The sequence below is a fragment of the Diospyros lotus genome, chromosome 10 (genome assembly GCF_014633365.1).
Source record: "Diospyros lotus cultivar Yz01 chromosome 10, ASM1463336v1, whole genome shotgun sequence".
Lineage (NCBI taxonomy): Eukaryota > Viridiplantae > Streptophyta > Magnoliopsida > Ericales > Ebenaceae > Diospyros > Diospyros lotus.
The window spans coordinates 18,085,208-18,157,296 of NC_068347.1; the positions used below are offsets into that span (position 1 = coordinate 18,085,208).

At 39.4% G+C, this 72,089-nt stretch overlaps 3 protein-coding genes across 3 annotated transcripts; 1 reads left to right on the plus strand and 2 right to left on the minus strand.

Annotated features, from left to right (window-relative positions):
• Nucleotides 1-12,275: 12,275 nt before the first annotated feature.
• Nucleotides 12,276-13,599, plus strand: LOC127812078 (putative glycine-rich cell wall structural protein 1). The gene is made up of 2 exons (XM_052352391.1): nt 12,276-12,676; nt 12,909-13,599. Exons 1-2 carry the CDS (start codon nt 12,505-12,507, stop codon nt 13,409-13,411), a joined length of 675 nt encoding a protein of 224 aa, XP_052208351.1. The 5' UTR covers nt 12,276-12,504; the 3' UTR covers nt 13,412-13,599.
• Nucleotides 13,600-13,924: 325 nt separating this feature from the next.
• On the minus strand, nt 13,925-38,655 carry LOC127811400 (MLO-like protein 11). Its single transcript, XM_052351222.1, has 15 exons — nt 37,970-38,655; nt 37,422-37,479; nt 37,006-37,241; nt 36,590-36,706; nt 35,704-35,764; nt 33,754-33,848; nt 27,325-27,399; nt 23,981-24,066; nt 22,753-22,802; nt 22,233-22,273; nt 16,257-16,427; nt 16,081-16,116; nt 15,764-15,831; nt 15,608-15,668; nt 13,925-14,643 (listed from the first exon to the last, which is right to left on the minus strand). The coding sequence occupies exons 1-15, from the start codon at nt 38,090-38,092 to the stop codon at nt 14,245-14,247; spliced, it is 1,677 nt and encodes a 558-aa protein (XP_052207182.1). The 5' UTR covers nt 38,093-38,655; the 3' UTR covers nt 13,925-14,244.
• A 23,732-nt stretch (nt 38,656-62,387) lies between these two features.
• LOC127811157 (uncharacterized) lies at nt 62,388-63,752 on the minus strand. The gene is made up of 2 exons (XM_052350865.1): nt 63,467-63,752; nt 62,388-63,355 (listed from the first exon to the last, which is right to left on the minus strand). The coding sequence occupies exons 1-2, from the start codon at nt 63,750-63,752 to the stop codon at nt 62,388-62,390; spliced, it is 1,254 nt and encodes a 417-aa protein (XP_052206825.1).
• Nucleotides 63,753-72,089: the final 8,337 nt, after the last annotated feature.

A 72,089-nucleotide genomic window follows, 5' to 3' on the forward strand; every position in this document is an offset into this window, starting at 1 on the left:
CGTTATCACCAAATGCTATAGAGGAATTCTCTTTAGCCTAAACGAGGGTCCGCTCATAGAGTCGAATCACCTCTTCCTACCTCTAAAGCGGGAAACGAGCTCTTCCCTTCAAAGGCTTTATATTGGACCACCCATGGAGGTCTAGCAATCGTCGCATACCTTAAGTCGACTCCTTATTCCTTCCTAGAGTCGTATCTTTGGCATGTCCTTCTTTAAATGATGATTTTTCATGCCCTCTTAATCTTCTTGAGTATCTTGTCCTTAGCTGCATGCTCGTAGGGGAACACTCAAATGACACTGGCTCGAGTTTCTTAAAGACCCTCCACGTGCCGGTATAGGTAATGACGGCTCGAAAGAAACAATCACAATTCCCTTGCTTGCAATGCTGATGAGTTCCCTCTAACAATCTTGTTATGCTCTAAACACATCGTTGTCTTTCCTTGATTCTCAGCGCTTACTGAACAAAACAATTGCTGACGCCCGATCAAAGACTAAGGGGATGACTGCGATCACTGGCGGACCTTGTCCTGGGACCGCTGAAGGTTTTTGGAAGCCCACGCTCGATCTTTGACAGCTTCATACTAAGGAACTCAATTGATGAGCAAGCCCCCCACCCTCCCAGGTGAGGTGTGCTGTCTCTTCTTGTAATACCCAACTAATATCTGACGCTGGTAGACTTGGTTGTCTTCCTCGTAGATTTTAGCTTCTTGTCCGTTCCCATAAACGGCGCCAATTGTAGTGGCACAAAAAAACCACGACAATAGAATTTGTAGAGAGGGAAAGCTGGAGCCAAGGCAGAGCGGGGTTGACACCTGGCAGGGAGTCTACCGGTAGAGATAGGCGTCGGGTGGCTCGATCCTCGATGTACTGACCGGGGTCTTAGTCAGACCTCTGAGGGTACCTTTGGCATTGCTCGGGATTGGTCTTCTGTGTGCTCGGGGCATATCTGCGCTCACAGGAACAAGTTAGAAGGTACATAGGGATTCCTCACCCATGTATGCCCTCTGATACTTAAGTCAGTACAGATAGGAGAATAGTGCAAGTAAAGCATGCTATAATTGAATATGGAGCAGTTATACCTTTCTTAAGGAGAGAAGGTCGATCATGATACTGTTACGGAACACCAAGGATGGACCTACACGTTAGTGGCAACTGGACGGGCTTAAGAAAAATCCCTCCCGGAGAGTCGGACCGCTTAGGGAGTCCTCTAGGAGAAGGACGACTTCACAGTGGGTTGCTGAAGCAAGGTCTCGGCCCCTAGGGGGCCTGCTCGGGCGTGGCTCCGACCTTAGTGAGAGATGTCTACTCCCTTAAGGGATATATCGCGTTACACGGATACCGACATATTACATTATATTCTATAGGTGTATCGCACGCGGAGTCATATAAACATTATATACATTATCTTAACATTATATACATTGTTTAGTGACCATGCCTCTTGCCAAAGTCGCATACGCACTTTACACATTACACGCTAGCCTTGGCACCTTATATACATATATACACACACACATATATATATATATAATACATGAGAATGAAATAGAGAGAGACGAGGAGAGAGATAGTCTCTCGGGAAGAATCCTTCCTGAGAGGAGCTTGCTGTCGCCGAGAGGTCTTTCAAAAGAGACCATGGCCGCCGCCATGAGGGCTTTTGGGAAGAAACATCCCTGAGAGAAACCACTGTTGCGCACTTCATTACTGAGAGCGAAGCCATAGTCGAGAGGGTTGCTGCGGTGAGGGGGACGTCTTCTCTGAGAGAGCTTCCACTAAGAGAGATCTGCTGCCTGCCGAGAGGAGCTGCGGAGAGGCCTGCTGCTGCTGTTAACTGAAGGCAACTCTCACCAAGAGAGCTGCCATGGCCATCGATGGCGGCCATGCCTTGCCAAGAACGAGCCGCGGAGGTAGGGGCTCTCCGTAAGGAGACGGCCAAGAGCGGGAGACCTTTCGGAGAGGCTTTTTCCTCTCCGAGAGAATGAGAGATCCTCTCGAGAGAGGGAGATCTCTCTCAGAGAGAAAAAAGGCAGAAAGTGAGAGAAAGAAAAATAGAGAGAGAACGCATACGAGAGAGAGAGCCCATGAACAGTGGTCCTCCCCTTGTTTTTTTCTTCTACCCTTTTTATAATCCTTGGACTTTTCCTTTATTGCACATTCACCCCTCCCCTAAGTTTGGCCTTATGCTACTTTGGCCCTTTAACTTTAATATTGTTCATTTGAACTTCGATTTAGATAATTTCTTCGCCGTTCGACCACTGTTTCTTCTAAGGATTGAGACCCGGGATTGGGACCACTTTCAAGGATTCGCTCGCCTAGGCTAAATGATCAAAATGCCCTTAGGTGGACGCTCAGGATTTGTATGGCACGACAAGAATTCTAAATCTTCTAAGATCTTTTGCAATCATTCTAAATCTTCTAAGATCTTCTCTAATCATTCCAAATCTTCTAAGATCTTCTGCAATCATTTCAAATCTTCTAAGATTTTCTGTAATCATTTCAAATCTTCTCAAATCTTATTCAAACCAAATCTTATCCTTAAAATCGTCATGAGGCTTCATCCTTATCTCTAAAGTCATCATGAAGTTTTATCCTTATCTCTAAAGTCGTCATGGTTTATCTGAATCTCCCAAATGCCCCTAAGAAAAAGGTTTTAGGAATTACACATTGGTCTAAACTTTTCAAGTAATTGCACTTAGACCCCTTTTAACTTGATCCCCGTGCTATTTTTTAATTGCACTTATGCCCCTGGAGAAATGATTTATTATGCTAATACTCCAAAGTTTTAGATAAATTACACTTTTATCCAAATTTTAATATTTACAATTTTGCCCCTAGCTTAGAAACTCCCCTTTTATCTCAAGACTTTCATAATCCTTTGAAATGTCCTATTTCCTCAAATATTTGAATCTAGAAATTTCGAGTATTACATCCTTTATGATCATTTAATTTTTCAGGCTGAAATTAGCTGTACCGAAAACTGTCTCTATTCTAATTGCTTTCAGTGTCATAAATTTCGTCTCAAGACACTCATCAATGACATACTTTTTTCCTTAGATATTTATATTTCAGGGTACTTTCTTCCATCTATTCAGCAATTACTTAACTAAATTCTCAAACCGATTTTCAGTTCCTTGAACTTACTTAACACTACGCAATATGGGGCATTACATTATCATTCATTAATGTTTGGATGATTTTATGTTTGAGAAGGTTGCCAATGCAATGACCTCAAATGAAGCATGGGAACTTCTTCAAAAGTCTTACAAATGAGTGGATAAAATGAAGAAAGTTCGCCTCCAAACACTTAGAGGTGAATTTGTAGCACTTCAGATGAAAGATTCAGAATCCGTTTCCAATTATTTTTCAAAAGTACAAGCCATAGTCAACTAGATGGAGAGAAATGGTGAAGATGTGACAGCGCACTCCCGAAAATCCCACTAGCAGAAGAATTCGAGAAGAGGTCGCCCAAAAGCATTGACACAGATAAAACTCAATTAAGGATATTCCCAACTCTCTCATTAATAACATAAGCCAAAATAAATATTTACATCATCATTGATTTAACATACTCTTTGGGTTTAACCACCCCATACATCTCAAAATAAAAAAGCAACAAAATTTAAATACAAAATTAAACTCTTTTCTGACTACCCTCAAAACACACCCCGTGGATCTTTTGGTTGGGTCTACTTTGTACACATAGCCACCCACAAGACTCAAACACTACTAGACTTGCCCCTTCCTTAACCTTACCCTTGTCTAGAATGACGCAAAAGCAAAGGGTGAGCTACAAGACTTAGCAAGTATAATAAAACAATAAGGAACATTATGAATCAAAGGCATAGATAATAAGCAATTAAGTAGAATAAAACTTCTCACAACCACCACATAATTTATCATCATGCCTTACCACATCATAAACCAATGGTTAATAATTCCACCTCACCCATTGTGGACCAATGTCCACCCACGCACTAGTTTTTCACCAGGCGAGCATTATAAGCCAAAGCTCCTTCGTGTTAGGCAAGTGCCTATTGAACTTGGTTTTGGATATCATTTTCCCCTCGCAAACTTAGTCTATCACACAAAATATTAGTCACATTAAATCAATATAAAGGACACGTAATCAAGTTTTATAAACACATTTAAGATCATGCACTTATCAGTTCCTCTAAACCAACGTACACGGTTCTATATAATTCCATCATCATACGCACATAAGCCAATTCAACACATTTCCAAAGTCATGCAACATTAATTTTTAAGCTTCACTTATTCTCATGTTAGCATTCTCATTCCCCCTTTCCCAAAGACAACAATCAAAGTTATAAGCAATGAAAGAACTTAACAATAATTAATATAAAGATTAGAGAGTAGAATACAAGCATTAAAAGAAGCAACGGGCGAACTTTAGGTAGGATCAGTCGATAGATTGGGCGTATCTGTCGACCTCCAGAACCCACTCCAAGGACGGTCAATAGCCTCACCTTTAATAGTCTATAGATGGGGCTACTTTTGCCTCAAATGATCGACAAATGAGGAGCAACGATCAACCAGCAAAATCAAATTTACTCAGTCCTCTCAAATTAGAACCCAACGGTCGACAGGCCCAACCCTAATTGTTGACCGATAAAGACTTGAAATGTAAAGAACGAGAACAAAGCGAAAGGAATGCATACAAGAAAACACCAACTCTTGCATGCTCTAACCCTAATCAAATGAAAATGTCATTCCTTTGAAAACATAGGGTGAACCGAAACCCTATTTGGATTTTCAATGAAGTTCATCAAGAATCCAAGAAGACCCAAGACTTCAAAATGAAGGAAAGAAACCCACTGAATCTGAAAATGGGGTTTCAAGAACAAAACCTAAAAGAAATGAAAAAACCAATACACAGTCTGGAAAAAAAAAAAAAAAAGAATTAGGGCTTGCTTTTGAAAGAGAAGAGAGTAAATATAACTTACATCTTGGAAAGAAAATGATAGGAATTTGCCTCTTAAACGGAAAATAGGAAGAAGACTTGCCTTGGAAATTTGTTTGATGTTGGAACCGGAGAAGCACCCGCTGGAACTTGGAATCCTACCTTTCTTGAAGCTCTAATAATCCAGAAGAAAAAGAAGAAGAAGGGAGAGAACAAGAAAAGAGAAAGAATGGGAGAAAAAGAAAGGAAAATGAAGAAATGAAAAAGAATGAGAGGAAATAGCTTGCATGGCAAGCTCCCTACCTTTTTATCCAACAACCCATTTCTCTTTTCCCAATATGCCCTCACCTTTATACATACACATATATATTAACCCATTTAATAAATAAGTAATACACATATAACATATCTCAATACACATTATATATTGATATTAGTTTTAGGGTTTTGATGATGAAAAATGAAATTCGCTCTAAATAAGTTTTTCCCTAATCTATAGGTTAGTGTATATCTTTATATCTTTCAAGTTCAAATCAATTTCAAATGAGATTCAAATTTTAAATAAGATTAAATCATTAAATGAAATTAGAAGGCATATGTATGTTTTCAAATGATTGTTTAAACATGTTTGAGGGTTAAGGCAAAATGAGTTTTAAAAATTTAAAAAGTGTTAGTCATCTAAGTGTTCAGATCGGTTACCTGATGGGCTAATATGGTTTTTGTCTGTCAACAGACCCTATCATCTATAGACTAACAGTATGGTATGCTTCTATTTCTAAAGCTCTTCAGCTTAAATCGGTCGACTATCCATTTCTAATCTATTGCCTGACAGTGAGTGTATGTTTTAAATTTATAAATCTAATGTCTAAGTTAGTCATCTATTGTTTGTCATTTGTTGCCTAACAGATTGTATGTATCTTGTGAATCCTTGCTGAATAGCTTGTATTGGGCGACTAATCGTTTTCATCTATTGCCTGGTAGTATGTATGCATAGTGTTATTTTTGTGATCTATCGACTAACCATTTTCATCTATCGTATTTTTTTGAATTAATGTTTTAATTTGTCGACAGATGCTTTACATTGGTCGACTAATTTTTCGTAAATTTCAAATAATGGCTAGTTTTTGTCGCATTTAATGCTCACTAACTCCCTCAAATGGTCAGATTTTTGGAAGCTAACACCATCAAGTATAAATAGGTAGTTGGGACTTCATTTAAAGCTCTTAGATCAATTCTCTTACTAAGCCCGCAAGAGTTTAAAGCTGATTTATGTGCTTTCATCTTTTTTCTCTCTATTCTTATTGTAAAGGCTTGTTGTATGTTCATTGCTTATTCTTTTCAAGCCTTATTCTATTTTTGAGAGAACTTGTAACATAGGGTTTCAACCCTTAGATTGTATTATTTTCAATACATTTTTGTATTTCCTAGCATTAACTAAAGGGCCTACCTTGAGTAGGAGGATTGTAACCTAATCTTGAGACTAGAGGACCTACTTGGTTCAAATAGCGGGTTTTTTTTTTATTAGTGGATTGGTTTTAAAATTCTTAGTAGGTAGCTAAGGTAGTGGACTAGACTTGGTTAAACCGAACCACTCTAAATCTCTTATGCTTCTCATTTTTGTTGTACATCTTGTTTCACTTTTCATTTCATTTCTTTTGTTGTTTATATATATATATATCATTTTATTTAAATCACAATTGTTGTTTATCTTTACATCAAAATGATGAAGTTTTTTTTAAAATAATTTTTTTTACCCAATTCACCCCCCTTCTTGAGTGTGTGTTATTGCACTCTATTTTTATCAACACATACCCGGCATCCCACTTCTCCCAATTACCCCACATTTCTATTTTGACTTTTCAACTCTTTGCTTTATGAATTTTCCACCATTTTCCTTATAATTAACTTAAACTTTTCAACACACATAGATTTTCATTTCATTTTGACTGATCACACATATCTTGTTAATCATATTGACCAAAATATAACACACATAAAATTAATGAAAAACGTCTTAGACCTGCTAACGGTTCGTTACAGAAGAGGTGTCAAATATATGAATTGTGGAGAAAATTCTTTGCACTCTAGATCCTAATTAGTTTGAGCATATTGTTGTGGCGATTGAAGAGTATAAATATTTGGACATCATGACTATTGAACAAGTGAGTGAGTCTTTACAAGCCCACAAACAAAGATTGAATAAGGGGAAACAAGAGTTCGTTAAGCATGTCTTGAAAGTAAAATTCTCTCAAAGAGGCAAGGGAGAAGGATAAGAAAATCAAGAAGTTCACAGAGGTCAAGGACAAGGTTGTGGAAAAGCACGAGGATCACATACAAGCTGTGGTCCATTAAAAAATGAAGAAAATGGACAATTTTTTAGAGGCTATGGACGTGGAAGAGGAAGAAACTACTTTGTAAAAAGAGATAAGTCGTAGGTGGAATGTTATAATTGCCACAAGTATGGCCATTTTGCCTAGGAGTGTCGCAATCCAAATAATAATGTAGAAGATAATGCTAATTTTATAGAGAAAAAAGAGGAGATGGAGGAGTCCACTTGTTATTAGTACTCAATAAAGAAGAACAAGAGAATAAAAGTACTTGGTACCTCGATAATGGAGCTAGCAATCACATGTGCAAAGAAAAGAAATGTTTATGATGCTTGATGAATATGTAGGAGGAGATATTCTTTTTGGAGATTCTTCCAAAATACAAATTAAAGGTAAAGGTATTGTACTAATTCACTTAAAAAAATTGTGGTCATAAACTTATTCTTGATATTCATTATGTGCCAAAATTAAAGAGTAATATCCTTATTTTGGGACAATTTTTAAAAAAAGGCTACAAAATTCATATGAAAAATCGTAACATTTGGCTAAGAGATTAGGATGCTTATTTGCTTGCTAAGGTGCCTATGAAAAGAAACAAAATGTTCCTATTGACACTTCAAATGTTCACCGAGATGTCTCAATATTTTTGCGAAAAATTAATCTTGGCTTTAGCACATGAGATTTAACCATTTTAATTTTAGAAGACTTAAAGAATTGGGAGACAAGAAGATGGTAATAAGTCTACTCTTCAATGATCATCCAGAGCAATTATACGAAGCATGTCTTGTTGGAAAACAAGTTAGAAAGAGTTTTCCTAAGGAATCATTTTTAAGATCAATCAAACCATTCCAACTTGTGCATGCTGATATATGTGGGCCCATCAATCTGCCTTCACTTGGTAAAAACAATTATTTATTGCTTTTTATTGATGACTTTAGTAGGAAGTCTTGAGTGTATTTTCTAAAAAGAAAATCTAAAGCTTTAGGGTGTTTAAGAATTTTAAAGTTCTTGTGGAGAAAGAGTCTTGGTATGAGATTAAAGCTTTGAGAACTAGTAAAGGCATAGAATTTACTTCAAATGAATTTAGTATATTTTTGTGAAAAGTATGGCATTCAATGACCTTTGATATTGCCTAGGTCACCATAACAAAATGACGTAGCTAAAAGAAAAAACAAGATAATTATTAACATGGCCCAGAGCATGTTGAGAAACAAAGGAATGCCTAAGGAGTTTCCAATTAATCAATTTATTATTAATATGACACCCCAAGAAGCTTGGAATGGTAAGAAGCTAATCGTTTTTCACTTTCATGTTTTTAGAAGTCTTGCACTTATGCTTATGTACCCAAACAAGAGAGATCAAAGGTTGATGATAGGAGCCAATAGTATGTTTTTATTGTTTATGATGCAAACTCCAAAGGCTATAAGTTGTACAACCCAAATAATGGAAAAGTGAAAAGGAAGAATCTTATGACGTCTTTCTTTACTTCCATGATGAAAGGGATAATAATGAGATTTCACCTAAATGCACCAATCCATTAATGATGCCTTCTATTCAAGGACATAAAGATCAAGAGAAGTTTGTAACTCCAAAATTGAGAAGATCAACTAGAAAAGGAAGAATGCTAGAAAAATATGAGGATTATTACTTAGAGAATACTTCTATTTCATTGCAGACATTGAACTATTGAGCTTTGAAGAGGTCGCAAAAGATGAAAAATGGAGACAAACTATAAATGAAGAAATTAGTTCCATAGAAAATAATAAGACATGGGAACTGGCGACTTTACCCAAAGATCAAAAATCAATTGGAGTGAAATGGATTTATAGGATAAAGAAGAATGTTGATGGCAAAAATGAATGATAGAAGGCAAGGTTTGTCACAAAAGGCTACACTTAAAAACATGAGATTGATTATGACAAAGTGTTTGCTCTGGTTCCTTGTATGGAAACAATCAGATTATTGATTTTCTATTGCCGCTCAAAGAGGATGGAAAATTCATTAGTTGGATGTTAACTCTATCTTCCACAATGGGTTTCTTGAAAAGGAGTTTTGTGTCCGTAAGGATATGAAATCAAAGGCAAAGTAAGAAGGTTTACTCATGAGTACGCGCTCTCTAGGTTAAGATCTCTAGGAATGATATTTTGTTTATTTGTTTGTATGTGAATCAGGCAACAAGCCAAGGATGTTTAATGAGTTCAAACATGTTATGGAAAGAGAATTTGAAATGATTGATCATGTGAGGCTTATGTCTTATTATTTGGGCCTTCATGTGAATTAGTTGTGTTGTCGCTCGAACACAACAATAAATTGATTAATTGGAAATGTTGTCGTCAAGTCGTTTGGACTATGCAATAAAAAGAATGATTAGAGAATGCAGGATAGTCCCCACACAAACAATCCGATACTTAAGTTCGACACTGAAAATTTGAATGTCGTATTGAAATTAGTATCAGAGATGTACCTCTTTTGAAATGAGAGCTCATCTATTTATAATAAAAAGTATTGGACTTTTCAAGATCTACTAGGGTCTGGATTCTTACGAATAATGTTTATCTTAACATTCCAAGATCCACTAGAATTAGGACCCTTATGGATAATGTCTATTATTTTTTTCAGAAATTTTAGAGGAATTTTTGGATGTTAGAGTTATCATATTTGCGCTTTATTCAGGACCCTCCAATCAAAGGAAAAAATTACATTACTGGTTCCAAGTTTTTACAGTCTCTTGGAGCTTGTTACAGTCCCTGAGAGTCTATGGAAGTCTCCCAAAATAGTCTTTGAGGGATCTAATAGTCTCCTGAAAACGTGTTCAATTGCTGGAGATGTGTCTTTTCAGTTTTCGAGGGATCGTGTTCTCTTTGAGACTAATAATTTTCAATTTTTATATTTTAGCCCAAGATCTATTTTGGCTTTTTTTGGTCTTTTGATGGAAATATGCCTATGACACATAAAGTTGGAAGAGGGGATTTTTGTTTCCCAAAAAGGCTATACAAGTGTGATGTGAAGAAATATAGTATGTTTGGATGTAAACCTGTCAATACACCCATGGATCTCAAAATTAAACTGTTGAAATTTGAAGAAGGTGAAAGAGTTGATCCAACACTTTTTAGAAGTCTCATGGAAAGCCTAAAGTATTTAACTTGTACAAGGTCAGATAAACTCTTTATTGTTGGACTCGTGAGCCATTACATGGAAAACCCCCCTCTTACTCACATGAAGGCAATTAAAAGAATTTTGTGTTATCTTAGAAGTACACTTATTTTGGGTTGTTTTATCCTTCATATCTGAAAGATTTAATCAATTTGGTATTGTGATAGCGATTTTGCTAGAGATATTGATGATCAAAAGAGTACCAATGGCTTTGTTTTCTTTGTGGCTAATACTATTATATCATAGACTTATAAGAAGTAGCCGATTGTTACACTCTCGAGTTGTGAGTCAAAGTATGTTGTTGCAACATCTTGTGCATGTCATGCTGTTTGGCTTCAAAGATTGTTGAAAGAAATTCATTCAACATAAGAAAAGCTACAGAGATTTTTCTTAACAACAAGTTTGCTCAAGCTTTCGCAAAAAATCCACTTTTTTAAGATCGTAGCAACCAGAGACATAAGATATCATGTTCATGAATGCATTATGAAGAAAGAGACTACAGAGATTTTTTTTTTTTTTTTGTCTAGAAAGATCCATATATATAAGATCTCTTCCGTTGACGAATGAAAAGGGAAAGCTTACTTAGTATTGTAAAAATTGTTCCCAATTATTCCATCCAGATCTTTTCCTCTCTTTCTTTTTGTCTTCTCTTATTCTTAGTCATACCATATCCAACAAAACATTCATAGAAAATATGTAATATCATATACATATACCCCCCTCTTTATCATGACAAATCCGGTGTTTCAAATGTTGGGAAAAATTGTTAGTTTAATTCATTTTTAATGGGATAAGAGGTTTCTGTAATTTTTTTAAAATCGAGGTAAAGTCCATTAAGTCTTATTTAATCTAAGAGAAGGTTAATGTATTTTACTCCAAAAAGAAAAAAAGAAATTTAGTAGCTAAGGGATACACTACGCTGCATTTCTAGGTGGAGGTAAGATTTTAGTACGATTAGTAGTTATCTCACCCTTAAACTATCGTTGGCTCACACATTAATTTAAAACAAACTCATTAATATATGATAAACAACACGAAACAATTTTAAAATTTCAACTCATAATGATAAGGGGAAGGGGTTGGAGACTAGAAGGAAACACAAATGTGACAAGAGATGCTCACCATTTAACGGAATATGTAACAAATATGGATTTGAATCTAGATCGTAGATCTGGATTAGACTCAACCCACCCATAAGGGGCTCATGGGTCAAAAATAACTGCTAGGCAATTACTACCCACTTCAAAAGTGGGGAAGTTGAAGAAAGGACATTTAAGTTGTGGATTCAAATTGCCCAAAATCCAATTGCTTTTGCTGGAGAAACCCATGAATGAATATTATTTTTCTCCTTGTAATTATTTATAACAGAATGCAGCAAAGAGATGCAGAGTTTGAGTGATACTCTAATCCAAAAGATAAAATCTGAATTAGTTTTATTCTTCAAACACCTCCTTCCCACAAGAAATCTTAGAGACATTTGGGATGTTGCATTAGAGATATTTGGAATATGTTAATGGTAGACATAAATTATGTAACTTTTTTATCAGTATCCCAAATATAATTTTGCAAGTGTTTATTCTGTGCTTCTCTTCTATATATTTTCTTCAAAACTGTTATAACTTCTATTAACTTGGGATACATTAAGTATCGATAGAGTGGTAGTTAATTTAACTTTTTAATTAGCTTTGCACATGCATATGCATATGCATGTGTACCTACCCAGCCACTGAAAATCACACTAAAAAGGTTTTTAAAAAAATATTTTCTATCCATCCTCAAAGTTTAAACATTAATTAATTAAATTAAAAAATTTGATTACTTTTACACTATATAACTCAACCAACTGAGATGAAGAAGAAGCCGTGGATCCTTAATCCAATTTACAGCCACGCAGGGCTCATGAGCCCGGAATCCATGAACGAAGCGCCGTAATATCTTCTCTTTCTTTAGCCATTGCTTTCATTGTGACCCCTTTTATTAATTTAATTCTTCTCTTCCAGCTCTCCTCGCAACTGTATAAATAGCCATGGCCGTCTCTGCAGCTGCTTCATACCATCCATCGCAAACAACGACAAGTTGTAGTCGGCAGTGGCTCCATTAATAATGGCGTCGGCTAAGCACGTCTCTACCGCTTTCTTGGTTCTCACATGCTTCTGTTTAACTCTTAGCTCTGCTCGTAGAGTTCTCCTGGACGACGATCAAACTCCAACACCATCTGTGTCTACCATGAGTGGCGGAGGCGGTGGCGGTGGCGGCGGAGGCCATGTCTCCCCAGGTTTGTTTGAATTTGTAACTAACCACCGTCCCATCTAGCTAATAGATATATAAAGAGAATGAATTAACTTTTGTCTTTTTGTACGAGTGTTTTTACACTCAACATGTCACTTCCATCTACTTTGATAATTCTTTACTAGTGTCTCGTCCAAAAATTTAAGCTAGTAGCGATCGAGATGTATGTATGCAAGATTAATTCTGTGTTTTATATTATTATTTTTACTGTGGATAAGATTCCGGGAGTGGCTATGGAAGCGAAAGTGGGTCTGGTGGTGGCTATGGAAGCGGAAGTGGGTCTGGCGGTGGCTTTGGAAGTGGAGGCGGGTCCGGTGGAGGCTTTGGGGGTGGCAGTGGCGGTGGTAGCGGGTTTGGTTTTGGTGGCGGCAGCGGTGGCGGTGGACATGTCACGGGTCCGAATTGTGGGACTAACTGTGGGTGGCCTAGCGTCCCCAACTGTCCTCCTCAAGAATTATTTCCTCCTGCTTGCGGTAATAATGGATTCTTTGATCCGTGCTGCATTTTCGGGGTGCTTATGGACCAGATGAAGAAATCTGAAGCAGTCAAAGCCAGGGGTGAGACCGAGCGGCGGAGGCGGCCTGAAATTGATGTGGAGGGTAGGCCGGCGCCAAGCCCGTGGCCGGCGGTAGATGACGTGCTAGATACTGCTGAGTCTGTGCCACGACCAGGTTTAGGTGAAGGAGATGAAGATGATAACGTGGACAATGTCAATTTCTGATTGGATGACTTAACAGAAATCCATATTATGGCTGCTGGTGGCTGGCTGTAGTCATTTGTAGAACTGGCCCATTAAGAGGCCCATCTTCAATAATAACTACCATACATCAAAAAATAAGCCCGCCCCCTTCAGTCTTAGATGCTTTTGTTTAAGGGGAATAATTACAATATCATCATCTCTCTCTCTCTTGCATATTTCTAGCATTGGAGTAAAGGATATAAATAAAGTTAGCACATTTCTAGTATTGGAGTAAAGGATATAAATAAAGTTATCTATATCTAATTAAGTGTAACATTTCTCCCACAATTAATATCCTCTCTGGAAATCATAGACTTGATTTGAGATTCTAATAGTCAATATATTTTAAGTATCAAAGAACTCGTCCCAAAAAGAGGTGAGGTAGTTCTTCTCTGGTTTTGCAAGCTTATCAAGAGATCACTGTTGCTCAACAAACATCCCCCCATCGTCAATTCTCGAGTGTGCATCAACACAGTTTTCATGATTGCTGCTGAGTTGCAAGGGATCAATAAAGGATCGAGCCATCATATATAGTTAAGATAATAAGAAAATCTCAATACCATTCACTAGTTTTCCCAAGCACTGTGAAGGATATAGTTGTCTACAATACAGATTACAGAAACGGCTCGTTTTACAATCAATATCACAATCTGCCAGTTCAAAGCTTCATATTCCTTTACAACAAGCTAAGACGTGAATTTCTTTGCTCTATGGATCATGTTACAACTAACAACCTGCTGAATGTGTATTAACAGAAATTAGTCGTCATTGAACTCGATCTTTTTCACACTTTTCTTTTCTTTTTGGCTAAATTTTCAAACTTTTCTATGAGGCATCGAGGAGGATCTTGTTAAAAGTTCCGGCAAGAGATGTCTTGGTGCAGATGTGGAAGAAATGGAAGCAGAAGGACGGAGGAGTGGTGTACCAACCCGGCTTGAAGTCTCATTAGCGATTAGGGAAGGACTGTTCGTAATGACTATGGTAGGTGGTTGCAATTCTATTTCTGCAGCGGCACCATGAGGTGCTCGAGGGCTATCAAGAAGCTGGCGATCGTCTTCCTCAACTGACATTACCGTGCTTGTGTCTGTATGTATGGTTGAATCATCGGTGTAAATTCCTAGCCTTCGTTTTCTCCTCCTAGCTGCCATCCCCCATCCATGGATAGTCTCTCTTATTCTCTGTGGAATTAAGGCTGCCTTGTAATTTGTTCCCATCTGCAAATGGAAGGTAGATTAGCTGCTGTTTACACGAGTTATGAAGACTACTAATCAGATGCTGCTTATATATGCAGTTTCATAACAGATGCATGAGGTAGCATTAGGTTCTCTAATTTTTCAGTTGAAACAGCCTAAAAAGCAATTAGGTTTTTACCATCTTTCATTGAGCAAAAAGTACGGGAAGCCACCTTTTGCAGGAAAGAGGCATCCAAACGGGAGTAAGAAACTAACACAATCCAAAGCCCAAAAGTTACTTGAGGCTCATGGCTCGGTCAAATATAAAAAAAAAAACATAGAAATAAGAGCGGGGAAATTTCTAGAGTAAGTGAATCAATCGTGATATTAACCCAAGTTGAATTAATATGCCAAATAGCCAATTATTTGGCAGAGCTTTCCTTGGAAAAAATTTCATAAAATGAAGCTTAAGGGTGACATAGTAGGCTGCATGTTCCTTGGACTGGCTTGTTACTTGACTAGATCATATTAATTTACAATCTATTGTCCATGGAATCAGAGATAGTTGGTGAAAGACAGTTGTACTAGCTCCATATTTTGACAATCAGGGAATTTTTTTTTTTTTTTTTTATGGAGCTTGTTTATTTGTGAAAATGTTAATTTTTCAAATACTTTCTTTTTTTTTTTTTTTTAAAAGTTAGAAACTAGCAATGATCCAGAGTACAAACCACAAACCCAGCCAACCAGTTCCAAAGCATGATAACTAATAAATGCACTAGTGGGGACAAAAAAGATAAAAGCAAAACTGTCACTTGAGTTTCATTTCAGAATTGTGGAGATTCAAAGATAGAATTTCTGATACTTAATAAATGAACCAGTGCTTTCAATTTTCTCAGTCAGATACACTTTAAATGAAATTCATATAATTCCAAGTTTCTTGGCCACAATAGAATAAGAATAAATGAATAATTAAAGGAAAATGAAAGAAAGAAATCAGAAACCATACCTGAGTGACCAGAGCATATAATGGCAAGGTGCTGTAGCTGCAAAGGAACTGTCCAGCAAATCTACAAGTGGAAACAACTAGTAAAAAGCAATAACTACCCCAATATCATGTTGGGATGTGCTGAAGTAGAAATAGGAAGAGGAAAGCAGTAAGTACCCCAGTATCAGCCGCAGATACACAAGCAAATGGTTCCTGATGAAGCAAGAATTATATCCAAATTGCCACTGTAAATTAAATGGTTTAGTTTAGTTAAGCATGCAGCTCCTGATCCTATCATATAAGGAAACGGTAATATCTCTCTTTGGCAAGTCAGTCACAAATCACTTTTACAACTTTTGTAGAGGCCACAAACATAGTTTCAAGAAACCATTTCTAACCAAGTCAAATCTAAGCTGGTTAACATCAAGTCCACAGGGGAATTTACAAGTCAAGCTTTCACATGAAAATCAACAGAGTCATGGAAAAGGAAATACCCAGAACCATAAAAATGAAGCCAGCTCAAATGCATTCTGCAATAATAATCAAACATGGAATGATTCTTATTAGTTTTCAGTCTCCAGATCCAGAAATGGCACCACAACAAAAATAAGCAAATAAAATGTACGAACTTCAGATACAGCATCATGAATCAATGATACACTAAGCCAACCTGGAACAGAACAAAGTGGATCAAGGATAACAAAAGTTCTGGTTTTTTAAACCAGAAGAGCTCATCTCGAGGCTTTAACTCTCCTCCAGCAAAGGCTCCACTTATTCCAGCACTCTCCAATGTCAAGGTAGCAATGACATTTTGCAACTTAGCACCCACCAGAAGAACAAGCTGCACAGAAATAGACAGCAGCAGAAGAATGTAATATGGGAGAAATGTGTAGTTGTATAACAAGCTGTAGAACCATGGAGGTTTCCTTCACATTCAGTTCAAGCCAGGATCTGGTAAGAAAGGAAAAGGATTTGACCCCAAAACAGGGATTTGCACGGTTGGCTTTTCTGGCATTGTAAAATGTTGGAACGAGGATAAGAAGCTATGGCAAGATAAAGATAGGTTGTTTTATCCTTTTATATTTTGTATCTATTTTGTGTTTTATCTTCTTGTTGTATATTTAAAATTGATGTAATGTAGTCCTAGATATTAGATTAGGAATCTAATCCTAAAATATAGGGATGTAATCTAGCCCTAAAATATAGGAGAATTCTTTGAAACCTCTTGTATAAATTCTATTATTGCAATCAATAAAACTATCAAGGAATACAGCTTCCTTTTTTCACATGGTATCAGAGCTCTCTGTCGAGTAGGATACAGCATAACCCTAGTGCCTTCATTGCACATCCTTTGCACAGTTCTTGCTCAGTTGGTCCTGCCTTCATTGCCCTAGCCTGGACCATCTCTATTTGCCCCTGACGTGCCTTTATTGCATCCACGAGCCTGCTGGTTTCGAGAAATCACTAGTAGCCGAAAGCAAAAGGTTTAATGGCAGAACTATCAGATGTCGCAAGCCCAACCGGTGATACAAATCCAGCAGAAGGACATCAGCTAGATCACTCTCCAGTGGTTAGTGAAGTCCCTCTAGCCTCAGAACTCCCTATAGTCCATCCATCTTATCAGTTGGACGGGAAAAATTATCTTCAATGGGCTCAGCTAGTGAAGACTCTTCTCAAGGGCTGTGGGAAAGGCAACCATCTGATTGGAAGCCCTCCCAAAGAAACAGATTCAACGTACATAGCATGGGGCATAGATAATTCTCACATCATGTCTTGGTTATGGGGAACTATGCAACCAGAGATTAGTAGGAACTTTATGTTCCTAAGTACAGCCAAAGCCATATGGGAGACAGCGCAACAAACCTACTCCAAAATCCAGGATGCTTCCATGATTTTCGAAGTCAAGACAAAGATTACAGCTACCAAACAAAGCCACCTCACCGTCACAGATTACTACAATGTGATGAGAGGATTGTGGCTGGAACTGGAACTTGATCAATATCATCCCATCAAGATGGTATGCCAAGAGGATGCTGCAACACTCAATCGGATAATTGAACGAGACCGGATTGTTGAGTTCCTTGCTGGACTCAATCTTGACTTCGACCAAGTAAGGGTGCAAAATCTCGGTAAGGAGAAACTCCCAAATCTTAATGAGGTTTTTGCAATTGTAAGGAGTGAGGAAAATCGAAGATATGCTATGCTAACTGAACATACCACTGAGGGATCTGCACTAGTGATCAGCAAACAAGAAGGTAGAGGAAATAAAACTGGAAAATTAGGGTTTCAGAACCCTGGCAAACCTGGATCCAGTTTCCAGCATCATAACCCTAGTAATAATCGAGACTCACAATGGTGTAGCTTTTGCAAAAAGCCTCGCCACACTAGGGAAACATGCTTTAAACTACATGGGAAGGAGGCAGTCTTGAGTAGGATAGGAGGATTCAAGAACATGAAATCCCAAAGCTTTCATGTAAATAAAGAGCAAGAAGAGGAAGCTGATAAAAGGGAAGCAGAAGCAGATTCTGATTCACTGAATGCTGAGGAATTAGGCAAATTAAAAGCCTTTCTCTGGACATTTCAAGATAGAGGAACCTGCTCCTTAGCCCATCAAGGTAATTCTCAAGGTAATTTCCCTTCCTATATAGTTTTTTCAGCTTCCAAAATTGATAAGAATAGCAGTTGGGTCCTTGATTCAGGGACTACCAACCACATGACCCCTAATATTCATTGTTTTGTGACTTATGATACCCTTAAGCCTACCAAACATATCCTGATTGCCAATGGAACCACTATTCCTATCCTAGGTAAAGGCAAAGTATCATTAAACTCTCAGCTTTCCCTTGAACAAGTTCTTTATGTTCCAGCCTTAACTACCAGCTTGATTTCTATACAGAAACTAACCCAAAATCTTGATTGTTTGGCAGTTTTCTCTCCTTCAATGTGTAAGTTTCAGGACAAGAAAACGGGGCAGATGATTGGTGTGGCTAAAGTTCGAAATGGGCTCTATATCTTGGATAGGGAGAATGATTGTTCTACAAGGAGACAACAGCAACATGTGGCTTATTCTTCATCAGCATCCTCCCAGTCAGCCTCTAAATTATCTTCTATTTGGTTACATCATTTTAGACTAGGTCATCTTCCATTTAGATTGTTAAAACAAGTATTTCCAGATTTGTTTAAGTCATTAGACCCTAGGAGTCTTAGGTGTGATGAATGCATTGTTGCTAAACATCATCGAGTCTCATTTCCAATCAGTAATACTTTATCTTCAAAACCATTCTACTTGATTCATTCTGATGTTTGAGGGCCATCTAGAATACCCAATTGTTCTAGGGCAAAATGGTTTATTACATTTATTGACGATTGCACTCGTATGTGTTGGGTATTTCTTTTAAAAGATAAGACTACTATTGGGTCCACATTGATCACATTCTGCAAAATGATTCAAACCCAATTTGGGACTACTATAAAAAGGCTTAGAACAGATAATGCAAAGGATTACTTTAACACTCAGCTGCAAACTTATTTCCAACAAGAGGGAATCATACATGAGTCATCTTGCATTGATACACCCCAACAAAATGGGGTGATAGAGAGAAAGATGCGCCATCTTCTCAATGTCACTCGAACCTTACTTCATCATCATCATGTGCCAAAATATTTTTGGGAGGAAGTTGTGTTAACAGCTACTTACGTCATTAATAGGGTCCCATCTAGGGTTCTAAATGGTCAAAGTCCTTTTCAATCTTTAAATTCATTTTTTCCAGACTTTAATCTTCATACTCAGCTACCCTTAAGAGTGTTTGGATGTGTATGTTTTGTTCACATACTCAAAATCCATAGAGACAAGTTAGACCCTAGGGCCCTTAAGTGCATCTTCCTTGGATACTCTCCAACACAAAAAGGGTATAAGTGCTACCACCCAAATACCTGAAAATTCTATGTTTCAAAAGATGTCACATTTAATGAATCTCAGCCCTATTTTTCTCCTATTCCAGCTAGGCCAGCAAGTACAAATCTTGTAGATTTGGATTGGGAATTCCTAAATGCAAGTCTAGAGACTAGAGCAGCCGATCAGGATCCTCCAGAAAATTCCAGCCCTAGTATGATACCTCAACCTTCACCAACTGATCATCCTCACTCCAGCCTCGGTTCTCCTATAAGATACAAAGGTTCTCCCTATGTTTACAAGAGAAGGCAGCCCATTGAAGAACTGCAGCCAGTCCCATCATCAGCTCCAGATACCAGCCTGGAAATTATACCAAATAAAATTCCAGCCACCAACTCCAATACATCTCAACCCCAATCTGAACCCCTGGACTTAAACCTTCCCATTGCCATTCGAAAAGGTGTTAGAACTTGCACCAAACATCCATTAGCCTCTTATCTATCATACCACTGTACATCCGATCAATATCAAAGCTTCCTAACATCATTGGATGCAATTGCTATTCCCAAATCAGTAGAAGAAGCTGTAAAAGGCCATAATTGGAAGAAGGCAATGTTAGAAGAAATGGATGCCCTAAAGAAGAATCAAACCTAGGAATTAGTTCCTAGAACAAAGGATACCAAACTAGTGGGTTGCAAGTGGATTTTTAATGTCAAATACAAAGCCAATGGAACTCTTGACAGGTATAAGGCCCGCTTAGTGGCCAAAGGTTATACTCAATCTTATGATATTGATTATCTAGAAACCTTTGCACCTGTGGCAAGAATGACTACAGTAAGAGTTCTAATAGCATTGGCAGCTAAATTTGGATGGAAATTGCAACAATTCGATGTCAAAAATGCCTTCTTACACGGAGATTTAGAAGAAGAAGTTTTTATGGAAATTCCTCCTGGCTTTACACATGAAGGAGATGGGAAGACTCAGGCTTGTAAACTCAAGAAAGCTCTATATGGACTTAAACAGTCCCCTCGAGCATGGTTTGGAAGATTTTCAAAGGCCATGATTTCTATGGGATATCACCAAAGCAGAGGAGACCACACTCTATTCATCAAACATACAAGAGAAAAGGTAACAATTTTGCTTGTCTATGTGGATGATATAGTGGTAACAGGGAATGACACAACTGAACAAGACCGCCTCAAACAAAACTTAGCTCATGAATTTGAAATCAAAGAGCTCGGTCAATTGCGCTACTTCTTAGGCATAGAAGTAGCACACTCAAAGGAAGGTATTTTCTTATCTCAACGAAAATATATCTTGGATTTGCTTGATGAAACAGGGCTATTAGGGGGAAAAGGAGGAAAGATACCAGTTGATCCCAATACAAAATTGCAAGCCAATAAAGGAGGTCAAGAGGTAGACAAAGGGAGATTTCAACGCCTGATAGGGCGATTAATATATCTGTCACATACTAGACCTAACATATCATTTGCTGTCAGTCTAGTCAGTCAGTTCATGCATGATCCTAATGAAGAACATATGGCAGCAGTAAGGAAGATTCTATGTTATCTTAAAGCTACACCTGGAAAAGGGATCTTATTCACTCCAGGGACAGACTTAAAGCTTCAAGGATATATAGATGCAGATTATGGTGGCTCCCTAGTTGATCGAAGGTCTACAATCGGGTACTGTGTATTTCTAGGAGGAAATCTGATCTCCTGGAGGAGCAAAAAGCAAGGGGTGGTGGCTAGATCAAGTGCTGAGGCAGAATTTAGAGCTATGGCCCTTGGTGTATGCGAGCTCTTATGGGTAAAGATTATCCTAGAAGATTTGAAAATTCCAATACAAAGGCCTATTGAACTCTTGGGTGATAATCAATCAGCTATAAGTATAGCCTACAATCCAGTGCAACATGAAAAAACCAAGCATATCGAAATTGATAGACACTTCCTAAAGGAAAAGTTAGACAGCGGTTTATTGAAGATTTCATATATCCCTTCCAATCATCAAGTGGCTGATGTTCTTACAAAAGGTTTGCCAAATACCCAATTTGAAGTCCTGATCAACAAGCTGGGTATGATTGATATCTACTCCCCAGCTTGAGGAGGAGTGTTGGAACGAGGATAAGAAGCTATGGCAAGATAAAGATAGGTTGTTTTATCCTTTTATATTTTGAATCTATTTTGTGTTTTATCTTCTTGTTGTATATTTAAAATTGATGTAATCTAGTCCTAGATATTAGATTAGGAATCTAGTCCTAAAATATAGGGATGTAATCTAGCCCTAAAATATAGGAGAATTCTTTGAAACCTCTTGTATAAATTCTATTATTGCAATCAATAAAACTATCAAGGAATACCGCTTCCTTTTTCCACAAATGAGAGATCCAATTGTAGGACAAGAAAAAAAAAATTGTGTATTAAGTATCAACTCCGCATCCTCCCTCCAAAAAGAAAAAAAAAAAGGATGGGATTAGTTTTAAGAAATTCAAATATAATACTAACTTTCTCATAAGCATATAGTCTCCTATTTCAAAGCAACTACAAGAAGCACGAAGCTATTCCTATACTTCAGGTTCAGGTCCAAATGGCTTTACATCAATCCCTACTCCCAAAAAAAAAAAAAAAATTATGCCCCCACGCATTCAATACTAAACAATTCACGAGAAATGTCTTCTCAGTGCAGATGAGTGCATGTTGACGCATAGAGGTATTAACAGAAACTAGATCCCACTGCCTCAGAACAAGAACTTACAGTAATGGGAATGATGGCTATCCAGAAATAAAGATTAGACCCTGCAAGTATAGAGAACAATAAATCAGTTCCTTGAACTGATTGTCACATCATCATGCAAGACATCATCACTCCGATCTTCTTGGTGAGGTGGGGATAGGGAGAAGCAGCACCATAACTGCATTTATGTTTTGGCATGCATACGAATGAGTTAGCTACTCATGAAGGACACAATAATTGGATAAGGGTAGTCCAATGTGTTAATTGGACACATCTACTTGAATTAAGTTTGCTAAGTCTGTCTAATGCTCTGCATTACATAAATCACCACCTTGAGCTTAGACATAAAAGAAGGATGTTAAGGCTAAAGAATTATGAATATTTAGCCATGTCTCAATATCCAAGGACTTAGGAATAAGACGAATACTTGGACACCAATTCCAACCCACATATCTGAGTCCATGTAACAGAGAAATTGATGCACAATAGTGATACCCACAAACAACAATCTTTGATCAAACTTTTTCATAGCACATCATACCTTTCACATTAAAGAGCATAAAAGCCACAACAAATCCCCACAGTGGGCCACTGCAAAAGATTCAAAAATGATATTCAGTTGTTAGCTTCAGTGGGCTGAAGACAAGGATTGGCCCTCCCAAAGGGACAGTGAGGTTAAACTATATGAACAATGTGAAAATGAGGAATAGATCCTCTTAATGGCGTTGGTCTCATCATCAACACCATTAAGAACTGCCATCCTCAACTGCCCAGAATCATTTTTGTTACAATTTAAATGGACTTGAAAGGTTAATGCTTTCAACTAGAATCAACTTAAAAAATAAATTACAAGTTTGCATGTAACTGAATCCATGTTGAACAATGGATCTTACAATCATTCATAAGATAGGTGGCAAAGTTCTTTCCCTTCTAAGGGACAAAATAAAAATCTTTGTAATTTGATCTTCAAGGAGCTGCTTATAGGTCTTTTCATCGTTTGCCATGCATAGATAAAATATAACATCATTGCTAATGCACCAAATAACATAAATGTACAAACTGCATAAGATCAAACCCAAACCCCTGGAAAAATGCACATAAAAACAAAGGCAATAAATAAAAAAATAATAAAGCCAGACCATAAATCAATAAATAATCAATTGGTTAAGAAGATGTCAGGTTCAGACCAGAAAATTGCATTTAAAGATGAACTTCAGATTCACTAGCTAGTAGCAGTCTTAGTAAATGTATTATCAGTATTTTAATAAGTATGCTTATCAGTACATCTAATAGGAGTTCTGAAAGGTCTACTTGGAATTTTTAGCACAAGTAAGAATCCAGTACCATTCATCAAATCATCTAAACACCCCTTTTGTTGCAGTAGTCTCACAGATGGAGGGAAACTGGAAAAGGAATCAACATAAAAAAGAAGCATGACGATAATTAAAAAAAAAATGTGTTAAAAGGGATTACTTTTAAGATCTTAAGATATGAAATTCAGTTTTCTGTTGAATAGGACAATTAAGATGGAATACGAAACTTGTTTGAGTAGATATCTGTTCAAGAAAAATACATGGCCATTATCTACCTTTTCCTTGTTGTATAATAATCCATGTAATCCCAAATTATACCAGTAGCTTTTCTCGTCATTTAACCAAAAAAATCAGCTTACAAGAGCAAAAAGATTGAGCACATTTAATAAAACATAAGCATGCTATGTGGAAACATAATAAAGAAGCTTAGAAGTTCCTAACAAGATTCTTGTTTACCTCACACCCACAATCATTTGAAATTCTTCTTCCATAGAGCGGATCATGTAACTGTGAAAATCATATTTTGATGTAAGGTTGTGGTTCTGCGATGAATAAGAAAACAATAAATGTAAATAATAAACTAGAAGTGGAATGCTCCTAACTAGTATAAAAAAATTCTTCGGATGTTTACTCTCCAGATCGTACAATAGAATATGACAGCATGAAAACAAGCTTTTAGAATGCAGAGAATCTAATTCGTATAAAACTATGATCTTTTCCAACAAATCTTTTAAAAAATGTTCCAAGTTTTACATCATGATCTAAATCACAACATTGCTAGACAACTGCACAGCTCATTAATTTCTGATACAACATGATACAAGCATGCAAAGTGTAAATCACTGTAGACAAGAAATCTAAACCTGAACTGGAAAAAGGATAGAAAACAATCATATAGCTTCCTTGAAAAATAATCTCACTACAAGGATTGTGCATTTATGAGCACATTTGGCACATTGGATCAGCTCTTCGCACAAGATAAACCAATGTGCATTTTGAATTTAATATATCATTCTATCCTCAAAAATTGGGAATACTAAGCATTGAGTAGTGTCCTGAACTTTAAAGAAAATATCTCAACCAGTTGGTCCCTGCAACTTAAGGTGATAAAGCGGTTAGACTGAATGCAGATCTATTAATTGATGTTATTTGAACAAAATGGTTCCCCTCAGACTTGAAATCACCTTATCACACTGAACATCCCCAAGCTTTTAAAATTATATCAATTAAAATGCCCAAGAAGATAAGAAAGAACTCCACATCTTACATCTTACCTCCCCATAAAACATAAAGGAGAATCAATAAATCCATTTCTCTTGGTCAATCTACATGATATTTTACAATGAGGGTAGATCACTCCAAATAGACTACTTGCAATCAACTTTTTCACACTCCAGACTTTTAGGGCCTGTTCAGTTGTAGAAAACTTTTTCTGTTTTCCAACTCCAATTTTCTATTGAATAATTGAATCTCCCATTAGAAAATTGGAAACTCAATTTTCTAATTTTTCAACTCTATACTATAAATTGGAAAATACCTTTTTTAGCGTTCTCTAAATTTTCTAAAAATGAATGCTCTGCCTATTTGAAACATAAAATGTTAGAACATGTTTAGTTGTAAAATTGGAGTTGAAAACTAGAAAATGTTTTCTAAAACTGAACAGGGCCTTAGCTTTTGAAGTGAAAAAATCCTCTTCACTTTTACAAGTAGTAAAAGATAAATGCATAAAGCAATTACTACTGCTGTTTTGAAGTTCTTTTGTAAAATTTTGGATCCTCTATCATATGTCATCTTGTGATCTAAAGCTTCTGAAAGGTTTCATACTAATTGTGTTCATTACAATGTCGAACAGATCATTGTAGGCAGGGTGACTCTTGTAGTCATATATGTACCACACTACATATTAACAAGAAAATGAAAATGCCATTTTACTAAACCTCTATCAACAATCACTCTATTTTCAAGCCATTCAATATACTTCCACAGGGAAGCTGCATGGCAGACAATTAGAATGCGGATTTTAACTTTGGAAGTAGCAGATTTTGCATACACAAAGAAATAGATAGGATGTCTATATTGACAAACACCCCCAAGAACTACAAATCAATAGGAACAACATGGATAGTGTCCTTTCTCCAGACTATTTTATGCAGTTTGTTTATTTATTCTTTTGATAATAAGTACCAAAAATAAAAACCATCTTAAGGGGCAAAGCCTATACAAAACCCTCTGGCTGCTTTGTCACTGATAGCAAACTAGGTCTGGCTGGTGAACCCCCAACAACTTTCTGCTGCTTCTACTTCTCCTCCTCTTCCTCCATCCATCCACTTGATCAAAATGCCTAGATTTGGGTTCAATTAACAAACCCAAATTTATGTTGGCCAAACCCAGATGCATACACCTACCCGAATATGGGTCAGGGTGGTTCATTTATCGAAAGAACTGATCTAGATTTGACGAACTAAACCTAGGGAATGAGGAGAAAAAGAAAAAGATTGGACTTAGTGAATACAAGGAAGAAGAAAAAGGAGGAGGAGAATATCCAAGCTTGCCAAATCTAGGAAAAGAGAATAATATAGTCATGGAATTGGTGGGTTTGGGTTTGCCAACTTCTCAGCTAGATCATCTAAGCTCTCGCTGGAGAACGACTGCCTTGGATGGAAAAGGAGGATGGCAATGTTGAGAGTATTTTAAGTCCTTTTTTTCTTAAGAGAAAATATCTTCCCTTTTCTCTTAATTACAAATTTTAATAAGAGCAAAATAATAAAATTGTGTGCACCATTAGCTCCATGAGAAGAAAAGCTCTAACAAAAATAATCTGATAGAACTTTCAAACATCAAGAATGATTACAGTATTTTTAGAAACAAACCTCAAGGATTATTAATGTAATTTATCCTAAAATTGATTAGTCCTCTCTGCAACAGTTTAAACTTCTAGATAAAAAGACATTTTGGGTTCAAAACTCACACTAATATTTAAATAGTTGCACGTGTTTTGCCAAAGTATGAAGGAAAGGCTACACGTTAGAGAATTTATGGCTGCACATGTTTGCATAGTTAAACATTCAGACGAGTTAATGGTTAATAATTTTACAGTAATATCTTCCCCTGGATAAGCAAGTCAATAGCATCAAGCTACCATTAACTTAGACCGACTATAAATAAAGAAAAGTGTAAAACTACTAACACAGATTCTTACCAACCTCAGATTGTTAACATGCCTTCTAGATAAAAGGTAACTACTTAATTAAAGAAAAAATTTTAATTACTAACTAGTTAGGACTTAAGCTTGCCTTTTAGTGTCTATAAATATCTTGCTTCATATTGTTAACATGCCTTCTAGATAAATAACAATATACCAAGCCTTAAGCCCACTAGGTGAGGGAGTCATGCCTCTTTGAGTGCACTCTCACTCTTGACTAAGGGATGAAATTCTAGTCCTACACACATCCTTTTTGCAAATTTTGAATCTCTTTAATATGAAATGATATAAATCACTAAGTTTTTGGGTTTATCTCATATGATTCATTTATCATGCTGAGATGGATTGGAAAAGTCCATTATAATTTGTTAAAATTCCAAAAGTGCATGACTAGATGTAAGGATCCAAAATGAAAATAAATAACATATTGCACATAATATTTGTTATTATCATGCTACTTAATGTGTGTGCGTGTTTGTGTGGTGTTGGTGTTTTTGTTGTTGTTTGGGGTGGGGTGTGCGTATGTGTTGGGGGGTGGTGGTGGTGGCTGGAGGGGTTGTATATTTCACATTTCTTTCTTGAAGGGTAGATTATGTACCATGATGAAAGCCTTCCTGAGTGTAAGGTAGTCAGCACGAACAACAGAATTCCTGAATTGACGGAAGAAACAGATCTGCAATTTGATAAAATCATCAAAATTTGAATCCAAAGAGCACTTCCAATTAGTGAATCAGAGAAGTAAATGAAGCAATTGGATTTTCATCAAAATGGCAAAACATGCAAAATTAGAAATAGTAAAATTTCCATATTATTCAAATTGGAAAATAAGTATTGTAGAATTCCAGCTATGCATCACAATGTCCTACATGCTTTCTAACTACTAGTGCCGTGAATGAAGAATGGGCGGCTGCAGCTTATCATCTTATCTGGAAGTAGAGTTTATCATCCTTAGAGATATCTTCTTATTTATTTGTTCATGTATTTTGTTTATCTTATGAATTGTTGTAATCTAGACCTAAAAATTAGGAGTCCTCATCCTAATATCTAGAAGCTAAAGACCAGGAGATTTTTTAGGAAATCTTTGTTTGTGTATATAATGTAATCTATTCTCTCAGATTGAGTAAGTGAAAAAGAAGGAACAAGAAGTTCCAGTTTCTTCAAGTATGAACCAAAGTCCAAATTCTTCTAACTAACCATGTGTTTAACTGAACAAAACACATCTCAGCCCCAAGTGTCCAATTTTTTGAAAAATAATAAATAAATAATTATGACACACTTGGATAGGCATCTAACACTTATAAGGTATGGACAAGTGTCATGCCCATATAGTTGTCCAAAACAAATAAGGTATGGACACAACACTACACTTATATGTTCATATTAGAATAGAATTGGTGCATACATATCTTGTTGCCAAACCAATGCTGCAAAAAGGATGTAGAAAGGGAATATATTTTCAACAGTAAAAGATTTGTAATTATTGTTGTTAAGATACAACAATAAATTTATTTGACTAGAAACGTCGTTGCCTGACCACCTGAGCCTGCAAAGAAAGAAACAGTCAGAGGGCGCAGGAAGGATCCCTGTGCAAACACTCCGATACTTAAATCAGACATTAAAAATGTTAAAAAATTGTAGAGCAGAATTTCCACCAGTATCAGAGACGTACCCTTTCTAGAATGAGTGTCTGCCTATTTATAGAGGGGTATAGACTAATCCTAAGTAGTTCAAGATTATAATTCTTACAGATAATGTCTATTTTAATATTTCTTAATCCATTAGGATTAGAATTCTTATAAATGATGTATTCACATATTTTGTAATCCTTTCAAAATTAGAATTCTTTATGGATAATTGCCTACCCTTTGCTTTGAATATTCGAAAAAAAATTAGGATGTTGGATTTATCCTTTTTGCACGTTGCGTGGGAACCCCCAACCCCCCCTTCCCCCAGCGCATGCGAATATTCAGGGAAATGTTTTGGCAGCGATGCCGCCCCCAAGGCCACAACTGAGGCATGACGACCTTGGCCTTGGCAAGCTTGCGGTCGCGCGATTAGGCCTAGCTAGATTGACCCTTGCGGCCGTGAGGTTGGGCTAGGCCTGCACAAGGCTGCCCCCCTCAGCCACATGGCTGGGCTACAGGACAACCCGCCCACAGCTGTGTGGCTGGATCGCAAGGGCACTTTTCACAGGGCCCTCTGCGACCTTCTTTACCTACCTGTGGGCCGTATTAGCCACTTGTCCCAAATCTCCTACAACCCTCTATTGCTGGGTCGTCCTAGTTAAGCTGTGTTGATCCATTTATTAATTTATCTTTCGACGTTTTTTCTCATGACACATCAATTATTCCCCAAACTTTCATTTGAGTTTTTTGAATGGAAGAGTAGACTATGTTATGGCATATCCTTGCTTCTCTTGCATTAAGCATTTTAAGCTTTAGGGTTGTTCTTGCTCGTTTTGTGCTTTGATCCATTTTCAGGCTTTCGCGCTTCGGTTTCTTGTCATCGGGTCCCCAATTTGAACATAGGGAAAACCAAGCTCAAACCAGAAAGTGACGAGGATTTTGAAATCATGATGAGCGTGTTGATTGAGGCTAGAATTAAGAGCTCACACTTGGTCCTCTGCCTGTCATTGGTCTCGAACCTATCCACCATGTGGAATCCAAGTTTAGACGGTAGTCGATTACCCCTGTGGACTTTTAGGGAGGAGCTCTTAGGGTCGTCAAAGATGAACGGAGCTTATGCAGAGAGTCTCTCAACTTTTAGTCCCAGGTAGATCGTTGGATTGCATTTAGGTGATGGCATAGGTGAGGCTGGGACAGAGTAGGGACACTATGTAATATGGCTCCCTAGTCTGTTGTGGACGACTAGTTTCATCATAGGAAACTTTCCATCAAGGAAGATTGCATCACCGCTCCCCAATCCTTTGGCTTTGGTGAGGCGTGCGTTTGTGTCTAAATGTCGTGAGGGCATGAGGGCATCTTATTATCCGCACGTGTTAGGGGCGAGTCCTTCGTCCATTGACATAGGTGACCCTTGAACATCTTAATGGTCTTCTTTGTAATCCGTCAGTGCTTTTGACTTCCTTTTTGCTGAGATGATGATCCTCGAATTATGTTTCGTGCATCCCCATACTTTTTGACACCGAATTTGCCTTAGATTGTTTTTGTAATTTCGCGTTTTGATTTTCTATGTCATTCTCATGCTTTATGCATTCCCGATTCTTGGTTTATGCTTGTTTCTCTGTTTAACATGTCAACAGCTCACGTGGTACATAAAATTTCGCAGTTTAGCTTTTGAATCGTTAATCATTCAAAGTTTTTACTATTTACACTTTCGTTTTTGCTAGGGGAGGGGTGTCGAGCCCACTCCCTAATCCTTTATGAATGTGGGACAGGAGTTATGCTTGCTCCCCTGTTCTTTAGTTCTTTGTGAACGATGAACTTGCACTTCTGCAATTTTGGTTTCAATCTGATCTCATGCATTTTTCACTTTTTGACTTTAGGTTATGCATTTATCGCCTTTGATTATGGATTATCCTAGATGATTTTCAACCCATAATCCGATTTTACGTGTTCTGGATCCTTGATGCTAGGTTTTCCCTTTATCATTCTAGCGATTCTTGCATTTTCTTTGACTTTTTGAATCGTTCTCGCGCTTTCACGTTTCGGTTGTTATTCTTTTGCACTTTGGTTTTTGGACCGTTATCGCACCTTTGTTCTTTGATTTTGGACCGTTCTCGCGGCTTGGTGCTTCAGTTTTTGGACCGTTCCCGTGCCCTCGCACTTTGATTTTTGGACCATTCTCTTGCCTTCGCACTTCAATTTTTGGACCGCTCTCACACCTTCACGCTTTTGTTTTTGGACCATTCTCACCTTCGTGATTCGATTTTAGGGCCGTTCTCGCGCATTTGTACTTCAATTTTTTAACCGTTCTCGCACCTTCACTCTTCGATTTTAGGATTGTTCTCACGCCTTCGCGCTTCAATTTTTGAACCATTCTCGAGCCTTTGCGCTTCGGTTCCTAGACCGTTCTCGCACCTTCGCGCTTCGACTCTTGGACCATTCCCGTGACTTTGCACTCCGATTCCTAGACCATTCTCCCACCTTCGTGCTTCAATTTTTTGAGCCATTCTCGCAACTTCGCACTTCAGCTCTGGACCGTTCTAGTACCTTTGTGCTTCAATTTTTAGACCATTCTCACGCCTTCACACTTTAGTATTTGGACCATTCTCGCGCCTTCACGCTTCAGCTCTTGAGCCATTCTCGCGTCATTGCGCTTAGATTCTAGGCTTTGTTTGTCTACTGGAGTTTCTGCCCTTTTTCAATGCGTTTATTGTCCTGAAGAACAAAATACACAATTCTTCAATTACCATAAGATTAAAATTATTTTATTCATGCATCATTGAATGACCTATATACATTTAATTCTGCCTATGATACTTTCCTGAGGAGGGTTATATGGATTTCTTTACGATTTTTCAGCCTCTGAGCGATGAAACATGTTTCTTGGATCTGTCAAAAGAACCTTTTGTTCCTTCATTGCTCTCCTTGCCTTGAATTATGCTCTTGGCCTTCACAGTAGTCAGTATGTTCTTTCCCCTAGGTTCTTGTGTCCACAATTTCTACCAATTCCCCATCCCTAACTAGTGCCTCTATCTAATTCTTCAAGTCTTGGCACTTGTCAGTGGAGTGGCCTAGAGTACTATGGAATTGGCAGAAGGTGTCCATTTTCCTCCCCATAGGCTTGTAGAGAAGTAGACCTAGTTCCTTCGACGCCTGCCAAGATATTGGAGTGTGACAATGTGAGCAAAGTATATTATGTAAATTGGAGCCGAAAAGTATCATTATGTCTTTTGGCCTTCTCTTCCCTCTGGCTTATCTCTCTATCAAAGTCTTTTTATTTTCTTTTCTGGTCTCTTTCTTCATTTCTTTCGACTATTTGCTTTACTTCGACCAATAAAATGTACTTGTTGGCCCGAGCAAACAAATCTGTCAGGATAGTTGGTCTAAGGCTAAAGATTTTTGTAGAAAAGTGGACCTAGTTCCTTGAAGCATGGCTGCCACTTCTATTCCGACTTGCAGGTCTCCTATTTCTAGAGTTGCATTGTGAAACCTGTCCAAGTATTGTCAAAGTGTCTCTTTGTTGCCTTGTTTGATACTAAGAAGATAAGTTGCATCTTTTTACCTTTGACTATTGATGATGAATGTCTTAATAAACTTAGATTTTAGCTGTTCGAAAGTGAATATGGAGTTTTTAGGAAAACTATTATACCAAGCTCAAGCGTGATCCGTCAAAGTCAAAGGGAAAGTTTGGCACATAATCTCATCTTCCCCATCCACGTAATATCATAAGGGACTCATAGTTCTGAATATGTTCGTGAGGATCGCTCTTGCCCGATTAAGCACTCATTTGGGGTATCTTGAATTTCTTCAACAAAGGCTTCTCTATATGGTTGAGGCGAAAGGAATTCTCTTCCTAAACTGATCTTTTGGCGCAGGTAATAGCTTTTTCTACTCCAAGACTTTCTCAATCATCCTTTGCATATTCACCGTCTCACGAGCAGTAAACATCAATGCGTCCTCAATTTCATTGATCTTTTTCACCAGACCTCTTGGCAGAGGCTATTCTTCGTCGGTAGAAGTGCTTTCAACAGTCTTGAGGTATTTCCTTCTTTAAAGATCCCTTTGGGTGCCCTTTCGCTTTCTCGGTATTCCTTCCCCCTCTTTTTCCCATATTCAGGAAGGAGAAGGGTCTCGTGCTCAAGTTCTCTGAGAGGAGCGGGCTGCAATCAAGTTCCTTGTGGTTCCAATGTAGTCTCAGAACTTCTTTCTTGTGTTTCCTAAAGAGGGACTAGACTAGACACAAACTTCTTTAGAGTAGCCAATGTCATGTGCGGGGCTATATTTTGCAGTAAGCCAATAACTTCTCGCAGCGCCTACATCCCTTCCTCATGCTAGCACTGCAAGGCTTCATACTTCGCCTGTGGTACCATGGAAAAGGTCTGCCCAGATGGGTCTACAAATTTTGTAAGACAAGCGTCCTACTACTTTTGGAGGTGAACTTCCAATTGGCCTTGGGAATGAAATCCTAGCTGGCCCTGGGAGTGGAATCCTAGCTAGCCTTGGGTTTGTGTTCCTGGCAGGTCCTGAGAATGTGCCCCTAGTCAATCCTAGGGGTGAACCCTTGTCTCGTCTTGAGAATGCATCCCCAAGAAATGTTTTGGCAGCAGTGCCACCCCCAAGGCCGCAACTGAGGCACGACAACCTTGGCCTAGGCAAGGCCGCAGCCGCATGGCAGGGATGGGGGGTGCCCCCCCACAACTGCCCCACAGGGCTGCCCGCCCGCAATTGTGTGGCTGGACCGGCGGGGTGCTTTTCGCAAGGCCCTCCACGGCCATCTTTACCAACTTGTGGGCCATATTGGCCACTTGCTGCAACCCTCTGTTGCTGGATTGTCCCGATTAAGCTGCGTTGATCTGTTTATTAATTTATTTTTTGGTGCTTTTTCTCATGACACATCAGTATTATGTGGGTTGTACCAAAGAGAAACAAACTGAAAAAGCAGATCCAATAGACCAAATTCTGTATAACAATTATTTATTTATGCATGTGTTTCCAGTTGTAACATGCTAAACTCAAACATTCACTAGAGGGGTAAAAATTATCTTTCTCAGTTGAATAGCATACAAAAGATTTTCCTTTTCTTGGCTTGGCTACAGTTTACTTTTTTTTTACACTTAACCAACAACTATCCAAAGTGGAATACATAGTAGAACAAGGAGTGGCAAATGAGATTGCACAAGGAAAAAAACAAAAACTGCTGCAATAAAATGGCCCTGAAAAGAACAAATAAATGACAGAAGTTTCCCCATTGTACTCCCTAATTAAATTTAAAAAGAAAAAATAAGTCAGCAGTTTTCCATAATTTACATATAAAGACAAGTACTTTCACTATATATCAAAATTCAAACATAAGAAGGAATAAACTACCAAAGTACAAAAGCAAATGAGAGTTCTATACCTACCACCCAAATATGGAAACTATTCATGGTAAAGGGGGTTGTTGTATGAAATTTAACAAAGGTTGATTGCCTTCGCACTGTCAGCTCTCTTGTGACTTCTGTTAGACACAAATTCATCTGTCAACATTTTATCTTGTACATACCAATGTATTAGTTTGAAAAAACAAAACATCAAATGCATCAAAAAGTACAAAACAGGTCAAGCTTGTTTCTTAAGATTTCACAACAATAATAGACTACTAAATATCCAAATAGACAGAAAGCAACAAGTATTCTAAACCACCATAAGAAAAAAGAATCAACAACTTTGAGCACAGGGGAGCACATTAAAATGGTGATGAGTCCATCTCAGGTTAAAGTCGCATGCAGATTGTCCTCCTGCTTCTTCAGCTAGGTTACATGGGAATTTGAGTGGAGACCCAACAAATTGGTAGCTCCCTCAATATTATTTGGATACGGTCAAAAGGGTGTGGCTAGAAATTTATCCCCAATTTCACATAGAAAGACAGTTTTAGGTTTTGATGAGGTTTAGTAGGGTGGAGAAAATGTTCAAATGAATAGCAGAATAAATGTTGCAGGGATCTAAGAACAGAATTTTCCAACTAATCTTCAGATTCCTAGTAATGTCAAACTCCTAGCAATGGAAAAGGACATAACACGGTTGCATACCCATGTTTTTATCTCATACTGCTTGGCCAAAACAAGATCTGAGTATGCTACAACCATGAACTTACCTGACATATATCAATATCATCCCAAAATGTGACTGATTTCTCATTTCCAGTAATAACTAAACCCCTGTTCAGAAAGGGAGAATTGACAGAAAAAGTTGTTGACTAACCAACAACTGTAAGGAGGGATGTGACATTTTATTTCTCCCCACTTAAAAGAGTGCATTATGTTATTTGATCTGATCGTGCACAACCAATATGATGATACAACCAAAGGAGAAACGATGAAACAATAATCCAGCATCTGATGGTGCACTTCCTAGAAAGATGGTAAAACCGCGCCTCTCTATCTACTGTCCAAACCACAATAGCCACTTCTTATATCACTAATAAACTATCAACACCTACCTCATATGCAATTGTGTGAGCCTCTGTAAGGCTGTGGAGTGGCAACAAAAAAGAAGGGTGCAGAAGTCCCAGAAAGCTTAAAATTGGGCAGGTATAATTGAACAAGCAAAGCAAAACAAAAAATTTAACACAGAAGGAACATCTAAACTCCAAAGGAGCCACATAGACAAAATTGTGTTTATGCTATACATTAAAATGTTCCTTTGCAAAAATGAAAGACCTTGGTGGTTTTTCCTTTCAAAAGCTATAATTTTTATTGATTAGTGAATTATCCCTTCTAGGGATCATGGATGTAGGTCTATTGAGGGACCAAACCACATAATTATCTTCTAAGTCATCTTTCTCTATTGATTTGTGTGAGATTTGTTTGATCCGATCCTAACAAGTGATATCAAAGTTCCTGTAGAGAGGATCTTGGATTGTAGGTTCATCTTTTGCAATAGAGTAGTTATTGTTAAAGAGAAGAGGAGGAATTATGTAGAAGAAAAGACTGCTAAAATAGACAGGGTTATTTGTGAGAGAATCTAACCGAGTTATTGAACTGGTGTAAGTTGTCTTTCCTCCTTTTTTTCTGGTAATAGAGGAAGGTGGGGTGATCAATGTAGCAACCCCCTCTGGGCAAGACCATAAGGGCCCTTCCTTGCTAGGGAATGTCCTTTTAGTAACTGTTTTTATTTTTTTTGCCAGATAAAAAAAAACTGTAATTTATTTATTATTTCTGGATTGTCCCTTTTGGGGATTGTAGACATGGATCTACTGAGAGACTGAACCATGTTTAATTTTTTGCATCTTTTTTCTCTATTAGTTTGTGTGTCATTTGTTTGATCTGATCCCAAGAATCACATAAAATTATCAAGTATGATTTAGAGCTTACCAGTTAAAGAATCATGTCGATCCACATGAGCCTCATCCTCCCATCCCCTCCAACTGTGGATCTGATCACATTATTACAATGACAGCCAATAAGCATAAAAATAACAAGGTAGTATTTTAGGTTCATTAATTGCTGTACAATGTGAAAACCTTGTCCTCTTTGGCTAGAATGCTGTGACAAATACATGACCAATTAATGAGCTTGTGTCCCTTTAGAAGGCAATGAGAGCAGAAATACAGTAATATAATAAGAAGAAACTGAACAGAGTCCACAAGGAAGCCAACCAATTGGGTCAAAAGCATGTCCATAATGCATGCCAATGACTACATTACACAAAATATGCAAAATCCCAGTAAAGCATGTAATCTTAACATTACAAGAACAAAAAGAAAATATTAGTCCAGACAGTAGCTTTTGCAACAACAAAAGCAGTTAAATTATTCCTTTTCTGATAAGTAGCATTTGAACCACTTTCTAAAATTTTTAACCTTGGTTGTAACTGGTAAAATTCTTTTTCCTTGAATTTTCAGGTGAACAACTAATTGTATGTCCCATGAAAGCAAACTAAGCAATGTGCTATACTGAACACCACACATCAATGAACTATAGAAGGCAACACAAACTTCTACTTACGTTTTTTAGCTCAGAATTAACTGCAAATCAATACACCCTTCACCCCCAACAAGTATGATCCAAACAAAGCTACAGCAGTAACAACAAATGAGAGGTAATTCCATCTTTTGACACAACCCTTCCAAAATTTGTTCGTTCCAAATTTTTATAATGCATTTTATCAAGAAGGACAAAGTAAATATATATATATATATATATATATTGCTTTCAAAATTCTCAGTTCAGCAAGTGCAACTGCTTTAAGAAATGTAACCTTCACAATTGCCAGAAGCATTGTTAAGCAGCTGTAAGACACATGTGTCACAGCCATGACAAAGATGAACCGATGTAATTGCTCAAGACCTTCATATGAAACAAATGGTTCATGACCCTGTGGAAGAAAAAAATAGAAAGTTCAGGTATCTCCAAAATATATTCAAGCAGAAAAACTTTAGATTATGGGGGTAAAGGAAAGGATTGCATGAATGAGCACATAAAATGAGGAAGAAATGAAACTACCAGGATATACATTCCAACAAAATGAAACCAAAGTGAAAATACAATGGTACAATCAAATTTCTAAGGTTAAGTTGAAAATATCTTTCATGGAAATATAAGAAAGGATACAAGAAAGAATATACAAAAAATGCAGGCTATTATCTCTTGATGGTATAGTGATAAGCAACATGCCTCCTTGCAGGTGTTCTGATTCAATCCATTCAACATTCTCCTCAATGAGTGAGGAAGAGCTAAAGCCGACAAAAGTTTACGGTCCTGTGAAACATCACCCTCAGTTTCCTCCTGAACCTCAGACTTTGTGCAAGGAGTAAATGCACTGTCATAGAACTTAGAGGGGATGCAAATATTTGATATAATACTTGAGGTAGCCGTGAGAAGGAGAGATATGAAGCCTAGAAGCATCAACTCTGGAGACAGAAATCCAAAAAGTAGAGTTTCAAGATGAAATTTGAGCAAATATGCATAATAAAAATAGCTCCCCCACCCCACCCAAAAAAAATAGCAGAACACTTCACTTCTAAAGATGTAAAGGGAAAAGAAGTTCATAAATGTTCCAAGGATTGAGTTTAGAAATTCACAAGAAGTACCTTCTTTCATTTTCTCCACAGCTTCAAGCAAAGGCTTCCTATTTGTTTTCCGCAACCACTAGAAAGGACGAAGAAAATAAATCATAAAAACAAGCACAAAGCCAATTCATATTAATATCACTATTAGTTCTGCAGTGAAACAAATTCAACTACATCCGTAATTAACACAAGAAAACATGCTAAAAGGGTTAAGCCACTTATAGATTAGCTCAAGTTCACAAATCAAAATCAAATGAATGTAACAGAGCAACAGCAAGCAGAGACCAGATGCAATCCGAATATAAGCCAGGATTGCAACGCTGAAACTAAAACCACCACATAACCTTTTAGGCAAATGCCAAGGTCATCATCCGCTACTTACAAATGCCAACACCAAAAGCCTTGGATTTATTTGACAAATTTGTGGTCAAAGCATCCCAGAATATCCGAGATTTAGACCGCCAGATGGAAGAATCCCTCTTTGTTGTTCACGAGGACGGAAAAATACAGCTGAAGGACAAAGCAGAAGAAAAGAAAATTGGGCAAACAGTAAATGAATCTCCACTTACATTACTTAGGCGGTGAATTAATCGCTCCACAAGCAAGGAAACAGCAACAAAAATCGTTAATACAGAAGCAACAGACCACGTCGGGGTTAACGCCAATGATCGTTCTTCTCCTTCTTCAGCCATTTTACGCAGATTCCTCTCACTCACGCGAAATCTCTATTCAATGGCGCCACCAGATTTCCTGACCTCTACCCAAGCTTTCGGAACTTGTCAGTATGAGTTTGAGCAGAAATTTCAGTAGCGAACTCATGAAACGAGATCCAGTTCAGAGAAATGCAAGCCTGAAGCATCTCCAGAGGGAATGCACAAACTAACTACATAAAGCAAGAAAGAACCGTAAAATAGGTGTCAAACGAGGCTGATCCTTCGATTACCATCCATATATAGCACTCCAGTTTCTAGGAAAGCTCTGCAACACCGCAATATTTAAGTACGATTCAAACTTAGCTCTAGAATGTGGAAAGCCCCTTAAACTACCTATGCTACGAATAGGCTCTTGTTTTCCTTGTTCCCAAAAGGCTACAACTTTGACGTCCTTGGAGAGAGAAGATTACATTCCAAAACATAAAACAGAACCAGAAACAATACGTCTCAGTCTCCCTCTCCCTCTCTCTCTCCCTCTCTACATATATCATGTACGCATGTGCGGATGAAGAGAAGACCAGGCTAGCTTCTTTCACTGTGGCTGCTTCAACTGTGGATTTGGGTTTACCCACATTCAGTCAGTCAGTCAGGATTCTTCATTCATTTATTATATTTATTATGGTATTGGTAAGGGTAGGTAATCAAAGGCCTCAAGGCAAGGCTTTACTGCTACTGGGACCAAACAAAAGCTGTTGCCTTTTTGTAAAGATTTTCAAACCACCAAACCAAAAGCTTTCTCTCTCTCTCTCTCTCTTCTTCTTTTTTGCCTTTATTATTATTATTATTATTGGAAATGATATGCTTAATTTTTACACTTTATATGATAATTTCATATTAATAATTAATTATCAATAATGACTTACTTTTACGCTTATCAATAAATAAATAATCATCTAATCACAAAATGTCAAAATCCAACATTTCCTTTCTTTTACCTCTTTCTGTCTAATCTGCATGCATCCTGTGCGTGGGAGCGCATCTCTCCATCTTTGTGGGTCCGGACATCTCCCATAAAGAATTAGGATTATGTCATTATTATAAATAAATAAATAGTGATATGAAAAAAGGATGACTTTATTTAAAAATTCGATTTTCTGTCGTGCTCCTGTTAAATTCAACCACTGACCACACGTTTTGAGTACTTCTTTGCCATATAGATACATGTATATATATATAGTTTGAAATATAATTTGATTGGTATATCGTCAAATTCTATGTTTGATTGAAATTAATTTTTTTGTAAAAAATATCACATCAATAAAAAAAAATTCATGCTTTCTTAACATTTTTCATGAAAAATTTTCATAGTGTAGCACATTAAAATATATTTTAATCTATTTTTCATAAAAAAAATTATAACTAGACCACACGGAGTCAACATCCTCCCTAAGTCAAAATTTAGAGAGTATTTTTCAAAATTTTTGCTCAAACTCTGCTCCCTACCTGTCAAGTCACTCTTCAAATTTTTGTGGAGCTTGAAATTGCTTCCTACAGTTGAGGAGCCATGTTTTGTTCCCTACATATCTCAATGGCTCTATTTGGCTTCTAAAATTTGAAAACCAACAACAACAGCGAAAAAAACCAACAACAGCAGCGGCAACAGTGAGGAGCATTGGCAATGGTGCGCAAATAAGGAAGAGTTAGCAACGACGTGCAGAGAAGAAGGCATAGTAGTGACGTGCAAAACAGACGAAGTAACAGCCACCAGAAGACGGAGCAGCGGCGCGCGAAGAAAAAGACGTGGATTTGTGGTTGTGAATTTGTGGGCTTGTGTAATTGTATTATTTATATAGTGAGTTATATAAATTGTTTTTTTATTACTTTTTTACTTTTGTTTTATTGGTTTATTTTCTAATATTAAGAACATTTTGAATAATTCTTAATTGTTTCTTCTCTTGCTTGATTTTAAATTAAGATGTGTTTGATCCACTAGAAGAATGCTTAGATTTTGTGTGTGATGCATTTTATTATTTTTGTGTATTTGATTATTTAATTTATATATGTATTTAATTATTTTGTATATTTAATTATTAATTATGTATACATATATCGCATAATTTCAATCTAATATTTTGAAATTGATCCTAAAAATAGATATCTAAATTACTCAATTAGATTATTTAACGTTGTATTTAAAATAATATTTATTGTATTACAATGACGGTATTTATTAAATTATCAAATAACTAATAAATTTTATAGTAATAAAAATTATAAATGAGATAAATAAATAGAATTAAAATTTATAAATAAATAAATAAGTGAGATAAGGAGTGAAATAGGGAGTGTGGTTGGAGCACGCACGATTTTCTAGGTGTTACTGGTATTTCCCGCTCTACTCCTTCTGGGTTGGGCTCAACTTAGCGGCCCGACCCGATCGCATAAGACCCAGCAGACCTCGAGTTGAATTCGTCGAAGCAAGCTCGCACATTGCTGTAGCCCAAGCTCAAATCGCAGGACCAAGTGAGCTCCCCACAATACCTCTAGCTCACTTGCCTATCCCGAGCCAGCTCTCAACTACACCTCGAGCGAACTCCCAGTGACTCTTACAGTTTATCAGTCTAACCGATCAGCTCACATAACGAGAATATCATATACTAGAGAATATTAGTGGACTAAGGGCCGTCCCAGCAGGGCCATTCGGGCCCCGTCCTCTCTATAACACTCCGCCTTCCAGGGCATTAAAATATATGTTAGGATTATTTTTTTTTTTACACCAAACACAAATCAATAATAAATCCTCAACATAACCTTTATCTATAACATTCCCAACCATAGCAAAGGAATGATACAATTTAAACATAAGCAGAAGTAAGATCAGAACCTCCATGAAACCTCGAAAACATAATATGGGTTCATAAACATCATTTATCTAACACATCCTTACAAGCATTTATTTAAAATCTAAATAATACATCCGAATAAAATATATGGTCCTAGTCCCACATGGGACCCACAAAATTTCCGTCGCGATCAGGCTTCGATCACCTCTTTGTCCTTCCGACCGCTTGCCTCGCCTGGAATATGGAATATTCCAGGGACATAGTGATGGATGCCCTAATTCCCTGAAGGTTTCTGCCTAACTATCACAAGATAGAAGAAAGAAATCGAAAGTGTAAAGAACACTTTGGCAATTTTGATTTTAGATTGATCAAAAGTCCTCAAATGAAGGCAGATTAAAGCCTTTTATAATAGGCTGTCCCTGACCCTCTGGATGCTAAGTACATGAATGCAGAATTGTAACTTAAGCATCTACATGAATGCTAGTAATTAAAAGATACATCAATGTTGGAAATAAAGAAAGCAATTAAAGGAAATACTTAAAGTATCTAATAAAGGAGCCAGATCAAGTGAACTGACTTGGCTCTTGGTCTCCATCTGATGGGCTGGATGAAATGGGCTGATGGGCCTGTTGGACTGGGCATGTGATGGGCCTGGTCTGGTGGGCCTCATCCTGCTGGGTTGGGCTGGCCCTGAGTGGCTGCACTATGGGTTGAGTCTGTAGGCTGATGTTGGGCTGAGGCCTCAAATGGCTCTTACTGGTCCACTGTAAGGTATGGTGGAGTCTTACTTTAGGTAGCCTGCTTCTCACTGTTATCGGGTTGTCGAGAACTTTTGCCTGTTGCGCCAACTCTCGTGCTGTTGTCCGAGACAAGTATGGCCTGAACCTTAGGGCAGAGACTTGAGATCCTAACATTTCTCGCCCCTTCGGAAGCATCTTGTCCTCAAGATATAGATGCGGAAACTAGTAGGCCAAGTACTCGGTTGACTCTCAAGTTGCTTCCTCTGGCGATATGTTCTCCCATTGAACCAATGCCTCGGGTGTCTTCTTCCAGTTCTTCTTGACCACACGGTAGTCTAGGACCCGCAAGGGCTGGACTAGCAGTGTAGTGTCTTCGTTGAGCTCAGGTAAGTCATGCACAACATCAGTTAAGTGGCCTACTTTGCGCTTCAGTTGGGAAACATGAAATACTGGATGGACTCGAGTATCAGCTGGTAAGTTCAACTTGTATGCAACCTGCCCAATCTTCTTCAAAATGTTGTAAGGCCCATAATAACGATAGCCAAGATTCATTTTGGCTACAAGTGTGACGCTTTTTTGCCTTTGTGGTCACAACCTCACATAGACTAGGTCTTTTTCTTGGAACTATCGGTCTTGTCACCCCGGATCATAGTAATTCTTCATCCGAGTCTGTGCCTTGGACAAGTAGGCTTTCAGCTCCTCTAGCAGCTCATCTCGATTAACTAACTCTCAGTCCATGGTGTCCATCTTGGCAGACTGCGATGTGTAAGACACCAATGTAAGTGGTGTTCGCCCATACACTGCTTCAAATGGGCTGTGCCCCAAAGACTGGTGGTAAGAAGTGTTATACCAGTATTCTGCCCAAGCAATTCGATCGCCCCATGTGTGCGGGTTGCTTTGTGAAAAGTACCGTAAGTACTACTCCAAGGTTCGGTTGGTTACTTCTGTTTGACCGTCGGTTTGTGGGTAATAGGAAGAGCTTGCTGATAATTCGGTCCCCAAAAATGGCTGGTAAAAATTCTGTCCCTGTCTGTCATGATGGTCCGAGATAGGCCGTGTAAGCTGACCACTGTTTGCATGAATACTCTTGCAACAGACTATGTAGTGAAGGGGTGCACGAGGGGTATAAAATGGGCATACTTGCTAAGTCTGTCTACCACGATAAGTATAGAAAAGTACCCATGTGACTTTGGTAGTCCCTCCACAAAGTTCATGCTCAAGTCTTCCCAAATCTGCTATGGCATGGGCAACGGCTGCAATAGGCCTAATACCCCGTTTTTCTTTTACCGAGTGTGTCACTATGCTGGGGCCTAAAAATATACATAAATTATTTTTTTCTTTTTTTCTCGGTACATAACTTAAACTTTAAGTACCGAATTCCAAACAAAACCCCTAGCAAATCATTCACAATGCGGAAGCGATAATTGAAACCTAATATGGTATATACCTGAATTTTCCTTATATTATATCATAAAGAATTTGTACCATATATTACATCATATTCTCAAATATAAAATAGATGGAGATTCCATAAACATTCTAACAAGACCAGTCATCAATAAAGCATAAGCTAAAATATATCCGAATCAGCTCGTTGAATCCATCGGTCACTCATCACGTGCCGTCTCATCTCAACCTGCTCCTTGCCTAAGCTATAAGTCTGAACTGGAACGTTAAATATTCCAGGGGCATAACCCATTAGAAGATGGAACTTCTAGTGAGGGTCCAAAAATATATATATATATATATACGAATGCATGATGCATAACATGATCAACATGTGCCCTTAATGTAACTTTCCAGGCCCACCAGCCCGGCACGAAATTCTAGGTAAATCCCAAACCTCTATAGGATAAGCCTAACGTTATTTCATCATTGCCCTAGGGGAATTATGGCTACACTCTGGGGGCGACATCTCATTTCCATGCACAAATATCAATATGACAATAATATCATGTCATGCAATTATCACGACTTTCCATGTAATATGACAAAATGAATATTGCATTCATAACAACATGCATATATAACAAACATATCATGAATATAAGTTCTTGTGATAAAACCACACACAAAACCATGTTTAGGATAAAATTACTCACATTTGCTCAAAGATCAGGGCACCTCGAAAAGCGTGCATCACCTCAATATGCGTGCCTAACCTCAATTTTCATGCCAACTCTCAAAAGTTGCACCAATCACATCATCTCGATCACCTCAATCATAAAAATGATATTTAATCACTAAATATCCTCAATATTCCATTTATTTCATTTTCTCTCATTTTTTCTTCTAAAAATCTCAATAAATACCATCGAGACTTTTTTTTCAAATCTAATTCCACAACAATTCATCATAGACTATGAACTTCAAGAAAAAAATACTATACTTACTCGGATGGTGCGTTTTTGCGCAAAACGAGGTTGTTCATGTGAAAATCAAGACATTGGGAAGCCTAACTTCAAAACTTTTTGCACGAACCCCTATAAAATATTTTTCTCTATTTTTCAAGAATTTTTGCAGATTTTTTGGACCAGCCACGCGCTCACAAGCGCTTACACTCGCTTGGGGCAAGTGGTGGCGCATGGAGACGCGCGCGTGACCAGCACGCGCTGGTCGTCTTCTCCAGCGACGGCCGTGTCGGCGTTTCTGGTTCTTTGCACCTCGATGATCCCCTCTATTAGTCGATCACCATGGTACCATTCTTAGCTCAAAAGGAGTTCGGGAAGACCTCTGTTTGGCCGGCCAAACTCTCGGATCGACCGCCCGACTCCATCTCCGACGAAGCCTTGAACGGCCATCAAACCAACACCAAAACGCCTCATTTTCTCCAGAAATAATCCTTAGGCCATGGGCAACAAAAGCCCTCTATTTTGGAGGCTCAATTCTTTCGATAATGAGGTCAATTTGAAGCTTCATTTCCTATAAATTTCTGGCCCTATTTATAAGCATTTTCAATCCTTCAAAAGCTCGATCTCGACCAACCCAAGTCTCCTAAAGCCTCTACCTCCCCCAAGTCGGTCCAAAAACTCATCGAAAGGCTCCATTTTCGCGATCTCAGTGGCCAAACTTTCTGCCACTTTCGGCCGAAAGTTGGTTCGATTTTGACGCAATTTTGGCCACTTCTTAGCCAAGAGGCTTGTCTTGGCCTTGCCCCGAGGCCCCCCAGCCCCTTCCTCGAGTCTCCCATGGCCGATTTTCAGTGATTTGAAGGGCTGGTGGGCCATGGCTGATTTGAGGTTTCTTGAAATTGTATTTTGGCCCCTCAAACTTTGGCATTTACCTTTTTGGCCATTTTTACTTAGCCCCTGAACTTTCCAATATTACATTTAAGACCCTCAAGTCCTAAAACATAAATTTGACCCCTGAAGATTCTGAAAAAACATCGTTTTTATCTCATTCTGGCAATTTTAAAAAACTGCACTTAGGCCCAAATCTTCATTTTGGCCCTAAACCTCTTCATTTCTTCCTAAAACCACTGGAGGGTTGTTCCTCATGAAAAATCAAAGCCTCCTCAAGTTTCCGTTAACTTCCAGGAAGTCGTTTATAACAATTCGATATTGTAGCTTAATTGGCGTTGTATTTTAGTTGTACCGAAAACTATTCCCGATCTCATTTCTTTCAATGCCATAAATCATGCCTCGAAATACTCGTCACGACCATATCATTTTCTTTTGCCATCTCGGCTCCAGGGCACTCTCTGCAGTCGATTCGGTCAATTTTTCAGGCTATTTAGATACCAATCCTTCTCGAAATTTCGTTTTTCTAATAAAACGTTTATTTTCAAATGATCCAAATTTCTTGGGTATTACATTCACCCCTCCTTAAAGAAATTTCGTTCTCTAAATTTTCATCTGATCGTTTAGGTAACTAAGACAATACATAGCTTATTACCCGAATACTTCAGATCAAATATCCATTTGGTCCTTAACAAACATTTCGGTTTGCATTCCTTACACGTCCAATGCCTACAAGCATACTGTGTCATTTACATAATTTCATGTTGTGTCTCTTTACAGACTACCACACATCTTAGGCACGTACGTCTTACCCCGAAACTTTTTTAAGAATGCCCTCTTGCATCTCAAAAATTATAACCCTTGGGCTGACCACAATCATCAATTATAGACAATAACACTCATCAATCACACATGTTTTTCGTATCTCGTTTACCAGATCTAGCTAAACCGTTAGGCCAACGATAAAGACAAACGATCCATTTGGCACTACACCCATAGCTAGCATGCCAACAAGCCTTTAACATCTGACACTCACAGCTATCCTCCCAGGTCATGCGTCGGCACCTCACGGGCACGCCCCGAGTGATATGAAGTAGTGCAGTCGTAATCCTCAAGGAACTCTATCCACCATCGCTACCACTGGTTTAGCTCTTTCTACAAGAACCTGTACCTTAGGCTCCTTATGGTTTGTGAGCACATTAAATGTCCCATCACTTTGGTAGTGTCTCCATAACTTCAAGAACACTTATCGCATCTATTAGCACCAAGTCATACATCAGGTAGTTATCTTTGTGCTTTGGTGTAATCCACACATAATCATTTGCTCATGTTGCACTAACACGCAATCCGATCCTTTGAGCTATCATGAGCTCTCACTGCATCTGTCAGGTCATTCTCATTAGACTCTTCTCATGAGTTCTATTATAGGCATAACTGTTCCGAAGTGTCCAATCACAACCTTCTGACAACAGCTTGCCAAAACATCTTATTTTGAAATCTGATTAGCAAAAATTTCATTTCGAACCCTACGTTGTTCCATGTTTCGAAACATAAGGTCGGAACTATAAATGCCCGAAAAGCCCCGAATTCAACTTTGGCGTGTCCGGATAATTTTTTTCTTCTTACCAAAATCTTCGGAATAATAAAATACGTTTTTTCCATAAAGAAGAGAAAATTATTTTTCTTTTCCTTTTTTTTCATTTCTTTTCTTCTTTTTCTTTTCTTTCTTGTTCTTTTTCTTCTCATTCTTTCCTTCATCTGCAATGCACTGACCCTGCGCGTGAACCACCGTCAACTGCCGTTGCCTTCCAGCGTCGGCGCCACCTCTGACGGCCATCGCCGCCCTCTCTACAACTACGTCCAACGCCTACTTCACCATCGACCACGATCACAGTTCCTCCCAACCATCATCACCGGCCCAATCGCCCCTCACGTCGGCCAAATCCAGCACGCCGCCGCCGCCGCTTGCTCTATCACGCAGCCATCGGCCATCGCCCGGCTTTCCTCGGCCGCCACCGCGCCATCGCCGTCCTTGCCGCTGCTGCCAGATCTGGGTCGACCCGACCCGACTCAATCCGCTTCAGGTTTAACCCATCCCTGATTCGACCCATTAGATATTACCCATATCTGATTTGCTTAGATTTAGCCAGAACTCAAATCTATCATGCCAAGGCACAACATACCAAGACCCCGGTCTCGATGCGGTGCTTGTGTAGTCTTGAATAGAGGATGTAATCCTCGGTGCATCTTTGCTCCTTACTTCCATCGTGAGGATGGTACTACTTGTTTTACCACTATCCGTGATGTTTTTACTATTAGAAATCTCATCAGCCTTCTAGCTCCGCTTCTGGTCAGTGACCGATTTTGGGCTTCTGATACACTCCTCTTTGAAGCTCAAGCTCGGCTTCAAGATCCCGTCTATGGTTGTGTATCCCACATTCTAGCCCTTCAGCAGCAGGTTAGTGATTTGCAAGATTCAGTATTCGCATATTATTCTTCGTATCCCCAACCTGTTCCTCAACCTGTTCAAAACCCAAGCTGGAATTCCGATCTTTCTATCATCCCAGAGGATATCCTTCGTCCTAGTTTTTCAAAGTCTACTCTTCTACCTTACCTTGGCGAAGCCAATAGTAGCTAGATGCCACTCCTAGATGACATTGATGAGCTAGGACCTGTCATGTTTGGAAACCATCGTCGTCATTGAGCATCAACCATGTTATCAGTTTTATGGTTTGCCCCTTTTTTTCCTTTGAGTAATTGTATGGCTTGATCTCTTATAACTATTTTGAACATATGGAATGAATATTATGCTTTTGGATACTTTAATGTTTCATTCCCTTGTCTTACCCTCGATTGTATATTGATAATCAAATATCTCAGCCTCTTGCAAGTGTTTTAATAATTCATCAAATCGAGATAAAAATATCGGCTCTTAATTATCACCTGATAATTCACATCCTTAATCAAGTCACACATAGCTAAGCATCCAATAACCTCAAGCTACCATTGGCAATTTCATCATTAAGAAATAATCCCGTTAAATCTTCCGAGAACATATCCTGGCATTTCCCATTTTTCTTACAACTTTTCACTGACCGCAAGTGTTTATACCTCCTATCAATAGGCTCATTCTTTTCATAACTTGCTGACATCATTTTAATGATTGTCCAGCTATGCATCTATCAATTTGCCTATCAGGGCTACTTAGACTAACCGTTTAGCCATATAAGAGTTTCATTCTCCAAAATTTTGAAAATCTCGGATCTTTTAATCGATTTAGGTTTGTAGCTTCCCTACTGTGACCCGTTATCCTAGTACATCTGCTATCACTTGATTCTCTCGATCCCGTCATCCAATCCTTACTGGATTTCTTCATGAAACTCTAAAGTTCCATCACGAATCCCTAAATCCTCAATCAATCCTTTCAAGAAATTCCTTAAGAATCTCAAACCGTTTTATCTCCAAAAATCCCGAATCAGATTACGATATCTGGTTCTAATCACATTTCCTGAACTCGATTTCTTTGTAACTATGGCTCACAATCCACTATTCATTACTGTGCTTTCAAGTTCACCTCGTCGAGTTGACTACCGTCAACTTTTCCTGATTCCACAGGTTCATTTGGCACACTAGACCGTAGTCACAACCTCTATTGACTAGGTCTTCTCATTATTCCTTTAGGGTTGATACGACCTATCAAGCAACTATTTCCTTTTCAGTACTTGAACTTTACCTTGAGTCGAGACTGCCATCTCACAACTCATCATCAAGGTTTTGGGCTAGCTATGCTCTACTACCTGAAATCTAATTTACTGAGAATCCACTAACTCTCGCTTTTTGTTCTTCAGATCCAGTTGACTATCAACACACGACCATTAAATTAGTTCTTCCTAGGCACTACACTTACCGTCAGCCAGCACACAAGCTGTCATCATCACCCCGATCGCATAGTAGGCTTACTCCTACACCATACGTCGACCCTCACACGGGTACGTCCCGGGTGAAAACTGCATGGTCTCGTCGTAGTTCTCCCAGAACTATCATTCCTTGTTGCTACCATGAGTTTAACTCCTTCTGTAAGAACATTCATTCTAGACCCTCGAGCCTCTCACTGCTAGTCGTGTCACTAATCCCAAAGATGACCACGAACCTCTATGCAATTCTTTCAATAGGACATACGGTCCATATTTAATCCATCTTACCTTAGGTTGATTCCCTAGGCTTCCGGCCTCGATCAACAATAACTAGCGACACACCTCACATCCTAGACCATTGGAACTTGGAATTCTCTACAAGGTACAAACCCTATTGTGTTACCCCATATTTTCAGCATATGATCGTCTCCTTGGCAGTTCACTAAGCAACTTAGACCCTGGGTCCCAGACCCATACCGCGAGACAATTTACAAGGTTCCCCAGTACGTTGATCATAAGCTCATTACAAGCCTTCTACCTTGGTCCCTAGATCCAGATCTATCACTGTGAACACCAACCAGTAGTGTCGTCACACTGCTAGGGTTTCTTTATCCCGTCGTTGTGAGTCACATCGGTTGCACCACTTTTAGCTAATCAATTGACGCACTCACACGCCATCATTTGGCCATATTTGGCCTCTCGTTCGATCCAATCCGATGGATCCCTTATCTTTACATCATATTTTCGAGATACTAAATGATCCTCGAAAATCCTTATCCTCCGATCCTTAACTTGACAGCTAGGCCATTAGACTAATTTTACACTAGCTTCTATCAGGCATTCTACTATTCACCGAGAATAGTAGTCGCCTACTGAAATAGTGTCTGCTCGTGAATAGTACACCAAGTAAGTTCCCAGGAAAGAGAGGTGGGTTACAATGGACACACTTAAATACCAAGTCTTTTCTTAGCTAGAACTTTCCTAGACATGCACTTTCACTACACCACACTTATCCAGTAACCATCAATACCCAAATCTTATGATGGCTTTGCTTATCTAGCCACATGCAACTTTTTCCTTAGGTTCGCTCTAATATCGACTATATTAGAGTCACCTAAAGCTCAGACATTTCCTATGTCTTCAACAATTTCTCTCCGATACCAACTATAACATCCCGTTTTTCTCTTACCGAGCATGTCACTATGCTGGAGCCCAAAAATATACATAAATTATTTTTTTCTTTCTTTCTCGATACATAACTTAAACCTTAAGTACTGAATTCCAAACAAAACCCCCAGCAAATCATTCACAATATGGAAGCGATAATTGAAACCTGATATGGTACATATCTGAATTTACCTTATATTATATCATAAAGAATCTGTACCATATATTACATCATATTCTCAAATATAAAATACATGGAGATTCCATAAACATTCTAACAAGACCAATCATCAATAAAGCATAAGTTAAAACATATCCGAATCAACTCGTTGAATCCATCAATCACGCCATCACGTGTCGTCTTATCTCAACCTACTCTTTGCCTAACCTGCAAGTCTAAACTGGAACGTTGAATGTTCCATGGGCATAACCCATTAGAAGATGAAACTTCTAGTGAGGGTCCAAAAATATATATATACGAATGCATGATGCATAACATGATCAACATGAGCCCTTAATGTAACTTTTTAGGCCCACCAGCCCAGCACGGAATCCTAGGCAAATCCCGAACCTCTGCAGGATAAGTCTAACGTTATTCCATCATTTTCCTAGGGGAATTATGGCTACACTCTGGGGGTGACATCCTATTCCTATGCACAAATATCAATATGACAATAATATCATGTCATGCAATTATCATGACTTTCCATGCAATATGATAAAATGAATATTGCATTCATAACAACATGCATATATAACAAACATATCATGAATATAAGTTCTTGTGAGAAAACCACACACAAAACCATGTTTAGGATAAAATTACTCACATTTTCCCAAAGATCATGACACCTCGAAAAGCGTGCGCTACCTTGATATGCAGCCCAACCTTGATTTTTGTGTCAACTCTCAAAAGTTGCACCAATCACACCATCTCGATCACCTCAATCATAAAAATGATATTTAATCACTAAATATTCTGAATATTCCATTTATTTCATTTTCCCTTATTTTCTCTCATTTTTCCTTCTAAAAATTCCAATAAATACTATCGAGACTTTTTTCTCAAATCTAATTCCACAACAATTCATCATAGGCTATGACCTTCAAGGAAAAAAATACTAGACTTACCCGGATGGTGCGTTTTTGGGTAAAACGAGGCTGTTCGGTGTGAAAACTAAGACATTGGGAAGCAAAACTTCAAAACTTTTTGCACGAACCCCCATAAAATATTTTTCCCTATTTTTCAAGAATTTTTGCAGATTTTTCAGACCAGCCACGCGCCCGCACGTGCCTACATGCGCCTAGGGCGAGTGGTGGCGAGTGGAGACCCACGCATGACCGGCACGCGCCGATCGTCTTCTCCGATGACGACCGTGTCGGTGTTTCTAGTTCTTTGCACCTCGATGATCCCCTCTATTAGTCGATCCCCATGGTACCCTTGATGATCTCATTTCTTTCAATGTCATAAATCGTGCCTCAAAATACTCGTCACGACCATATCATTTTCCTTTGCCATTTCGGCTCTAGGGCACTCCCTGTAGTCGATTCGGTCAATTTTTTGGGCTATTTAGATACCAATCCTCCTCGAAATTTTGTTTTTCTAATAAAACGCTTATTTTCAAATAATCCAAATTTCTTGGGTATTACAAGGCCACTGGGCTGTGTCGAGTCACTCTTGGCGCGCTGGCAAGTGTCACACTCTGCCACATGCTTGGCAACCTGTTGTTTCATGCCTTCCCAATGGAAAAGTCGGTTGAGTCGCTGCCAAGTGCGGTATACTCCAGAATGTCCTCCTTCTCTCGAATTATGGAAGTGCTGCATAAGAGTAGTGCGCAGGTCATCAGCATCTGGCACGTAAGCCTTCCCTCGATACAACAGTAGCCCATTGCGGTACTCATAGTCGCTAACTGTCTCGCTGTCCTTGCTTGCCTCAATCAAATCTTGACTATGCTGGTCAGTGGCTAATGCATCTCTGATCTGTTGCCAAATTGCCCAATTTGGCCCTGTGATAGGTAGTAGCTGAGGGTTGTCATCTCGTCGGGACAAGGCATCAGCAACCTTGCTTTGGGCCCCAGGTTGGTAAACAATTTCATAGTCGTATCCCATCAGCTTTGCCACCCATTTCTACTGGTATGGGGTTACTATGCGCTCCTCCAATAAATGTCTTAAAGGCTACTGGTCAGTCACAATTTTGAATCGTTGCCCCAACAAGTAGGGTCTCCATACCCTCACTGCCTCAATAACTACCAACATCTCCTTGGCTTAGGCAGACCATGTGGCTTTGGCTGGGCTAAGTGCTTTGCTGAGGAAGGACATTGGTCGGCCTTGCTGCACCAATACTGGGCTAATACCAATGTTGCTGGCATCAGTGTGAACCTCGAACTGTTATGAGAAATCTGGCATAGCCAAGACGGGAGTGCACGTCATGGCTTACTTCAATGCTGCAAAGGTGTGGTCAACATCATTTGTCCACTAGAACTTGTCTTTCTTGAGTAGCTGCGTCAATGGCCTAGCAATGGCCCCATAATGCTACACAAACTTCCGATAATAGCCTGTAAGGCCCAAAAATCCACGCAGTTAAGAAACATTCTTCGACTTCGGCCAAGACTGAATAATAGTAATCTTGTGTGGCTCTACCTTGACACCTTCAGGGTAGATCCTATGCCCCAAGTACTCCAACTTTGTTTACCCAAAAGCACACTTGGACATCTTGATGCAAAAACTTTCTCGGGCCAGTATGCTCAAGACTTGCTCCAAGTGCTGGTCCCTGGTCTTCGAATAAACCAGGATGTCATAAAAAAATACTAGCACAAACTAACGTAGCATGGGCTGGAAAATGTGATTCATGGCTGCCTGAAAAGTGGATGGTGCATTGCACAGGCCAAAGGGCATGACCATGTACTCGTAATGCCCATGATGCATGCGAAATTCTATCTTGTGTATGTCTCCAGGGTGCATCTTGATTTGATGATAGCCTGCTCGCAAGTTTAACTTGGTGAAAATTGTGGATCCTACTAGCACATCTAGCATGTCATCAATAGTTGAAATCGGAAATCTGTCCTTAACTGTGGCCTTGTTGAGTGCTCGGTAATCTGTACAGAAGCGCCATGTTCCATCCTTCTTCTTGACTAGAAAAACTGGTGATGACAAAGGATTGGTACTTGGTCGTATCAGATTTTTCTGTAGCATCTCCTTGACTTGCTTCTCAATTTCTGCTTTCTAATGGTGGGCGTAACGGTAGGGAGCAACGTTGATGGGTTGCTCATCCAGTAGTGGGATGCGGTGATCGAAAGGCTGGCTTGGTGGCAGGTTTGTGGGCTCTTGCACCACTTTGGGAAATTTGGCCAAGACCACCTGAATATCTGTGGGTAGCTGCAGTACATCAGTGGATTGAAAACTGTCGGATGCGCGTGGCTGTGATGCTATCTATATAGCATAGCACTCACTGCCAGCCCTAATCAATTTATGCACCACATTCACCTCTGCTGCCCTAGCAGTACCCTGCTGCATGGATAGGCAAACCTATCGGCCCCCTAAGGTAAACTCCATGGCCATCTGCTTGTAAACAAAGATAACTTTGCCCAATTGGGCCAACCACTGCACACCCAGCACTATGTCTACTCCAGCCAAAGGTATGACATATAAATCTGTAGTAACATAGATGTGCTGGATTTTAAGACTTACTACCTTGCACTGTTATGTGCATGCCAGGCGCTCCCCGCTAGCGACTCGCACCTCGAATGGCTCAATGGTGGTAGTCGGGATCTATAGCTTATGGGAAACTTTAGTGCTGATGAAGTTGTGGGTCAAGCCATTATCAATCAATAGGTTGGCAACTTTGCCCTTGAGAATCGATGTCACCAGCATCGTTTGTGGCCCTGCGGATCCTGCCAGCGCATGAAAGGACACTTCTGGCAAATCCTCAGCCTCCACCCCGTTATTGGCTGCAAGCATGTCAAAAGGCACATGTGGGTTTGACTCTTCATCTTCCTCCTCCTCTGGTGGGTCTTTTACTTCGATCATAAAAGATTGGGCCACCTTGCTCTTGTGGTTCGGGGTGAATTTCTCATTGCAGTTGAAATAGAGGCCTTGCTCGCGCCTCTTTTTCATCTCAGCCCATGATAGGCGCTTGACGCCTGGTAGTATGCGCTTACTGGCTGCGGGTTCTAGCACAAGCGATGGCTTGGGCTTAGGCGCCCCAGAACTGGATCCGGCTATGGCAGGACCTTTGTATGCCATTGCCTTGCGCGTGGCGCGCAATTGATCATCTTTCAGTCGAGCAATATCAATTGCCTGGCGTATAGTGGTGGGTTGGTGAAGCTTAACTTCTGCAATGATGTCCGAAAATAGGCCCCCAATGAACGCCCCGATCAAGGCCTTCTCTGGCCAGTCATCGACTTGTGTGGCCACCCTTTCAAATTCCCGCTGATAGTCCCTCAAGGATCCTGTTTGGCGCATCTTTGATAGGACTTGATCATAATCCACAAAGCCTGTAGGGCCAAAACGAGTTCGTACATCATGTTCGAAATCCTTCCAACGGATGCTCTTTCCTTGGTTTTCATAAGTGCGTGACAGCCACTACCACCAATGGCTCGCCTCGCCCTCAAGGTAATAGGCAGCATACTCCACATTTTCCTTGCTGCTCATCTCTTGTGACTTGAAAAACAAAATTGGCCCTATTGAGCCATGAAATAGGATCCTCACCGGAAAATGTGGGATATTGTAGGCACGGTTTAAAGGCTGGCCGGTTGGTGCTTTTGGGATTCCAATTGTTGCCAAGTTCGTCTATCTCGAATTCGCCATCAGAGCCCGAATCTGCTCTTTAGCTAGCTGATGCAGCAGATCGCCGCCTGTGGGAAGATGAACGGCTATTGCTGTGCCTTGGCGCCTGTTGCTGTTGCTGCTCCACCAGGATGGTCAGATTTTGTAGAGTCCGCTCCATCCATGAGAATTTTTTGTCCATGGTGTTGGCCATGTTCTCCAAATTATCTATGCGATCCTTGTGCGTCTGTCCTCCTGCCATTGTTGGATGACCGTTGGATAGACAACTTCCGAGAACGTCTTCCAAGCACCAAGCTTCGAAAAGAGACTATGGGCAGACGCTCAACGAGAGCACCAATGATGGATGCCTTAGTTCCTGGAAGGTTGATTTCTACCTAACTATCACAGGATAGAAGAAAGAAATTGAAAGTGTAAAGAACACTTTGGCAATTTTGTTTTTAGATTGATCAAAAGTCCTCAAATGAAGGTAGATCAAAGCCTTTTATAATAGGCTGTCCTTAACCCTCTAAATGCTAAGTACATGAATGCAGAATTATAACTTAAGCATCTACATGAATGCTAGCAATTAAAAGATACATCAATGCTGGAAATAAAGAAAGCAATTCAAGGAAATACTTAAAGTATCTAATAAAGGAGCCAGATCAAGTGAACTGACTTGGCTCTTGGTCTCCATCTAATGGGTTGGACGAAATGGGCTAATGGGCCTGTGATGGGCCTAGTCTGGTGGGCCTCATCCTATTGGGTTGGGCTGGCCCTGAGTGGCTGCACTTTGGGTTGAGTATGTAGGCTGATGTTGGGCAGAGGCCTCAAATGGCTCCTGCTGGTCCACTGTAAGGTATAGTGGAGCCTTACTTTGTGTAGCCTGCTTCTCACTGTTATCGGGTTACCGAGAACTTTCGCCTGTTGCGCCAACTCCCGTGTTGCTGTCTAAGACGGGTGCAGCCCAAACCTCAAGGGCAGAGACTTGAGATCCTAACACATAATCCAATATTCGAAGATGAAATCTTCTAAGTGAGGGTTAGATAAGCATGAATGAATGAATGATGCATGGACATTTACAAACAGATACCCTAGTGTAACTTCCCTAGCCCACCTGCCCAACACAGAACCCTAGGCAAAATTCGGAACCTCTGTAGGATAACCCTAACATTGTTCCATCAATTGCCTTCGGGAAATTACGACTACACTCTTAGGGCGGCATCCCAATCCCATGCACGAGTTTTAATATGACAATAATATTGTGCCATGTGAGTATCACAACTTTCCATGCAAATAGAGTATGAACAAATATGACGAAGATGATCATAATATACATAAATATCATGCATAGAAAAGTATTCATGTTACATACGGATTATAGGGACAAACCACTCACGTTTTACAAAGTTCAGGCTACCTCGAAAAGCGTGCAATCGTCTTGATTTTCTTGCCCACTTTCAAATTCGCACCAATTGTTTCACCTCAAATCCCAAGGCACCCTAGGCAACATATTTATTTAAGTTATTAATAAAAACTATTTTTTTTTCATTTTTCTTGCCATTTTCTCTATTTTTCTCCACTTAATTTCTCTAATAATCCAAAATAAATACCTATATCACTTTTTTTTCCAAATCCTTTTCATGATAAATCCTAAAATATTTTTCTAAGCATATTAAAAAAAACTGGAAATTAACAAGGCCCCACGCGCTAGTGCGTGATAGGGCGAGTGAGCCTAACGCGTGAAGCCCACGCGCCAGTCGTCTTCTCCGGTGAAAGCTTCGCCAGAAAAATGGGATTTTCACACCTTGCTAAACTACATGCCAAGTCTATCACGATGGTACCTGAATCAGCCTGAAAGGAGGTTCGGAAGTCGGTCAATCGGGGGCTCGAAGTGTCAACCAGAGCGTCCGCCTAGGGCTTCGACGAGGCTTCAGATCTTGCTCGTTCTTGCTCTGTTGTTCACAAAATTCTCCAGAAATGCTCTCCAACTTATGGGAAACAAAAGCCCTCTATCCTTGCCTCTCAATTCGTTCAAAAATGGCTTCGATTTGAGCTTCAATCTTCTAAAAATTTTGACCATCGTTGAGCTCTATTTATAGGCAAAGTTGAAGCTCGAAATGGCCTTGTCCGCCTCACCCATTGCCTTAAACGTCCTCACCTCCCTTGGATCGACCTGAAAGCATCCACTCGCGCCTGAAAAAGCAAGTTACAGGCGTCGATAATTCGGTCAGCTTTCTTGGCCAAATTTCTAAAACATTCGCCCACCTCGGTGGCCATTGTTGCTTCATCATCATTCCTTAGCCATCCCTGACCGCCCCCTATGCTAGTCTAGTGGCTTTCGGCGACCCTTTGTGGCCTGGTCGGATTCCATGGCAAGATTTCCATTTTTTTGCACTTTTACCCTACTATTTTATCTTTTCTGTTTTGTCCCTCTTCCACAAAAGCCCCTCAACTTTTGAATATTTCCATTAAGTCCCTCAAGTTCTAATCTTTCCATATCTCCCTTGAAATTTTTAAAAAAATGTCATTTTAACCCCTTAGGCAATTTTTGGGAAAATTACTCTCAGGCTCGAATTTTTGTTTTGGCTTTAAACCTCTTGGTTTCTTCCCGAAACTTCCGAAGGGTTGTCCTACTCGATGAACCGAAGCTTCCCAAGGCTTCTGTTACCTTCTCGAGAGTCTCCTACGTCAATTCAATTTTTCAGCCTGATCCATAGTTGTACCAAAAATGGTTTCTGATTCAATTTCTTTCGGTCTTAAAAATCATGCCTTGATATGCTCGTTAAAAGCATTCCTATTTCCTTAGGCATTTAAGCTTCAGGGTTCTCCCTTTGGCTGATTTGATAAAAAAATTTGTGCTTTTCAGATACCTATTTTCCTCGAATCTCCATTTTTCCTTTAAGATAATAACTCAAAGTTCTTAGGTATTACATTCTCTCCCCTTTAAATAAATTTCGTCCTCGAAATTTTTGCATTCATACCTACTAAAATATCAATATCTGGATAATGACTTATAAGAGCAACGTCTTATATCTCTTAGCCAACCATTATCGTCAATCTTTTTGCAGCCTTATCAATTTGCACTACTTACACAAATAATGCCTACCGGGCATACTGTGTTTTTTACAGAATGTCCCATTGTAGCTCTTTACCATGGCTCACACATATCAAGAATAGTCTATATTTACTCAAATGTAAACATACTATTCAAAATTATCCCTTTATTTCACAATACTCTTGGTACATTTCATAAAAACCATAAAATTTTGCTACTCTCATTCTATGTCCTCAAACAACTCGGGATATTTTTCCTGAATCTTATCCTCGAGCTCCCACGTAGCTTCTTCCTCGGTGTGATTCCTCCATTCAATCTTTACCAGCGGGATGACTTTATTCCTTAGAGCTTGGTCGCGCCGATCTAAGATTCGCTCAAGCAACTCTAGATAAGTTAAATCGTCTCTTAGCTCGATTACTTCCACTCGAATTTCCTGGGTTGGATCCTATATATGTCTCCGAAGCTGAGACACATGGAAGACATTGTGGATGTTGGATAGGCTAATAGGAAGTTCTAAACAGTAAGCCAACGATCCAACTCGTCCTTTGACCAAATAAGGTCTTATAAATCGGGGTCTCAACTTACCTTTCTTCTTTCCCCACGTTGCCAAATGCTGGGGCGATACCTTTAGATATACATGATCTCCTACCTCAAATTCCAAATCTCGCCTCCTTTTGTCTACATAAGACTTTTGTCGACTTTACGCAATTCGAATTCTCTCTTGTATCTTCCGTATCTTTTTCGTAGTTTGCTGAACCAACTCAGGTCCTAATATTTTTCTCTCTCCTACCTCAGTCCAATAGATAAGTGATCCACATTTTCTTCCATACAGAGCCTCATAGAGTGCCATTCCTATATTGTTATGGTAACTGTTGTTATAAGCGAACTCCACCAAAGACAGATGCTCTTCCCAGTTACCCTCAAAATCCAAGGCACATGACCTTAACATGTCTTCTAGTTTTTGAATGGTCCTTTTAGACTGTCCATCCGTCTGTGGATGATAAGCCGTACTAAGATTTAGTTTGGTCCCCATGCACTCCTGTAGGCTTCCCCAAAATCTTGAGGTAAACGTCGGATCTCGATCGGAGACTATGCTTACCAGCGTGCCATAAAGTCTGATTATCTCTCCAATATACTGCTTCACAAACTTTCATACTCGCCTATCCATTCACGTAGGCAAGAAGTGTGCCGACTTCGTTAGCCTATCTACGATGACCTGACTGCTACGCTACCCTGCACATTTATTTATCAAAACAACAACCAAATTTATCAAACATTAATCCTTTTGTTAAAGCAGGTATAGGGCGATTATACTCGCCAGTGTGCGAGTGTGCGTGTAGTACAATTTTAAATTTATAATTCGGTGAGTCCGAGTCGGTTCACAGGGAGATTATTTTGGATGAAAACAGAAATCACTGAATATTTGATTTTAAGAGGTGATTAAGATAATCTAAAGGAAATGATTAAAACTAAATTAACAACGAGTTTAAGTAGCTTGGGTCAAGACAATTTCAGTGTCAAAACCAATTAATTCCCAACTTAATAGAAAAGATCAATAATATTCATCTGAATTAAGTTTTGCAGATCTATGAGTAATTTTAGTTCAAGATAATGATAATTCTTGTTTAAGCAATCTCCATACATGGCATGGAAATTCTAAGTCAAGCAATTATCATAAATTGAATTATATCCCACAGATAGAATTTATAGGTACAGATTAATCATTTGGGCTTGGGTATGAAAACATTTCCAGGTCTAGCAATCTCCATACGTGGCATGGAAACTCTAAGTTAGGCTTATGCTCCAATCCAAACTCAAAGATACACTATACGCACACTGCTCAAATTAAATCAAATTAATATTACACAATTGAAGCGCAGCTTTCTTTGGGAATCATTGGCGTTGGATACTGTCCTTGCCTTAACCCAAGATCGGATTTAGCTACTCATCTTCATTTTTAAAATAAATTGGCAGGAATTTAAATGACGGGAATTAAAAGACAGTATTTAAAAGACTATTTTTTAACCGACCATATAGGCGGTATATAATGAAAAGACAAGAATTGAAAGACTATTTTTTAACCGACCATATAGGCGGTTTATAATGAAAAGACAAGAATTGAAAGACTATTTTTTAATCGACCATATAGGCGGTTTATAATGAAAAGACAAGAATTGAAAGACTATTTTTTTAACCGACCATATAGGCGGTATATAATGAAAAGACAAGAATTGAAAGACTATTTTTTTAACCGACCATATAGGCGGTTTATAATGAAAAGACAATATTTAAAGACAATATTCAACCGATCATATAGGCCGTATATAATAAAAAGATAATATGAATAACATAATACAACTATATGGAAACAAAGGTTGAAGATTTAAGAGAGAAATTCTAAGAACGAAATCATATTGAAACTAAAGTGAAAATTTTGAGAGAGAAATCTCAAGAACATAACTATACTTTCATTATAGGAAAATTGAATGGTTACAAATGCACCCTAAGTGCTCTATTTATAGGGTAAAAGATGCAATAGAGACCACTCAATTATATAATTTAATAATACAAAATATCTAAAGAAAAATAAAATAACTAATTTAAAAATACAAAGATAAATAAAATATCTAACACATGATGTAAGCGATGATGTCATTCCAACTCATGATGTAAGCAATGATGTCACTCCAACCCATGATATAAGCGATGATGTCATCAATTTGTGGGACTTGGGCTTTTCATATTTTTGAGTTTGGGCCTTCCTTGTGTTGGGCTTGGGCCTTCCTTGTTTTGGGCTTGGGCTTGGGCCTTCCTTGTGTTGGGCTTGGGCTTGGGCCTGGGCTTTCCATATTTATATTATTATATATATATATATTATATTATTATATATATTATATTTAATTTTTTTATATTTTATATATTTTTATATTAATATTTTTAAACATGCACAAAATTACAAAATGCATAATAATATTCAATTTAAACCATTTTAAGATCAAAATAAGGGTGAAATTATAATAAAATTTTTACAAAATTGATCACTAATCATGACCCAAATTGCATCATTACCTTTCTAACCTCTAGGAAACCCTGTCACAAAATCCATCGTGACATGCTCCCATTTCCATTTTGGGATATCTAATGGTCTCATGAGCCCAGCCGGTCTCTGGTGCTCGATCTTTACCCTCTGGCATGTATCACATTGAGCTACTTTCCTTGCCACACTTGTTTTCATTCCCAGCCACCAATAGACTTCGCAGAGATCTCTATACATCTTCGTGGCTCTGGGGTGTACTGTATAACGAGTTCTGTGGGCTTCATTTAAAATCTTTGCCTCAAGGCTTTCAAGTTTGGCACATAAATCCTTCCCCGAAATCTCAATGCCATCATGCATTTCAAATTCAGATCTGTTAGGCTGGCCAAGCTCATCCACCCATAGATGTATTTTCTTATCATCCACATATGCCTCCCGTATTTCATTCACCAAATCCAGCTGAACTACCACGCTAGTGATAAGGACAGACGATTCCTTCTACACTACACTCACCGTTAGATGGCTAAAAGCCTCTAACATCTGCCACTCACGGGCCATCATCCCGGCAATTGAAATAGGCACATTCCTACTCAATGCGTCAGCCACCACATTGGCAAGCCCCGGGTGATACTATATGGTGCAGTCATAGTCCTTAAGAAACTCCATCCACCGTCGCTGTCAAAGATTCAAATCCTTTTGTGAGAACACATACTTCAGGCTCTTGTGGTCCATGAACACCTCAAAGTTTTCACCATACAGGTAATGTCTCCATAGTTTCAGAGCATATATTATGGCTACCAATTCCATATCATGCATCGGGTAGTTTACTTCGTGCCTCTTTAACTGTCGCAATCCATACACGATCACTTGTCCGTGTTGCATTAACACACAACCTAGACCTATCTTAGAGGCATCCGTATACATAACGAATCCTCTTGGCCCACCTAGCAGTGCTAAAACAGGTGCTGTGGTTAGACAATCTTTGAGCTCTTGAAAACTTTCCTCGCACTTGGCAATCCATTCAAACTTGACATCCTTCCGAATAAGCTTCATTATAGGTGCGGCTAAATTCGAAAATCCCTCCACGAATCTTCGATAGTAGCCTGCCAATCCCAAAAAACTTCGTACCTCCGTCACGCTCGTTAGCTGCTTCCATCCCTAAACAGCCTCAACTTTTGTTGGATCTACCGAGATTCCTTCGGCAGAGATCACGTGTCCAAGAAACGCGACATGGGGTAGCCAGAACTCTCACTTTGAGAACTTGGCATACAACTGATGCTTCTAGAGAGTTCCTAGCACCGTCCTTAAGTGCTCCTCATGATCGCTCTCATTCAAGGAATAGATCAATATATCATTTATAAATACAATCACGAACTGATCCAAATAGGGTTTGAACACCCTGTTCATGAGATCCATAAATGCTGCTAGAGCATTTGTTAACCCGAATGGCATCACGAAATACTCAAAATGGCCATACCTTGACCGAAAAGCCATTTTTGGAATATCATCAGGCTTAATCCTCAATTGGTAATATCCAGACCTTAAATCAATTTTTGAAAATATCTTTGCTCCTTGCAGCTAATCGAACAGATCATTGATCCTTAGAAGTGGATACTTATTCTTTACTGTGGCCTTATTCAACTGACGATAGTAAATGCACATTCTCAAACTTCCGTCCTTCTTTTTTACAAATAGCACCATCACGTCCCATGGCGATGTGCTCGGCCTAATGAATCTCTTATCTATCAGTTCCTGAAGCTGACTCCTTAATTCCTTCATTTCTGCCAGAGCCATTTGATATGGAGGAATTGATATCGATTTGGTTCCTAGCATTAGCTCAACTGAGACTTCGATCTCTCGAGGTGGCGGTAGTCTTTCCGGAAACACATCCTCATACTCTCGTACTATCCATACCTCCTTGAGTTTTGGTACTACTTTCTCTTCTAAACGAGCATAACCTATACATCCATGGACTCCTTGGGTTATTAACTTTTCTACCTTCTCGGTCGAAATCATTTTCCCATTCTTAGGGTCACCCTGACCTCGAAATTTGACCCATTCACCTTCGGTTTTCTTTAAGGTCATTATTTTTCTTCGACAATCTATGCTGGCATCATATCTAAACAAGAAGTCCATTCTTAAGATTATGTTGAAGTCATATACTTCTAGCAAAATTAGATCAACTTGAAACTGAGCATCACTTAAACTAATTTCACATCCTTCTAACACTTTTGAAGACCTTGCACTTTTACCCATGGGCGTTGAAATTACTATCGAAAACTCCATAGGTTTAGTTTCTACCCCCAAACTTTTAGCCAAAGCATATGACATAAACGAATGCGTTGACCCAAGGTCTATCAATGCATGTACAAGGGTATCCAATATAAAGAGCGTACCTTGTACGACTGTCAAATCTGTCCCCACATCTTCCTTGGTGAGGTTGTAGACGCGTCCCTGACTAGTCTTGCGAGCCTCCCCTGCTTTTTCAGCTAGTCCACCTGCTTGTCCGAGTTTTGGCTTCTTTGGGTAATTCTTGGAATAGTACCCTAGTTGATCGCACTAGAAGCACACCACCTTCATCAGGTCTTTCACTAGAGGTGTTTCTTTTCTCTTGCGACAGTCTCTACTTATGTGTCCTCTTTCTCCGCACGAGTAACAGTTGGATGTCCCTGCTAAGCATTTCTTTCCCAGATGGTTCTTCTTGCATTTGGGGCATTGCCTGCTATTTTGGGAGCTTTTATTTCTCAATTTCTGTTCCGAGTTTCCCTTCGTTTCACCAGACCTAATGAGCTTCACTTGAAGAAGATTCCTTTCTATTATCAAAGCTTTACTCAAGGCTTCTTCATAAGAGTCGATCGACCAAATGCTCAAAGCCTGCAACAGCTCTACTCGAAGCCCTGACATAAACTTCTGTGCCTTTTGCCATTCATCGGCATCATACATTGGCACGTATTTGATAAGCTGATTGAATTGGGTGTCATTGAGCCACCGACATTTCCCCGGTTTGCATTAGGTTTGTAAACTCCCAACTCTTTTCTTGCTTCCAGCTAAGAGGAAAATACTTATCATTGAAGGCTTTCATAAATGCCTCCCAGACTGATACCGGAGTCTCATCGGATTCTAATCCTTGCCTCGAGTGGGATCATTGTAAAGCCCGTTCTGCTATCTTCCACCATCTTCCAACTTCTTCCTCCAACATGAAAGTGGCACAATTCAATTTGTCCTCATCATTGTACTGTAGATGTTGAAGCAACTTCTCTATTTGCTCCAACCAATATTCAGCCATGCTGGGGTCGTCATTGGGTTTTCCCTTGAACGTTGGTGGTCGCTGTCACCAGTACTGTTCCAGCACATTATCAGTGTGCCTACCGGTTCTCCCCTAGTTGTGTGGGTTACGAGATTTTCTATGATCTTCTCAATCCGATCCAATTGTCCTTCCGGGACTGTTGATTCTGTCTCTTGTTCCTCAGTCCGGATGCTACTACTATCGGCGCGACTGTAGCGGCGATTCCCATTATTTCTTACATCCTCGATTTCCCGATTGGGGTTGACAAGAGTCATGTTCCTTTGTTGTCTTATAGTTACCATCTGAAAGACAAGAAAAAATCTCATTCCACGAGAATTTCTTCAAAATGGAATTTCATTTCAAAACACGATAGATATAACATCGTTTAAGAAAAGCACACATCACATATCTGACCCACTAATAAGCGAAATAAAATTGTCCATGATTCTTCCTATGGGCTGGCTGATTTCCAGACCCAAGCATCGTCGTTCGCTGTGTCATCTTCAGACTCGGCTGCAGGTCCCTCAAGGTCGTCGTGCACAGTTGCTTCTTCTTCTTCGTCGTCCAAGTCAAGGTAGCCAGCGCCCATCATATTAGCTTAAACTGCCTCAATGTCATCCCAATCTCCATCTGAGTCTAACATTTCGTCTCCTTCTACTTCAATCCCCTCATACATGTTGGTGGCGTGGTCGCGAAACTGTTGGCAATAAAAGTATAAGGATGCGTAATTGCCTTGAACGTGAAGTCCTTCAGCTAAGTCTCTCCAAACCCCTTCCATGTGATTTATCAAAAATTCCACTTGGGCATGCATCAGGGTTGGCCGTATGAAACTGCTTGGCGACACATCTCTTAGTATACCTTCGAGAAGATCAAGGCGACCAAAGATGTTTACCATTTTTGGTTCATTGTCCACCCATTGGCTAGTCCAGTGGGTCACCCAGAATTGCTCAAGGTAATCTCCTTCCATTCTGACATTGAAAAACTAATTAGATTTCCATTATTCACCGGGAATAGTAGACACATAGTGTCTGTACATGAATAATACACTAGGTAAGCTCCCAGGAAAGAGAGGTGGGTCACAAACGGACGCACTTAAGTACCAAGTCTTTCCTTAGCCAGAACTTTCCTAGACGTGTACTTTCACTATAGCACACTTAAGTCCATAATCCCTAGATAAGGATTTCCTAATCTAAGTTTTTCTAAACCTCGGTTTCATAGATCCCAAATGATCTATCCTAAATCTCCAAATAAAACTTTGGTTCTGATACTAACTGTAACACCCCGTCTTCCAGGGCATTAAAATATATGCTAGGATTGATTTTTTTTTTTTTTACACCAAACACAAATCAATAATAAATCCTCAATATAACCTTTATATATAACATTCCCAACCATAGCAAAAGAATGATACAATTTAAACATAAGCATAAGCAAGATCAGAACCTGCATGAAACCTCGAAAACATAATATAGGTTCATAAACATCATTTACCCAACACATCCTCACAAGCATTTATTTAAAATCTAAATAATACAGCCGAATGAAATATATGGTCCTAGTCTCACATGGAACCCATAAAATTTTCGTCACGATTAGGCCTCGATCACCTCCTTGCCCTTCCGGCCGATTGCCTCGCCTGGAATGTGGAATATTCCAGGGACATAGTCCAATATTATAAGATGAAATCTTCTAAGTGAGGGTTAGATAAGCATGAATGAATGAATGATGCATGGACATTTATAAACAAATACCCTAGTGTAACTTTCCTAGCCCACCAGCCCGACACAGAACCCTAGGCAAAATCCCGAACCTTTGCAGGATAACCCTAACGTTGTTCCATCAATTGCCACCGGGGAATTACAGCTACACTCTTAGGGCAACATTCCAATCCCATGCACGAGTTTCAATATGACAATAATATTGTGCCATGTGAGTATCACAACTTTCCATGCAAATAGAATATGAACAAATATGATGAAGATGATCATAACATACATAAATATCATGCATAGAAAGGTATTCATGTTATGTACGGATTATAGGGACAAACCACTCACCTTTTACAAAGTTTGGGCTACCTCGAAAAGCGTGCAATCATCTCGTTTTTTGTGCTAACTTTCAAATTCGCGCCAATTGTTTCACCTCAAATCCCAAGGCACCCTAGGTAAGATATTTATTTAAGTCATCAATAAAAACTATTTTTTTTTTCATTTTTCTTGCCATTTTCTCTATTTTTCTCCACTTAATTTCTCTAACAATCCAAAATAAATACCTATATCACTTTTTTTTCCAAATCCTTTTCCATGATAAATCCTAAAATATTTTTCTAAGCATATTAAAAATAATTCAAAAATTAACAAGGCCCCACGCACTAGCGCGTGATAGGGCGAATGAGACTGGCGTGTGAAGCCCATGTGCCGGTCATCTTCTCCGGCAAAGGCTTTACTGAAAAAATGGGATTTTCACACCTTGCTAAACTACATGTCAATTCGATCACGATGGTACCTGAATCAGCCTAAAATCGAAAGTCGGTCAATCGGGGGCTCGAAGTGTCAGCAAGAGCGTCTGCCTAGGGCTCCAACGAGGCTTCAGATCTCGCTCGTTCTTGCTTTGTTGCTCACGAAATTCTCTAGAAATGCTCTCTAACTTATGGGAAACAAAAGTCCTCTATCATTGCCTCTTAATTCATTCAAAAATGGCTTCGATTTGAGCTTTAATCTTCTAAAAATTTCAGCCATCGTTGAGCTCTCTTTAAAGGAAAAGTTGAAGCTCGAAATGGCCTTGGCTGCCTCACCCATTGCCTTAAACGTCCTCACCTCCCCTCGATCAACCTAAAAGTATCCACTCGTGCCTGAAAAAGTAAGTTGCAGACTTCGATAATTCGGTCAGCTTTCTTGGCTGAATTTCTCAAAAATTTGGCCACCCCGATGGCCATTGTCAATTCATCATCATTCCTTGGCCATCCCTGACCACCCCTCATGCTAGTCCAGTGGCTTTCGGTGACTCTTTGTGGCCTGGTTGGATTCCATGGCCAAGATTTTTATTTTTTTACACTTTTGCCCCACTATTTTATCTTTACTATTTTGGCCCTCTTCCACAAAAGCCCCTCAATTTTTGAATATTTCCATTAAGTCCCTCAAGTTATAACCTTTCCATACCTCCCTTGAAATTTTTAGAAAAATGTCATTTTGACCCCTCGGGCAATTTTTTGGAAAATTATGCTTAGGCCCGAATTTTCGTTTTGGCTTTAAACCTCTTGGTTTCTTCCCGAAACTTCTGAAGGGTTGTCCTACTCGATGAACCGAAGCTTCCCAAGGCTTCCGTTACCTTCTCGGGAGTCTCCTACATTAATTCAATTTTTTAGCCTGATCCATAGCTATACCAAAAATGGTTTCTGATTCAATTTCTTTCGGTCTTACAAATCATGCCTTAATATGCTTGTTAAAAGAATTCCTATTTCCTTTGGCATTTAAGCTTTAAGGTTCTCCCTTCGACTTATTTGGTAAAAAAATTTTGGGCTTTTCAAATACCTATTTTTCTCGAATTTCCATTTTTCCTTTAAGATAATAACCCAAAGTTCTTGGGTATTACACTCTCTGCCCATTTGATCAACCCATGTTAGTCCTATCCTGGCCCCTTGCAACAACATCATTACAGCCGTGTCTGGATTTTCACGTGTTCGCCTTAGATCCCATCCTCATTAATGATGGATCACATCCATATTAATGAGGGTCCCGTCGGCATCTTACTGCTGCATGGGCATTTCTGCCAACACCGGATATTTTGTCCCATCACCTACAAACGTACAACACATGCAGGAGGACGTCTCCTTCTCCTATATATCAAACAGCTCTTCTTAGAGCCCTGGTATGCTTTTCCTACCAACATACTGATACTCTGCATCTCCTTACTCGCTTATTTACTTAAGCATCAAAGTATTTTGCAGGGACCGATCGGCGGGTCAACAAATCGAACCAGATAACCCCATTTCTCCTTCTTGGATTCATTACACCAGTGCGGATCAACAAATCACGATAGATCAATTCCAAATGTCAACATTTTAGTGCTAGAAGGAGGGCCTGCTCTGGTCAATATCAATGCCAAAAACGAGGAATACAAGAGGTTCCGAAGTGATGACCAACCAACCTGCAAACGATGCTAACTAGTTGTCGAAAATTCCACAGGTTGGGGGCACGGTTGCATCCGCTTCTATCCCTCCTCCGAACGTCCTCAAATGGTGTCCCTGCCCGCCTATGGCCTCTACCTCTAGGATAAAGGCGACGCAAGCCTAGCAGCAGCGTCAAGAAGTATTGGAGAATACCGTCATGCAGCTCGCTGATGCGGTTAGGGCACTTGCCCAAACACAAGTTTAGACAGCACATATGCATACAGGGGTCATGCCACCCGTGGGAGCCCCTTGACCTCCAGGCAGAGGGCTTTCACCAAATTAAAGAGAAGCCAAAATAGACCTATAGCGAGCTGGATCGGTTCACTCCTCAAACCTGCATTTTCGAAGGACAAAAGAACGGCGGTGCCATGAAGATGAACCAGGGGTGCATCCCTCTAAATGAAGGGCATGTGTGAGTCCTTGTAGAGATCGCCGTGAAGACGCTTATGAAAAAAGTTAACGACGTGGGGATCCACGCCGGGGGGAAAGCTCAGTCAGAGTCAACCCTAGTTATGCTACCCACTGTAACTCCCTTGATCATGAGCTGAGGAGGCGTCCTCTTCCACGGGATCGCCATTCCCCAAAGCAAGACCTCGCGCGGGAAAAACAACCCCTCATGGGGCGATCTGCAAATTAGTGGGGGAACTACTACTGAGGATCCAGCAGTTGGAGGCGAGGCATGGGGAACATAACCGATGGGAAAGCCATGAAGAGAGGACCTCATTCTCCAGGGAAATCGAGTTGGAGCCTCTCCCCCACAGATTCAAGGTCCTCAGTATCCCTCAATACAATGGGGATAGCGACTCATATGACCACCTGGATGCTTTCAATGTCCAGATGGACCTGCAGACTTCCAGCCCATTAGCAAAATGATGAGTTTTCCCTGCGACCTTGGAAGACATACCTCAGGCATGGTTAAGGTGGCTCCATCCTTGTAGTATCTATAGTTGGGAGGAGTGCCAGAAGAAATTTATTGACCAGTACAGGTCGCTCCGAAGGCAGCTCGCCCTGACATGTCACCTCGCTACGGTGTTCCAACGATCCGACGAATCTTTGAAAGATTATATAGAGAGGTTCAAGTGCGAGGTGAATAATATGGAAAGCCTCTCAGACGAGAGTATCTTGACCGCAATCTCCTCCGAACTTCGAAAGGATGGGAAGCTCTACGAAAGCATCTACAAGTCCCCCGTAAGAGACCTAAGCGAATTCTATGAGCGAGCTGTGAATGAGGTCTGATGGGAGGAAGCTTTTGGTTTGAAAAAATCAAGCGATCAGAAAAAATGGGAGAGAGGGCGCTATCCAAAACAAGAAAAGAGGTGATGGAGACACTTGAAAAGAAGATCAAGGGCAGAATACTGGCAATCAGACTATCAAAAAGGTAAGGTATGAGCAAGGGGTGGAGTGACCTCCACACTGAGGTTGGTATGAAAGTTACAATGTCCTGTCTAACTCTCAGGATAGGATCTTTGCCACAAAATGGAGTAAATAAGACTTTGGAAGGCCTAACCCCATAAAGACTCCCGACAAATATAGAAACAAAAACAAGTTATGTGCCTATCACAATGAGGCGGGACACATCACCTCCGAATGTTAGGCGCTAAAGGATGCGATTGAAGAGTTAATCAGGAAGGGTCACCTGCGTGATTATGTGGTGCGCCTAAGAGATCAACAATCCCAATAGTCAGCCCAACCAAATCCTCGTCAAGCTCCTAAGCTGGACCAAACACTTACAATAAGAATCATTTTTACCATTCATGGAGGGCCTCATATTGCGAGGACTTCTAATAGATCCCATGAACGGTATGTTAGGGAAGTTGGTCACCTTTTGCTCGTTGGGAATAGCAGCTAAGAAGGGCCCTCCAAGAGAGCCAGAGTCCAAAGTGGCTCCAGACGATATTGCTTTCACTAAGGATGATTCCAGAGATGTGCACTGAACACATAACGATGCCCTTATGGTCTGAGCCCGTATTGGCAATATGGAAGTGCGAAGAATCATGGTAGATATAGGCAGTTCAGTAAATGTCATGTATAGAGGGTGCTTTGACTAGATGGGACTGGAGTTAGACTAGCTGATAGCATCCTTAGAACCGCTATATGGATTCACCGGTGACGCAGTAATTCCAAAAGGACGCATAAGGCTCCCACTCACGGTTGGGGAATCAGATTTTTAAGCCATAGCAATAGCAGATTTCCTTGTCATCAATAGCCCATCTACGTACGACATCTTCATGGGGAGGCCTGCCATGAATGACCTAGATCTATTTGTCTCAACCAAAGTCTTGGCGATAAAGTTCCCGACTCCAAATGGGACCGGGTGCATAAGAGGCGAGCAATATTTAGCGAGACGCTGCTATAAGGAAGCACTGAAAATAGGGCTCAAAGGAAAAAAAAAAAAAAAGGCCAATATGGTCTTTAGAGGGGAAGCGCGAGTCATTTCCAGCTAAGGAGTCAACCACAATTTGGACCGGGGCGAGATGGATTGCGATCGAGATGCCAGCCCAACAGACGAACTGGAAGATATTGTAGTCAGCAACCTCCATACTAAAAAATGCCTTAAAGTGGGAAAATGCCTCTCCCTTGAGGTAAAGTCCCAATTGATTGATTTCCTTAAAGCAAATTTGGATGTATTTGCATGGAACTATGAAGATATGATAGGAATAAACCCGAGCGTGATGCTACATCGACTCAATATCAATCTCAACCATAAGCCAATTTTCCAGAAGATGAGATCCATGATGAATGAGCGTTACGCGACCTGAAAGAAGAGGTAGACAAACTCTTGGCCAACAAATTTATCAGGGAAGCCCATTACCCGACCTAGGTGGCGAACCCAATCCTAGTGAAGAAAAAGAATGGAAAGTGGAGGACCTGCGTTGACTTCACAAATTTGAACAAAGCCTGCCCAAAAAACAGTTTCCCTCTACCCAGAATTGACCGGCTCGTGGATGCAACAACTGGCCACCAACTTCTTAGCTTTATGGATGCCTATTCGGGGTACAACCAGATCCCTATGAACCCCGACGAGGAGGAGCATACATCATTTGTGACGAATTAGGGGCTATACTGCTACAAGGTAATGCCTTTTGGACTAAGGAATGGAGGAGCTACATACCAACGGCTAGTTAACATGATGTTCAGAGATCTGATCAGATGAACCATGGTGGTATACATTGATGATATGATAGTAAAGTCCAGGCAAGCCACCAACCACATCAGCGACCTAGAAGAAGCATTCCAGATTCTAAGAAAGTACCAGATGAAATTGAATCCGCTCAAATGCTCATTCGGTGTGGCTTCTGGAAGATTTTTGGGATTCATGGTGAATGAAAGAGGGATCGAGGACAACCCGGAGAAAATTTGAGCTCTGCTTGACATGCGATCACCCACCAAGATGAAAGAAGTGCAAAGCCTTAATGGCCAAATCACTGCACTCAACAGGTTTGTCTCCAAAGCATCTGATAAGTTCATTCCATTCTTTAATGTCTTAAAGCAGGCAAAGAGCTTCGTGTGGATGGAGGAGTGTGAAAACGTTTTCCAATAACTGAAGGAATATATGAGACGAGCCCCCCTCATGGCAAAACCCAAGGACGAAGAGGAATTGATTGTCTAAGTATGCTATCAGCACATCACTAGTGCAAGAAGAAGACTGAGTGCAGTACCCGGTGTATTATGTGAGCCACAAACTACTTAATGCTGAAACGAGGTACACCCTCATGGAAAAGCTTGTCTATTCCTTAGTGGTCACGTCAAGAAAGCTACGCCTTTATTTCCAAGCCCATCAGATTGGTGTATTGACCAAACATCCACTGAAATAGATCTTACAGAA

Coding starts and splice junctions, on each gene's coding strand:
- LOC127812078 (XM_052352391.1), top strand. CDS start 12,505: ATGGCGTCGGCTAAGCACGTCTCTACCGCTTTCTTGGTTCTCACATGC. Junction 12,677..12,908: donor CGGAGGCCATGTCTCCCCAG/GTTTGTTTGAAT, acceptor ACTGTGGATAAG/ATTCCGGGAGTGGCTATGGA.
- LOC127811400 (XM_052351222.1), bottom strand. CDS start 38,092: ATGGCTGAAGAAGGAGAAGAACGATCATTGGCGTTAACCCCGACGTGG. Junction 36,707..37,005: donor ATCAGAACACCTGCAAGGAG/GCATGTTGCTTA, acceptor TTTCTTCCACAG/GGTCATGAACCATTTGTTTC. Junction 22,803..23,980: donor CAAATGATTGTGGGTGTGAG/GTAAACAAGAAT, acceptor AATCTTTTGCAG/TGGCCCACTGTGGGGATTTG.
- LOC127811157 (XM_052350865.1), bottom strand. CDS start 63,752: ATGTATGATGCCGATGAATGGCAAAAGGCACAGAAGTTTATGTCAGGG. Junction 63,356..63,466: donor CTTAGCAGGGACATCCAACT/GTTACTCGTGCG, acceptor GCGATCAACTAG/GGTACTATTCCAAGAATTAC.